Raw genomic sequence first — 72,089 nt, forward strand, 5'->3', positions numbered from 1 at the left:
GTATCCCGTCGCTACCTTATATGATGTTTGATATGCCCATAGAGCTGCTGTCAGCTTATGTTCCCAGTCTATTCGACTTGCTTCTAAGGTTTTTGATAGTACACAAAATTTTGTTTGTACTCTTTGCTTGACCATTAGCCTGTGGATAATAAGGTGATGATTTTTGATGGACCACTAAGAATCCCGCAAGTAAATGATCAATCACCTCATTAATTAAATGTGAGCCCTGATCACTAACTAAATCTAATGGGTAGCCGAACCTCGAGATAATTTGCTCGGATAAGAATTTTGCTATTGCATCAACTCTCTTTGAGGCTTTGGCTTCTGCCCATTTTGTGAAATAGTATATGACCACAATCACATATCAAGCTTGGGATGGATGTGCCGCTGGACTAATAGGTCCGACAAAATCTACTCCCCATTTTTTGAATGGTTGTCTTACAATAATAGGGGTGAGCGACATCTTGTCCTTTTATTGTGGGATAGTGAAACACTGACATTCTTCGCACCTTTTAACAAATTCTATGGCATCTCCGAATTTAACATAGGCCACCATAATCTTGCTTAAAGCACTTTGCGAGCCGTGATCTCTCCAGCAAAATGCATGCCTGATATCCCTAAATGAGCTTCATCCAATATCGTGAGATGAACTCATCTTCTTAGCACATTATCTTTTTCCTAGCTTATATAGTTCTCTCATAATCAATCTTCTTAGCACATTATCTTTTTCCTAGCTTATATAGTTCTCTCATAATCAATCGATAAGGTGCAGCAAGCTTGATAAGCTGCCACATTTTATCTTTGTTCAAAGGTATTTTTTGCGAAAAACCATGAGCTAGATAATCTGATATTTCCTCACTCGATTCGGGTACCATGTCCAATTTGAACAAACAAGCATTAGGGAGATCATCTTCAACACCAGTTGTGCTGGTTCCCCATTTGGAATTCTTGACATATGATCGGCTAACACATGCTATGTTCCTTTTCTTACCTTCGTGACTGTAAAGTCGAATTCCAACAATAATAGCAACCATCATGTGATTCTCTCCATTGTGTAAGGCTTATTCACTAAAAGTATAATAAGGCTTGATGGTCCACGAAGAATATGAATTTGTTGGCCAATAGGTAATGTCGATACTTCTTGACGACGTAAACCATGGCCAATCCTTCCCTCTATGTTGTGGTGTAGTTCACCTCTACATCATTTAACTGCACGACTAGCGAAGCAGACGGGATAGTCCAATTTGAACTCACTAGGCTGGGCTAGTACGCATTCAATAGCAAAGTTTGATGCTTCAATATGCACATGAAATATGAGATCCCAATTGGGAGGTCGTAGAATTGGCATGCTAGCCAATGCTTGCTTAAGTCGATCATATGCTTCCTAGCATTCCTCAGTCCATTCAAAGAGAATGAGTAGCTTGTAAAATGGTATGGCAATTTCAGCATAGAAAATTATGAAGCGGCGGTAATACCCCACATGGCCCATAAATCTTTGCACACCTTTGTAATTAGTAGGCAGTTGGCAGCTCTAATATCAACTTGACCTTGCTATCATTCGTGGTGGATATACCGTTCTTTGAGACAATGTGTCCCAATATCACACCATGTTTGACCCAAAACTAACACTTTAAAGGGTTCAGGGATATACGATATAATCGACATCGCTTGAACACTTTTCGTAAGCAAGCCAGATGGTCTGCCCACATCGAGAGTGTGCACACAGATCATCAATGAATACCTCCAACCACTTCTGTAAGTAGTCTTTGAAGGCTATGCACATCAATCTCGTTGAAATGTTGCTGGGACATTGGTGAGACCAAAGGGTATAACCTTGTATGCAAATGTCACCCACATTGTATTGAAAGCTATCTTATGCTGGTCCTCTGGTGTTATGGACACCTGATTGTAGCTGAAGAATCCATCCAAGAAGCTGTAAGCTTCTTCGCTAGCCACTCTTTCCAAAACATGTTCCGTATAGGGTAGTGGATAATGGTCTTTTCTAGTAGCTGTGTTAGCCTTTTTAAGATCAACAGATACCCTAAGTTTTCCATTCTTTTTTGGCACTATTATGATTGGTGACAACCAATCCGTATGTTCAATTTCATAGATGAAATCAACACGCAATGAAAATTGCCGCATACTTAGGATTCATCTGGTATGGTTTCTGCTTGGTTGGCCTTGACCCTTCCATGATTGGAATTGTATATTGTACTACCTCGGGTGGTACCCCCTTCATTTCCTTGTAATTCCACGCAAAACAGTCCTTAAATTCCTTAAGGAGAGCAACGAGCTCATCTTCTTCAACCAAAGTCAAGTCCTTAGCAATGTGTACGGGTCGAGCTTCCTCCTCTGGTCCCGCCCTATGTCTATGGGTTCTTTGGAGATTAAGGCTTCTCCCCAGGTGTGTGACTCACATTCATCCATAGGGAAGGAATGGATAGACTCACCCAGCGCATTTTCCTCAAACATTCTGGACATTGTGTTTGCTTGGGATCCCTCTTCTGTTTCTTCTGGAACTGGAGTGGGTACGTCTAATTCCCTTTCCCTTGTTGGCTCGTTTCGTGGATATATTATATCCCTGACCCAGTTAGCCCTTAGCTTGGCTTCATGAAGCCATTGGCATTCTTCGACTAAGGCCCTGGCGTCTTCAAGCTTTACCCAGTTAGCCCTTAGCTTGGCTTCATGAAGCCGTTGGCATTCTTCGACTAAGGCCCTGGCATCTTCGAGCTTTATTATTTCCTCATCGGCATTCGGATACTCACCGACTCCTTTAGGAGTTGTTGGTTTCTCCCTTTGCTCCCCTAGGTCCAGCCCTTTGTGGTTGATCCTTTAATCCCCCTCTTCTCTTGATTGGGTGGATCCGGTGTTGATTGTATCTTCTTCGGATCCATCTTGGATTGTGACCCTTGTGTCACCCTTACCCACTTTTTTCACTCTTCTCCTGTGGCTTTTTAATGAGAATAACTCTTTTGAAATAAAAATAAAATGCATCGTTCTATGCATAAAATCAAAATTGATGAGAATAACTCTTTTGAAATAAATATAAATTTCTTTATGCATAAAAATCAATTTTGATGAAAGTAACACTTTTATAATCAAAATATTCCTAATATGCATCTTTCTATGCATAGAAATTAATTCTAATGACAATAACCCTTTTATTATAAAAAATTTTCTAATATGCATTTTTCTATGCATAGAATAAAAATAACACTTTTAGAATACACAAGCGGTGGGGGTTACTGGAAATAGTCGCATCTGCTCGGTTCTTTCCCTTGTCTCCTAATTGAGCTTGGGCTCGTTTCAGGACATTGAGTGGTGTGATATTTCCCGGCTGCACACTAACGGTTTGGATGGTGGCTTGATTGGTAGTAGAAGTCAAACCACTTGTGCAGTATGGACAATCCTTGATCAAATGATCAATACCACATTTAGTACATGTGAGTACTGGCATGTCATTGGGTGTAGTGGTAGTCACTTGTTGGGGTTGGTACGTATGAACCATATTCTTATTTGGACACTCAGTGATTCGATGCAGCCCTCCGTAGCCAAAACATTGTAGCGGTCCTCTCCTCATGTTCGAGTTCATGTCCTTGCCCTTCCACTGTACCGTGGTTTGAAACACAGGTATTGGCATATTATTCTGTAGGATGTAGAATTCAGGCGTGACTTTCGCAGTTTCCTCGTAGTACTCTTCGCTAAGTTCTACTTCACGTACCACATCAACATCTTCTGATGGCTCTTCAATCAATACTTGGTTGATTTTAGCCTACGGTGGTTGTGGTGGTAGAACTGATGGTGGCAGAGGTGAAGCATCTTGTACTCAGAACATCCCCCTATGTAAGTAGGAAGAGTTGGGTTGTCCTGCAGTAGAAGTGATATGTCGTCCAGGTGGCGCAAGTAAAGCCAATGGAGTTCTAAGTAATGTGCAACATTTTGGAATCTTGGATATCTGCACATTTGAAGTGTCATGATTCCCTAATTTTACACCAGTGTGCACAATAGAGTAATGGCCTTACTCTTAATTGTGGACATTCGGTGGTAGTGTGATTCAATCTGCACATAGAGTACCACACCAATTCCCTGCAGGGGTAAAGATGGTTATGCCCATGCCCATATGTTTCTCTTCCCTCCTTTACTCTCAATTTCTCTAGTATAGCATTACTAAGCTCGTCCACAGTCATGTTTTCGACTTGCTTGCTCCTCCAAGTTCCAATTTCTTGGTGACTCGAGACACGAGAAGTCGTAGTTTAAGATGTTCTGACATCCTCCGATTGGGCAATTCCAACATATTATCTTCATATTCAATCGCCAGTTTTTGTAACATGCATCAAGAGTAGCTGGTCGGGCTAGTACCAGATAATCATGCATCTTGTGGTCTCTAATCCCTCTTCGGATGCAAGACAATAACTGATCGTCAGTTAACCTCTCCCGTAGTTTGTACCTTGAATTTAAGTGCTTAAGTCGAGACACATAGTCTCTCATCGACTCCACTTCCTTTTGTTTGATATTATGCAACTATGCCACAGGGCTCCATCTATCACCACTTCTGGCAAAGCTGGGCACAAACACATTCTTGAGTCATGTGAAGTTAACCTTATTCTCGGGCTTGAGGGTTCGGAACCACTCATGCGCTTTCCCTTCCAGGGTTAGTGAGAAAGCATGAATCATTGTCACATCATTGACAGGCCCGCAGGCTTCACATGTGGATTCAAAAATCTCTACATGTGTTGGATAGGATCTCCATCCTCCCCAAAGAATTTTTGGATGAGTTTGGAAATGATATGTGGCTTCATCTAGGAGGGTTGGGATTCTAGAGCAGTGCCTAGTTCTCTGACCATTCCTCGGCCCATCTCTGCCGCGATTCATGATTGCCCTTGCATTCTCGTAGTGCATTGTGTAGAAAATGAATGGATAAGATTTGTGTGGAAGTAAGAAATCGTGTGAAATTAGTTGTGGTTGTTGTGTATGTGTGTGGTGGAGTGGTCTTAGAATAGAGCTTCATTGTTTTTCCTAGTTAATTTTGATATTTGCAGAAGCATCAACATCAATGAACAGGTTGGTGTTTTGTTTTCTTCTTTTCTAAAAATTCACAAAAAAAGGAGCCATTGACTGTGCCTTGAACTTGTATTCCACTCCTTAAATGTGGCACAATCATTTTGGGAACAGTTGGATAAGTATTCTGTACCCAAAATTATAAATAGTCGACGTGGGAAGTTTCCACGTGAAACTATAGAAAAATGTTCATGGCATGAGCCGTTTTCTGTAACTTCACGCCGCGAATCGCTCCCGACATCAGCGTCGCAAATCACGAAATTGCCTTGCTAAAAATAGGTAACCTTATCCTGACGCCACAAAGGCTGACAAGTCCCTTGAGGCCTCCAAGCTCACTTGTTAAGCTCCAAACCTCCAAGCTGTCACCGTAGAGTCGCTCGCCCGTCACATAAGGCAATCACTCTCTCTCACTCCCACATAAGCATGAATCATGCAAACATAGAAGAGAAACAATGCTAGAATGCTCTCTCTCTCTCAATCTCTCTCAAGACATAAAGAAGAGCTCTCTATAGCACAAAAGGGGATTGTGTCTTTTCATTATGAGAAAATGCCTTATATACATTTGGCCCTTATTCACACTTGGGCGCCCAAAATTTACTTAATTAGGCCTTGGGTGGCTAATATCTCATAATGTACAACTTTTATAGTACCGTTTCATGACACTTATTAATGTCCTCAATTGGAGAATCATGCTACCTATGTAACAAGGAAGAGAATGAAACAAACACAAACATGAAGTTTCACCTCATGAGAAAGACAGGGACAGATGTCATTCAATAATGTCTTCAAAAGACTGCATGTGAGAACTTGAACACATACGAGAGAGAGAGAGAGAGAGAGAGAGAGAGAGAGAGAGAGAGAGAGAGAGAGAGAGAGAGAGAGAGAGAGAGAGATACGAAGTATTTGGTATTTGGAGAGCGGGTCACCTAGGGCAAAGAGGAGGTGACACATTCTAGCGAGGTCAAAACCATCAGGGGACTCTGTTCCTGCTCCTATGGGCACTCCAAGCTTATCATAGTTCTTAAGAGAATCCAAAAACTCCATAACATCATGAGCTCCTTCCCTTGCATGTCTATCTTTTACAAGAAATCTTGCACTAACCATGCCATTGCAGAAGAGGGGCATTATTCTTCTGAAAGAGGGCAAGCGAGGGCCTATAAAAGAGGTTTCTGGGAAGGAAGATGTGAGGGCTTGTAAAGCTACTCTCATGAGCCTCCTCCAACTAGAACTTGTGGGTTCGAAACAGGTAAGGTGCATGAGAGAGAGAGAGAGAGAGAGAGAGAGAGAGAGAGAGAGAGAGAGAGAGAGAGAGAGAGAGAGAGAGAGAGAGAATTCCAAATAGATGTTTTACTTTTTCTAAGGCACTATTTTTAGAGCTAGAACGATGCTTTGTTTATGCCCCATTCAAATTCAGTCACCAAGTGGGGAAAAATGGAGATGAGGGTGTGGTCGTAGGGTGTGCATTTCACACTACACGGTAGGACACTTTATATTTTATAACTCCACATATACAACAAGCATTGCTTGGTGGTATGAGAGAGTGGTTGTGGGGATGAGGTTTAGAGTTCAAAATGAATTGGAAGCATTTGTGCCTTATTAACATGGCTATCCCTTTGTGTTCGGCCTAGATAGGTTGGAAGGTTCTACACTGCAGGACACTTTATATTTTATAACTCCACATACACAACAAGCATTAGCTTGGTGGTATGAGAGAGTGAGTTGTGGGGACGAGGTTTAGAGTTCAAAATGAATTGGAAGCGTTTGTGCCTTATTTTAACATGGCGGTCCCTCTGTGTCTAGCCTAGATAGGCCGAAAGGTTCTTTTTCCGCCCATCATCTTTTCTCCCCCAGTGTGAATGGGGCCTTCGATTCGAGTTTTTATTACTTTTTTTCTTTGAATGCAATATGTTTTTGATTTTGGTACCAAGCGGATGGGAGTTGGAAACAGGGATCGATCCACGATACCCTGCCCCACACATGCACACACACAAACCAAATTTCGTGAGTATCAGAGCGATAGGTTCTCTCTCTCTCTCTCTCTCTCTCTCTCTCTCTCTCTCTCTCTCTCTCTCTCTCTCTCATTTTTTTGAGGGGACAAGCAAAGAAGTCGGTGTGTGGTGTTGCTGCCGAGGTCTATATATTGTCACTAGCTTCAAAATACAAAAACGCAAGGGGGTGATGTGTGGAGGGGAAGATTAAAGCTTGAAAATGCTCGCCCTCTCTCTCTCCCCCCCCCTCTTTCTTTCTCTCTCTCTCTCTCTCTCTCACACACACACACACACACACACACACACAAGCTTTTTGTTCCATGTCTCTCTCACAGTGTCTCTTTTCTCTACGACACACTCTCTCTCTCTTATGTTCTCTTTACTCAGAATCCATAATCTAATATTATTTTAGTTTGATGATATAAATGGGACAACTTATTTTATTTGTTGTGCCTTAGGGAAATTATTCATTTTTTGTGTTGTACATGCATGCATGTATGTGTGTGTGCGAAGGCTAGGGTGTCATTGTGTTTTCACATAAGCAAAAGAGAGAGTTTATCCTATTTTCATGTATGCAATATATGGTGCACTAAAAGATTTACTGAGCATGCATAATAGTAAGGGAGTATGCTCTTCAAGTAAAGTACTAATTATAGGATATGCTCGACTGGGGCGTAGCCCAAATGCTTTCAACTACTATGAACAAATGTGGTGAGACGGTCTCTTTCCATATAGAGTGACTTTTGCTTGCATTTTGAAAGCGTGTGGCACCTTAGGAGCGCCTGACAAGGCGAAACAAATTCATGGGTGAGATTACAAGAAAAGGATTGCTGCAAAACCATGATGGGCATGGCGCTATGGTCTTGAGGAATGCACTAATTGCATTTGGGACGTGCAAGGAACTTTAGCAAGGTAGAAAGTATTCTAGGTACCATGCCAATGCAAATAGATTTTACCACTTGGTTAGGCTTGCTCGATGCATGTCGTTTACATGTAATGTATAGTTGGGGAAGCATGCGTATGGTTTTGTTCTCTCTCTCTGCAATTGGCAGCATATAAATCGATGCTAAGCATTTTATATAAAGATGTTGATAAACTATTAATTTTTCAATTTTAGCATGTAGACATACGAGAATGACTCTGAAACTTTTGATATTCTTGTAGAATTTGGTCTTTCCATAAAAAGGATCTTCAAGTTGAGCAAAGAACCCCCTTACAACTCAACGATCGCATATGTAAGCTCCAATCTTTTTCTCAAAGCTCGCTTCCAACACGGGAAACTCCAACTCGGCTCCTAACACTAGGAGTCCCCCTCGCTAACGGAAAGGAGGGCGTTTCTTTCCGTGATTATTCATAACTAGGGAGAATAGCGCTCTGCGCACTTGTCTTCCCCTCGAGTGTGCGGCGTTTAGATTTAGACTGCACTTTTGACTCATATTTTTTGGTGTTAATTTGCATGGTGTGTGATGGGGTATTACCAAATTGAGCTTGAAACTAAAGAGGAATATGTTGAAGGCCGAAATGCCGGTTTGGCCGATAACAACCCTTAGATAAGGAAAGGGCCACCCTAAATGTGAAAAAGGTCCTTTGGCCAACCCTAATCCTAGCCAGTTGTTTTCTCTAATCACGTTGATGTTTAATCTTATGTCTTTGTCGTCTTGTTTTATTAAACGCGGGATTAGTCGTTTAGCAAGATGCATTGTATCGCTTCAACACGCTAATAAGGGGTTGGGCAAGACAACTTCACTGAATCCTGAATCGCACTCCAACACAAAACCCCTAACGTGCTTAACCACAAATTAACAAGCTTAAACAACACGACTAAACACGAGAGGGAGGCAAGGGTTCACAGCGACCATTCTTGCAAGAAGACTCAAAATCTCTCTCTCTATTCACTTCATTCACCATGGCAAAATGATACAAGCAGGGCCTTTTTACAGGCTTCTAGGGCAAGCTACCCTTTAGAGGTGTTTCTCGCGGACAGATGCGTTTAATCTTCAGTAGAATCTGCACTCATGTCATCTCAACGGTCTTATTGAAAGGTATTTCTCTTGAAACTGTCTCTCTAAAAAACGTTTTTCTGCAAGCCATGCCATGCCATGCCATGCCATGCCTAAGGATAATACCGACCGATATTGAAATAATTATGAACTTGCATCGCTACTTGCGCTTTTGAAGCGGGATTTTTTTAAAAAGCGCTTAGCAAAAGAAGGTTAGTCTAATCTCTTCTTTAGAATCGCCTGTCTGAAGCAAGGCTTCTTGCAGGTCTACATGTTGAGAGAGAGAGAGAGAGAGAGTATACTGTATGTGTGTGTGAGATTGTATCCGTGTCTGATAGAGAGAGTGATACATCTCAACAGGTAGGAGCAGGCTGATGAGAGCAGCTTTCCAGTCCCTCACATCTTCCTTCCCAGCAACCTCTTTTACGGCCCCCGCTTGCTCTCTTTCAGAAGAACAATGCCCCTCTGCAGCCATGGCATGGTTAGTGCAAGATCGCTTATAAAAGCTGGAAATGCAGGGGAAGGAGCTCTCGATGTTATGGAGTTTTTGGAGTACTATGAGAAGCTTGGAGTGCCCAAAGGAGCCTGATGGTTTTGACCTCGCTAGAATGCGCTGCCTCCTCGTTGCCCTAGGTGACCGGCTCTCCAAATACCCGGTACACCTCTCTCTCTCTCTTTCTCTCTCTCTCTCTCTCGTATGGGTTCAAGTTCTCACATGCAGTCTTTTGAACACATTATTGAAATGACATCTGTCCCTGTCTTTCGTTGCATTCTCTGCCTTGTTGTGGTTATGGGCAGCTCTTATGTTCAAACTCATGCAGTTTTTCGGAAACATTTTGTATCCCTCCCGTTGCAGCTCTTATGTTCAAACTTATGGTTATGGACCGTTACACACTCTGGCTCTCCCCTTCCCCCCCTCCCAACACACACACACACACACACACGGTGCGTGTGCACATGCGTATGATTGCAAACATGAAAAAGTAACATGCAGATGATGGCTAGGTGCTCACACAAGGAAAATAGTACACACCCTAATTGGTGTTCCTCTCTTCCCTTATCGGGTGTGTGTGTGTGCACGTGGCTGCGCACGCATATGCACACATTACCACACACCTGCTCTCTCTCACTCTCTAGTGTAAACACCTTTTTGTTATGATGACAATAGTCCTTTTGTATAGGTTGTTCATGTTGCTGGCTTCAAGGGCAAAGGCTCCACTTTAACATTTATCAGCAATATCTTACGGGCTCAAGGCTACTGTGTGGGCTTCTATACAAGGTATCACATGCTTTGACAAGCCAGCCTTATAGGAAGCACGCCAAGGTAGCTCAACAAGGCTGTGACGGTCCCGAATCTAGCCATATCTTAATCATATAACTTAATCTAAGAAAACATTAAAACTCACTTAATCGTGCTATTTCTACATAGCAATATAATCAAATCAATCTTCTCAAATAGCAAACAAGCATGTATGTCATATCAAAGATTCTTATCACATAAGCGCATTGCATATGAATTCTTTTTTAAATTTGTGCTCGTCATGATGAAGGCAAAACATTCTCAAAGCTTTTCCTAGTTGTGTAACGGTTTTCCGACAGGGCTATGCAAGTCTAGAGTGAGAAGCACATGTAAGATTTTTTAAAATCTGTTGAAGGCTTCTATACACTCAAATTGATGGAAAGTTGATATTTCTCTGCACAACCTTGTGTAAGGTGGAGCGCCTGCACACAATTGGCCCACTCCTATACACTCAAATTTGAAGGAAAGTTGATATTTTCTCTGCTCAACCTTGTGTTCTATATTGAAAATGGGTCGGAGTACTTGAACACAATTGGCCCGCAATTGTTACATATAGCCAAAAGATGAAGATGAAATCAGCTATGCCTGAGAAAGCTTTCTTTATGGATCCGTACCTCTAAATGCAAGAGTCTAATACAAGGGGGACAGGTACAAAGAAAGAATGGGTATAAGAATTGATGTTGAGGACATGGTGTGTAAATCACTTTGAGTCGAATACAATGTCTCATAAGATTATGAATGAGGTTGGGTGTGCTCAATATTGACTTGGGAACACCATGCTTCTGAAATGTGCCAGGCTGTGATGTTGTTAATTATCTCCCGCTGTCTCAAGGCCAAGACAGAGTCATGAAAGGTGTAGAGGAGTAAGGTCTTGCTATGCTTGGGAACACCATGCTTTTGAAACGCGCAAGAGTGATGCCGCCGATGATCTTCTGTTGCTACATTGAGTCATGAGAAGATTAGAGGGAGTAAGGTCTTACAATCCTTGCATTGCAATTTGCAATACTGACTTGCCGTCTAGGTTATGCATAAATAAAGGTGAAGTGGGTAAGGATGGGTTGGTACATGTGCGAGCTTGAGTCCTATCTCATAGTAATGATGCATGATAATTTTGTGGTACGCTTTAGGTTAAGTGTGATTAGATTAGAGACAGAGATGCATGTAAGGAATGCTTAACACACATACACACGTAGGTGCCAAAATGCAATTGTTTTATGAGTATGGGTTGCTGATATCCTAAGCACTATACAATGGACGAACAAAAACGCTTGCTGAAGCTTGCCCTTATGCTCACACTACTCTAGAAACGCCAAGAGAGTAGGGCAAGGTTAGAACACTTTATATGATGAGAATGAGAAAGGGAACGTGTCTATTCACACCCTTTCGAGAGGATGATTGATAGGTCTATTATTGCAAGTTTGTTAATTGGCCCGACACTACCACCTCAGCTACTTATGTTGACTCTGACACCATCGGCAACCACCGTGCTGCCTACAATTGTTGATGTTGCATCGATGCACATGGAGTGTCACATTTTCTCTCATTGGAATTGCAACCGCCCTTGTTAGAATTTGGTGCATCTCATTGTAGTAGGACTAAGGTTTGCATTCAATTGGTTACTTTTCCCATAAAGTCGGTTAAGTGACTTTATTGAGAGGCATACACCTAAGCCTATTTAAAGCCATGTCCCTCACATTTTCTACACACTTTTGTATTCACTTGGATGCTAGAGATGACTTTAATGTCCATACATATTGTGGAATAGTAGGTTGCCTTATGTATTTGGCAACAAACACATGCCCCGACATACAGTGCTCAGTCTTTGTCACTAGTAGCAGGGTCATGAATTGTCCCGGAATGAAGCATTGGGCATTGTTGAAGAGGATTACTTGCTATGGTCAAGGCACCCTCGACTATGGCCTCTTCTTTCCTTGGGGGGTTAGACCTTTTCAACTTCATCCATTTGCAGACTCTGATTGGGCTGGTGGCGGTGACACTCGTCATTCCACTAGTGGGAATGGCTTGTACTTGGGTGATGCATGTATTTCTTGGCGTAGCAAGAAACAACCCACTGTGGCTACATCCACTTGTTGTGAAGCTGAGTACAGGGCAGGTTTCACAACGACAATAGGCTGTGTGGAGACTAAGAGGCTACTTCATGACCTTCTCATCCCATAGGATAGTCCTACGACTATCTATACCAATAGTCAGCTCTTGTATGCACAGATTTAGTTTTGCATGCTTGCTTCGAGCACATTGAGGTGCACTACCACTATGTGTGAGTGGATTTCAACAAGGGAGATCCATTTTTAAAAGTGAATTTACATGTCTTCAAAGTGGATTGTATCTCTATTGAACTTTTGTTTTCTCAAATTTAAAATTCCCATTTTTGTATTGAATTTTTGGATCGAATTTTCGAACTGTATTTTCATACCTAACAACTATGCATGTAGCCACAAGCACATATACATGTGCCAACACTATCTGTACACAAATCTATATACTATGCATGGTAAAAAACAATGTTCGGAATCATGCAATTTTGAACAACCACTTATTGATACTCAATGCGAACACCCTCACACTCTCGGATGGAGGCCAAAACACACTTGCCACAAATTTCTGGTGCAAAATCGGAGTCTAAACATACATAGAAAAATAAGACATCAACCTTGCTTTGTGAATGGGACCTTATGTGAATAGCAGCTGTTCAACATACTTTGAACTAAATCCAAGTTATAGAATATTCTGCCCAGTTTATCAGGGAGGGAGACTTCACAGTCTTTGATCATAGTTTCCAGTACCACTCAAGAATGGAAAAACATATTCTTGCCCCACAGGAATGAGGTGAAGGTTGATGTTTTTATTCAAGTTTCAATATGTTGTTTGTGTATGTGCCTTTGTGATGTTCATTCATTATAACATTTTGTACGGTTTCTCTTCGTTTATGAGGCTTACATCTTATAATATGCTTCGAGTTAGCATTTTATTTTTCTTTGAAGTGTCATGCTGATATTTGAGGTCTTGTCTTGAAGCCCTCACATAATGAGCAGATGTCACCAATTGGCCGACCATTTGGTCCATCTCCAGTTTTTGCGTCTTGTTCACTTGAGGCCAGGCGGTGTCGGGAGCCAGACTGGTGCCACCCGTGTGTTAGCAGGATGGTGTCGTATGGACGGGAGCCAGATTGGTGCCACCCGTGTATGACCTGGACTGTGTTCGACCCATGGGATTGTCACCCCATGGAAGAGCCAGTATTCGTACCGTGTTTTGCCTATGGGACTGTCACACCATAGGGAGACTCGTGCCTGGAACTGTGTCTTACCTATGGGACTGTCACTCCATAGGAAGACCAGGTTTTTATGTTTTACGTCGTGCCAGTTTTGTGCCGACAGATATTTTGTACTTGTTCCATGAACGGGAGATATGTCCATGTTACTATTTGCACATGCACACATGTTTTGCATGTTTGAAACTGTTTTCGCATGACATGTATTTTTGTGTTTGCCTGCTTGACGTGTTACTTACTGAGCAGGGACGCCTGCCAGTGAGTCGTGAAGTCTGCTCTGTATTCTGACGAGTTTTGGTGCATGTGAACAGGTGGTAAGTATATCGCACATGTTGTTTTAATACTTTATTTCTAACCTTTTGATTTATAAGGTTACAAGTTCACACCCACTTAAAAGTGGGCATCTCCTTTGGGCAGCCACTTAGGGGCGAAGGTGGGGTGCTCCACTTAAGTGAGTGTGGGGGTGGGCATGGTCACCTACCCACACTGGTCACCCACAAGCAAGCGTGGAAATCACTATAGTGTAACCCCACTTTAATTTTATAAAAAAAAACCTTCTCCTTCAAGCGTGATCATCACCCGCTTCCACCATCTTCGTGAAGATCAAGAATCGGCGACCATCTCCTACGCTTCTGCTCCTACAGCAACCAGGCGGCTACCTCTGCTTCTTCTCTCTCAGGCGACTGCTTCTCCACATGCTATTGAGTCTCCCCTCCTACAGGTGGGCTGCGCAAGTTGCAGCCAGGCGTAGCTGAACTGCACAGGCTGCGAATACCCACATAGGCTGCAGTCCCAGGCGCCTGTGTACAGCAGCCAGGCGTCCCTTTTCTCACAGGCGGCTGAGCTCTTTATATGGCGGCTGTTTACCCACAGGCTGCGTTGCCTTGTTCTTTTGCAAGCAAACGTGGGCCATATTCAGCAGCATACAATAGCAGCCAGTTTTGTGACCATTACCAGTAGACCGTGGGCGTACTTCTCCAATACGCTGCACTCTGCAGCCGGGCTGTTGTTCCACCACCAGCAAGCCACACTCCAGCTATTCAGGTTGCACTTCCTTTCCAAAGGCGGCGTCTTCCGTCTTCAAGTGGCTCATCTCAGTGTTTCCCTCAAAGTAACTGCACATATGGATATTGGACTTCCTTTGCCATCCACAAGTAAGTGAATTTTCAGATTTAAATAAAGTACTTTGTGTTAAATCTGTTAAGGGATTCTTTTCCCACGGTAACACCCGTTCGGTGCCGGGTAGTCCAAGCTCTATTGGAGAACCTCGGTCTAGAGGTGTTGAGATCGGGAGAGCCAGGCGTTAGTACGAGAGTGCCTGTTTGTGCGTGGTCTCGGAACACCAGTGAGGCGCTCTCCGCGGAGTCCAATGAAAGCACAGGACCGTAGAGATTGGACCACGCTAGTTGTCATTCTGCTTCGAGCGTCTACTTCGAATGTCGACTTCGAATCTATTTGTTTGGTACTGTTTTCATATGTACATGGACATCATCTGGTTCTTGGAACCCATGGAGCATTGTATTTATTAAATACTCCCAATAAATATATGGGGGGTCGGCCCGTTCCGGCCCCAGTGCTTTCCATTTCATTTCATTTCAATTTCAAGTTATATTAAGTTGTCCATTTCAAATTGTGGTTTTAAAGTTGTGCTATTAAGCGTGTGGGTGTCCAACAGAGTCTTTCCACTTGACGGGATCGGTTTCATTGGTATCAGAGCACGGTTGTTTCCCTCTTCCTAGTGGGGAAACGAACCTGTGTACTGGACATCCCGCTTTTAGCACACTTTAAACACAATGGACAGCCAAGGCAACCCTTTGGAAGTGCCTAATTCGAGGGGTCCATCTAGTGCCTCTCGTGGGTCTGATGCCCTGCGAGGAAGACACAAGCCCCTTGAAAGGGTTAATGATAGTGAATCAAAGGGTCAACTCTTTCCAGGAAAGACAGTTATGCTTGAACAAGAGCCTGATGCTATGAGGACTGAAATGGAACATATGAGAAAACTTTTGCAGGCTCAAGAGCAAGAGTTAAAGTTTCTGCATGAAGATCCCCATGTGCAAAGTGCTATTGAAGCCAGGAAGGCTGATGCAATGGTAGATGTAACTTTTGAGTCCATGGCACGGGAAGTGGGCAAGAAACCAAGGGAGTTGGCACTTGCCTACCTCCTCCGCAAAGGTGATATCAAAGAGGGGGATGACGGAGAGCTGAAATTCAGAAATCCACCTCGTCTAAAGCATGGAGATCCCACATCTCAAAGGCTGAAATCTTTTATGCAAAAGGAAGAGGTGACAGTCACCTCTCGACATGCATCTTCTCCACAAGGCACAAAGCCTGACAGATATATGTATGCCAGTGCTCATGGAGGGCATGAAAGTCACGTGCATGCAAGACATGTATCTCATGGTAAGGGTGACAAGTCTGCTTCCAGAAAAATTTTGCCTTCTGAGTTGTCTCATGGAGAGACACTGCCTTATGCAGGTAAGTCACATGCATCTGAGTTTCAAGTTCGTGGAGCACATGCCACCGTGCCTCATGAAACTTCTATGACGGCCCATGGAGCCCATGCAGATAGGGCTGCCCCGTTGGACAAGGGAAAAAGAAAAAGAGAAGACCATGAGCCAGAAAGCTCAAGGAATTCAAAGCAGGTGACAAATCTGTCAAGTTTGATGTATTTCATGGTGAACATGATGCTTCTAAAGTGTTAGCATTTGTGGCACAGTTCGACATTGCTTTTAGCGATGAGGACTTTTTAGAAAAGTCAAAGGTACGTCATGCTAGCATGTTTTTGAAAGGGACTGCTGCTCATTGGTGGATCACTGAAAAGATCACCAAGGATCCCATTTCCACTTGGAAGGAATTTAAAGACAGATTCTATGCTCAGTTTTTGCCACCAAATGCGCAGCAAACTCTCACTCAAAAGTGGGACAGGCTGGAGCAAAGAGATAATGAAAGCGTGCAACAGTATGTTAACAAGTTCTGGAAAGTGTTGTTGGAAGTGACTCCCTTTATGCAAATCACCGAGGATGAAAGAAAAAGGAAGTTTCGCTCTGGACTACAACCAGCATATCGTTCGGGCATTGAATTGCACCCGAAACATACTTTGCAACAGCTCACAGCTTCTGTTCTTGCTACGGAGCAATTGGTGCTCAAGATTAAACAGGAACAAGGAGGTTCAAAGGGGAAGGACAAGGCTGTCCCAAATCTGCAAAAGGGTGGACAGCCACCTAAAAAGAACTTCCGGGATACCTACAAGGGTGGTAAAGCTGAAAATAACACATCTAGAGATCAAGGCCCAAGGAAGAACAAATTCGGCTTAACCCCGGAGCAAAGAGAGCAATATGCCAAGGATGGAAAATGCTTTTCTTGTGGTAGCAAAGACCACATGTTTCGACAATGCCCAGATCGCAAACCAAAGCACGAGGACAAGCAGACCAAGGCTAATGTACATGCAGTTCTTGATGTGCAAGGAAATACAGGTCATGATGCAAAAGAGCGAATGGTTTGCAAGGCTTGGGGGCAAATCAAGGATCAGCCCGCCTTATTCATGTTTGATGACTGTGCCACTAATAACTTCATCTCTATGCAAATGGCAGCTGCATTGGGTATTGAGGTTGAGAACATGGGACCTCAGATTCAAGCCGAAGCTGCATTTATTGGTAAAGAGGTGCAGGTTATCCCATTGATAGGGAAGTTGCGCATCCATATCCAGGGCTACCTTGATAATGAGCATTTCCTAGTTGCTCCACTCAATGGATGTGATGTATTATTGGGCAAGCCATGGCACCATAGGCTTGAGCTCCGCAAAGACTACAAGTCCAATATGATTTCTTTTATTCATAAAGGCCGCATGCATTTTATTGATGCTGGCAAAGAAGGGGATTCCATCCCGCTTGCATCACACATCCAAATTAATAAAGCAATGAAAAAGAGTCTTTCTGCGTACTTGGTTTTTGTTCGTGATAGCCTTGTACCAAATCATCAAAATGTGGATGCTATGTCTAATGATAGGCTGAATTTTCTTCATGCATTCAACGACTGTTTTGCTGATTCATTGCCAGGTGAATTACCTCCCCAAAGGCCCAAAGATCACCGCATAGATCTTGTGCCAGGTAGTTCTCCACCTAACAAACCCGCATACCGAGTGAGTGCTGCACAACAAGAAGAAATCATGAAGCAGGTAAACGAGCTTTTAGAGAAAGGTTTGGTTCAGCCCAGTTCCTCACCTTACTGCTCTCCTGTGCTTCTTGTTCAAAAGAAGGACGGATCATTCCGCATGTGTGTGGACTATAGAGCTTTAAACAAGCTTACCATCAAGAACAGATTCCCAATTGCACGTATTGATGATATTTTGGATAAGCTTGATGGTTCGGCTTGTATTAGCAGACTTGATTTGAAGAGTGGTTATCACCAGATACGCGTGGTGCCACAAGATGTCCATAAGACTGCATTCAGGACAGTCTTCGGATTATATTAATTTTTGGTAATGCCTTTTGGTCTCACCAATGCTCCTGCTCCTTTTAATCGTATGATGGATAGGATATTCCGACCCCATCGCAAGTTCATAGGAGTCTTCTTTGATGATATCTTGGTTTTCTCCAAGAATGAGCAGGAACACAGAACTCATTTGGTCATAGTGTTCGAAGAGTTACGCAAGCATAAACTTTTCATCAATGCCAAGAAAAGTGAGTTTTTCCTTTCAGAGATTCATTATCTGGGACACATTGTATCTAAGAATGGAGTTACAATGGATCCTGCAAAGATAGAGACCATTCGTAATTGGCCCGAATTGCAAAACGTACATCAAGTACGTAGTTTTCTGGGATTATGTTCGTACTATAGGCGTTTCATAAGGCATTTTGCTATGATTGCCACTCCTCTACATGATCTCACGAAGAAGAAAACTGCTTTCAAATGGACTTCAAAGGAATAGGATGCTTTCTTGCAGCTCAAGCATGCTATCATATGTGGACCCGTTTTGATTGTCCTTGACTTGCACAAGTCATTCGTGGTTGAATGTGATGCTTGTGGTGATTGCATAGGAGCTGTCCTAAATCAAGAAGGGCATGCAGTTGCATACGAGAGCCGTCGTTTGCATGATGTTGAGCTTCATATGGATATCTATGAGAAAGAGCTTTTGGCTGTAATTCACGCCTTAAAGATATGGAAACATTATCTTCTTGGGGTTGAATTTGTAGTCAAGACAGATCATCAAAGCTTGAGATACTTTCTATCTCAAACAAAGCTTTCAGAGAAGCAGATGAGAATGGCAAACTTTCTTTCCATGTTTCATTTTCAGATTGTGCATACTCCAGGAAAGAAAAAATGTAGTGGCCGATGCACTATCCAGGAGGCCTTATGTTGCTGCAGTCTCAGTGGCCTCTCATGGAGACTTATCTGCTATGAGAGATCTGTATCACTTGGATGCTGATTTTTGCCATATATGGACTGATTTGTTGGCTGGTCATTCACATGCCTCTTATGTTATCAACGAGGGTTATCTTATGAAGGATAATTGCCTATGTGTGGTGAAGGATTTGCGTCCAAAGGTTATGGACGAATGTCACGCTCCACCATATGCTGGTCATCGAGGTATCATGCCTGCTACTCGCATGATTCAGAGGTATTTCTTTTGGCCGAGCATGCGTATAGACATTGAGGCTTATGTGCGTGCTTGTATTACTTGCCAAAAAGTGAAATTTGATAGGCAAAAACCTCCAGGTTTGCTTCAGCCATTGCCTATTCCCTCGCAACCTTGGGAAAGCATTACTATGGATTTTATTATGGATTTGCCTAGATCCCAGCATGGGAATGATGCTATTTGGACCATTGTGGACAGGTTTAGCAAGCAAGCTCATTTCTTGCCCGTCAAGAAAACCATTAAAGCTGATCATATGGTAAAGCTTTTTCTTGCTAATATTTTCAAGCATCATGGTATGCCTAAATCCATTGTTGGGGATAGAGATCCCAGGACTACAAGCCTCTTTTGAAGGGCTTTATTTGATAATATGGGTACTAAGCTTGAGTTTTCATCAGCTTACTATCCCCAAACGGATGGCCAAAGTGAAGCTGCAAATTCAGCTGTGTTGGATTTATTGCAGTGTTATGTGGCAGATCAAAAGAGTGCATGGGAGAAGTATCTTCCACTTGTTGAGTTTGCCTACAACAATACGATCCATGCTTCCACGGGAAAGGCTCCGTTTGAGATTATCTATGGCATAGTGGTATTGCCACCCATCCTTCGTACCAAGGATGAGATATTTGCAGCTGATGAATATGTTCGTGACTTGGATGTTGCCTTTGGTCAGGTCCGGACAGCCATTGCAAGATCTCAGGATAAGCATAAAATGGCTACTGACAAGCAATAAAGGGACATGGAAGTCAAAGAAGGTGATTGGGTTTTGCTGAAATTTGAGAAGGCTAGGCTTCGGAAGAGGCCAGGACGAGAAGGATCATATCCTAAGCTTTCTCCTCGCTATTATGGACCCTTCAAGGTGATTCACAAGATCAATGAATTGTCATACAGGCTTGCTTTACCTAGTCACTGGAAGATTCACAATACTTTTCATGTGAGTCTATTTCGGAAATATGTGGGGCCAGATCCTGATGAGCCTGTCACAGAAGATCCACCAGAAATTGAAGAGCTTGAGGAGATCCTCCAGCCAGAACAGATTGTTTTTCACAAGGAGAGAAAGCTACGTGCAGGAAAGCTTTCCTGGAGATACCTTGTGAAGTTTAAGAATTATTTGCCTATTGATGCAAAGTGGGTAAATGAGGACTATTTTGTTGATTATCCACAGTTGTTGCAGGCATATCTTGAGGCTTTTCAGTTGAGGACAACTCTTTAGAAGCCCGGGGGGATGTCACCAATTGGCCGACCATTTGGTCCATCTCCAGTTTTTGCGTCTTGTTCACTTGAGGCCAAGCCGGTGTCTCATGTGAAGAGGCGAGTATTTTGCTGACATGGACGGGAGCCAGATTGGTGCCACCCGTGTGTTAGCAGGATGGTGCCGTATGGACGGGAGCCAGATTGGTGCCACCCGTGTATGACCTGGACTGTGTTCGACCCATGGGATTGTCACCCCATGGAAGAGCCAGTATTCGTGCCGTGTTTTGCCTATGGGACTGTCACACCATAGGGAGACTCGTGCCTGGAACTGTGTCTTACCTATGGGACTGTCACTCCATAGGAAGACCAGGTTTTTATGTTTTACGTCGTGCCAGTTTTGTGCCGACAGATATTTTGTACTTGTTCCATGAACGGGAGATATGTCCATGTTACTATTTGCACATGCACACATGTTTTGCATGTTTGAAACTGTTTTCGCATGACATGTACTTTTGTGTTTGCCTGCTTGACGTGTTACTTACTGAGCAGGGACGCCTGCCAATGAGTCGTGAAGTCTGCTCTGTATTCTGACGAGTTTTGGTTTATGTGAACAGGTGGTAAGTTTATCGCACATGTTGTTTTAATACTTTATTTCTAACCTTTTGATTTATAAGGTTACAGGTTCACACCCACTTAAAAGTGGGCACGTCCTTTGGGCACCCACTTAGGAGCCAAGGTGGGAAGCCCCACTTAAGTGAGTGTGGACCTACCCACACTGGTCACCCACATGCAAGCGTTTTATAATTGCATGCATAAACTTGTTTTCGCATGATTTGTTTGCGTGTGTTTGCTTGTTTTGCCGTGCCAGTACACTGGATGGAGCGCTCCCAGTGTACCGTGGGAGTGTTGCTTGCTGACACATTGGTGTGGCGTGTGAACAGGTGGTAAGTATTACCATTTTGGCTCTTTTAAAATGTAAAATCCATAAGCTATGGATTTTAATGTTTATAAGCTAACGTGTTCACACACATTTAAAAAAGGGGTTGGACATTCTCTTTGGATGGTGTCCATAAGTGTTAAATAGGTATTAAGGTTTTATAACCTTTGGAAAAGGTTTTGCATGAAACATTTAGTATGATTCCCCATGTGGGTGGTGGGGGTTGGCTTCTTTCTCTCCATCGTGTGTTGTACCTTCGCTCTGTCGCCTGGCTCTATCGCAGCTGTATCCGCTTGCATTGGATCCGCCGGATTATACCCGACTGCTGTACCCGTCTCTTAGCTGTACCCACTTGTTGTACTTCACCTGTACCTGCTATTGTACTTGCCTTGTACCTGTTGTTGCAGATTACCCATGTGCTGAATCTACTGCTGTACTTGCTGCAAGTACTGCACCTGCCTTGTACTTGGCTGATTGTACTTGTTGTAAGTATTGTACCTACCCTGTACTTGTTGCAGATTACACGTGTGTTGTACTTGCCCAGTACTTGTGTTGTACTTGTCCAATACCGAAATTGTACTTGAATCATACCTGTAGTACTTGAATTGTATCTGTTGTACCATATTGCATATGTTGTACCAAATTGTATTTGCTGTACCAGGACTTATACTTGCTGTACTAGGTGCCTCATGTTTCTTATTTGTGTAAACTTAAAATTTGCTAAATTAAGTTCAAAGATTTCTCTAAGTTTTGTGCATAGCAGGAACAAAGTATGTTTATGTTAGCTATGCTTAGAAAGTTTTCCTAGTGTGGTTAGTTTTTCCGTGAGTAGTGGTGCTAACCGCGCGTCTTCAGAATTTGTGAGAGCTAGTGAAGGTTAGAAACACTAGGGAATCTGGGAGCAAAGCTTATCTGGGAGAACCACGCAATGTTCCCTCCGCGGTGTACCTCTTTGTCTATGCTAGTACGGGCGTGTCTGTTGGTGCACGGTCCCGGAAGACCAGTGAAAGGCAGGTGTGCACCCAGTGTGAAGGGGGGAGTGTGCTTGTGATTTAGGTCTTCTTCAACTGTCCAGATTTCATCGACAAGTACCCAATTGTTTGAGTTGTATTCACTCCATGTGAGGAGAAATCTGTCACTCCATGTGAGGAGAAATCTGGCCTATTGGCCCGTGATACTTGTACATATAAATACTCCAAGAAATACAAATGTATTGAGGGAGGGGGAGGGGGGGGCACTCTTTCCGGCCCCAGTGTTGGTGTCAAGTGTTATTGGTCATTTTCAGTTTTAATGTTGTTAATAATGTCCATTGTTGGTATTAGTTAAGTGTTTTAAAAATGTGTATTTTGTCTTCCGAATTGCAGGCCCTCCTGTAAGGAGCGGTTACAGAAAAGAACACCTAGAAGCTCTGGGTGAGTTGCTTCTTCCAAAGGCTTCACAGTTTTTCGTGCTTTTGGCGAGGGCATGCATTATAAAGTTGGTGTTACATATCCGTAACGCCGCTACGGGCGTTACCACAAGAGGGGACGGCCTCTGGCTCACCACCTAGCCATATGTAATAAAGTAGGAACTTTATTCAATAGGGTTAATAATGGGACAAGTCCATGTATAAAAGAGGGGACTTGGACCATGGTTGTAACTTTTGATGATCATTTTAGAAATGGAAATTTATGTTTCTTGGAGCTCATGGCTTCTCTCTTGGCTTATGGAAGGCTATTTCCATTCTCTTGGTGAGAGACTAAACACACTTAGGCATCATGTTTACATGGTGATTACTCATATTTTTCATGCATTACATCCCTTCATTCCAATTGGTATCAGAGCTCTTGATTTTGATCATGGGCATGCATGGGTTGTTGGGAAAATTTGCTTGAAAATTTGAGTTTCTTTCATTTTTTTTCTCATTTTCTTGTAATCCTTGAGTGATTCTTGACAAAACTTCTCTAATCTTGCTTAATCTCATGGAGATGGTGAGCATTTCATGGAAATTGCTTGAATTTTGAGTGATTTTGGCCAATTTTGCCATTTTTGGACCAAATTTTGGGCCTCTGGACCAAAAATTTGGGGCAATAGGGCCAAAACTTAGGGCAAGTGACTAATTGCAATTAACTTTTCTGCTTATTACGTTTAGTAATCATCTTCTTCTTCCTCAAGCTTTCCATAGCCATGGGATGCTCTTCCTCTACCCGTTTTGATGCCAAACCTTAGGGCTTTTGTAGAGCTTCTTGAGATCTTTCATTTGAGCCTCTTTCTTGCAAATTTTTTCTCAAGATTTGGGAGCTTGTGAACCTTTCTCCATGGCTGAAAGTTGAGCTTTCATTGCCAAGTTCTACTCAACATAGATGGCTGCAAGCATCATATTATGGTGATTTCTTCTCTCAATGAGCATGGAGACTAGCAATGGGGCTGATTTTTCACTTCCACGCTGAATTTCGTGGCTGAATTTCGCTGATTTCGTCGCCTCTTCCATGCCTCCTCCAAGCTATGAAGCTTAGCCATTGTTTGAAGCTTATTTCAAGCCATCTTCTTTGCACATGGGAGGTCTTTAATGGCTGCAAATCAGGGAGCAAAAAGGGGCCACGTTTTTCTTCAACAAGAGGCTTCTTTAACATTTTCTACCATTGAAGCTTTCCGGATGACATTGGTGAGTGGTTTGATCAATCCCTTGCAAGTTTGAAGCATTTGGTGGAGCTTGGGAATGGATTAGGGTTGGACACATTCAAACTCCCCTAATTTTCAGAAATTAACCATTAAAGCTTGACCATTCACATGCCAATATTGCTTCTCCATGCATTATTGATGGCAATGGTGAAAGGAATTGATTCCACATGAGCTTGGCCAATTCATAGATCACATTTTGGGGGATTTTCTTCATTATGTCTCATTTGGCATGCCATTGATGGAATAGCAAGCTTATGCAATGTTTTTGGAGTCCCTCATGCTCATCTTGATGCCATATGGACACTATGGATGCTATACATAGCCATGCCAATGCTATGTTTTACACATGGGCATAAGAGAGCATAAGTTTTGGAAGCATGCATTTGTCAATATGATGTGAAAGGGATTGTTGGAATGCAATTGCAAATGCCTTGATTGTGGTTAACAAATGCTTATGCAAATGCCATGGTGAGGGCATTGTGAATTGTTGGTTTGTGTTGGAGCTTTTGGATGATGGATTGAGGCATGAGTCCATGCTTTATTGATGAGTTCTAAATTGTAAAAGGGCATGAGTCATGCTCAATACTTGTAAGCCAACAAACTTGTTCTATCATTTGATATTATCCACATCATTTTGTACCTACACTCACCATTGCTACCACTTCAAGTTTCTATAGAATCTAGCAATGTGTGAGGGTACCTTGGCATTGGTTGGAGAGGCCAAGGGGAGAATGGCTTGAACTCTTTGTGCCGTGATTGCTTGGTAAAGCGGTACAAAGGGGGATTAGGTACACCGGTGTGAAGAAATGGCCTCAACCTTCACCTTGGAGGAAAACTCGGTGAAGGGGTGAGAAGAGCTTGGCCGGGAGATCGGCAAGCTTCAACGCGCGTCCTCAACAATCCTCACCATCGACCTTGTGGATGCATTTGGGCAATGGGGTCTCTTTTCCGTCATATTGTGTGGATATTGCAAATGCTTTGATGGACAAAGAGTGCATATGATCTTTCATGACATTGTGGGATACAAAGAGTATTGCATTGTGATTTGAGAAGTTGCATTTTCATTTGAGATTTGGTTCCAATTACAAAGGAGACTCTGGCGGAATTTTTCCAACAAGGGAGCCAAACAAGCTTATTGATTGGAGATTTACCCCATGGATACACTTGAAGAGTTATTCACAACTACCAAGGGGAGAAACACCAATCATTTGTAGCCGGATTGAGCTTTGGGACCGAATTTTGGGAATTTTTGGGATTTTACAAAACCCTAATTCAGTCCTAGGGTTTTTGGGATTAGGTTCGAGTGATTACACGACTCTATTCTACTCCTTGAGAGTTTTCAAATGAGCCATAGAACCCCTTAATCGGATATCACAATCTCGGTCAAAGTAGTCATGTTGACTTTCTGGTCAAAGTCAAACAGAATATACTTCCACTTTGACTGAATCAAAATGCGTTTAGGGGTAGGTTCTATCTTCCGTTAGCTTTCTATAGAGCCGTCAAAATCCTAATTCCGACATATATTTTGCGTTCCAAATTACTACTTTCAGCTGTCCCGCACAAACCCTAAAACAGAGAGTACTTGCCCACACCTAATTCTTACTGTGTTCATTTGGGAGGATAGTAGACACCATTACCTATCCATAGAACCTTCTTTTGTCCAATTCCGACATCATTTGGGCATTCTACCAACATCTTGCATTTCTTCACTATGCCGAAGGGAAGACCACGCAAGGGTGGGGATGTTGTGCAAGAAATGATCATTGGTGATGAGGACATGGAAGGTAATATGGATGCAAGGGATGCATTCATCAATGAAGACAATGGGGGCAATGTACATAATCAAATTTCTCAAGGGACACAAGCGGCGGTTAACCATGACACCCTCATGCAAATGCTTGTACAACGGTTGGAGACCTTAGACTCCAAGCTTGATTCTCATTTTGAAACATTATCCTCACGGATTGGTGTGATGGAGGACAAGTTTGGGAAGTCTCAAGCACAAGAAAAGCATGGGAATTATGGTGACTATGAGCAAAGAAAAGGCAAGGGCATCTTGAATGAGGATTCCATGAAGGCCGTACAAGAGGATCCATTGGGAGCATCCACTCGGGGATTCATGGCGGATGCACGGAGACCTCTTGTCAAGGACATGTTTCCTCCTTCTTTTCATTCGGGTTTGTCTCACCTCAATGCATCAAAGGGTCCTACCTTTTCTAGGGCAATGCATTCAAGGGAAGAGGATGAGGTGTTTGTGAATGATGAGGAGATTGCACTCGATTGGAATCAAATGTCCTTTGCCCAAAGACAAAGGGATGCTCACGAGAAGTGGATGGAATTGTCGAATATCATCAAGAGGGATTACAAAGACTTTGCACAATTTATGGAGTCATACTCGAAGATGCAAAGATTCAAGCCCTCTACCCAACATGATAACCCGTCCCACATATCTTCCAAGGATGTCAAAGACAAAATCTCACTATCAAAGTTCAAAGGTGACGGGTCATCTCCGCAAGAGTTGGAGGAGTGGGCTACCAAGCTTGACACCTATTTCCAACTTTACCCAAAAAGTGAGCGTGATATGGTACAATTTTCCTCCTTACATCTTGAAGATTATGCTCATCCATGGTGGAGGCACTTGGTCAAACAAGGGAACACGCCATCAACTTGGGAAGGATTGAAGCGGGAGATGAACTTGGCCTTCATTTCACCCTTAGTGCTCGACCGATACCATGAAGAATGGTATGAGCTTTCTCAAAAGGGGATGATGGTGAGAGGTTACATCAAGAGATTTTTGAAGCTTTCAATGTACGTGGAAGGCTTGAGTGAAGACATGAAGATGAAAAGTTTGTGCATGGGCTTGAACACTTCATCAAGGCGGATGTGTCGGCTCAAAGGCCTAGCTCTCTCAAAGAAGCTATGAGGTTAGCCGAACTCTATGAGCCAAAGTATAAGAGGTCTCAGCCCATGACCTTCACCAAAGACACACTCAAACCAACCACTACTTCTTACAATTTTGGGAAAGGTCCTACCTCTACATTACTATCCTCTAATCCAAGAACTCCTACATCATTTGGGGGTGGACAGCCAAAGAATGGGATACATCAATTTGATGCCAAAAAGAGTAGTGACTTCATGAAGAAGAAGCCCTTTCAACCCTTCAAGAAGACTCAAAGAATGGATGATCCAAAGATTGAGGAGTTGAGAAGCAAAGGGCTATGTTTCAAGTGCAAAGAGAGGTGGTCACCCGGGCATGTGTGCAAATCAAAGAAGATTGTGGCCACTATGATCCTCATGGATGAGGAAGAGAACAAGAATGACTCTCATGACATTGAGGAATGGGAGGATTGCAATGAAGAAGCACATGAGGAGTCACTTGAAGACCATTCTTTCATCACGGAGGATGGTGAGTTTCCGTTTGATCCGGGAGGTGGAGTTAAGGAAAGCCTTGTGGACGGAGACATGCCTACCAATGCAGAAATTTCAGCTTGCATATGCTCTATCTCACAAGAGTTGTTGGCGGGTTGCAAGAACCCAAGCACACTAAGGTTGGTGGGGACCATCAATGGGAGGGTTGCACATATTCTTGTGGATTCCGGGAGCACTCATAGGTTCATCAACTCTAAATCCATCAACTCTCTCAAACTCAATACAAAGAAGACACCTACAACGTTCCAAGTGCAAGTGGCAAATGGGGAAAGTGAGAAGACTAGCTTGGTTTGCCCTTCTACAAAAGTGGTTTTATCCTCTTCATACACTTGGGAAGGTGATTTGGTGGTTTTGGATATGGGTCCCATCGACATTATCATGGGGTGTGATTGGTTGGCTTCACTTGGTGACATTCACATGAACCTTCAACAAGGTTTCATGAGCTTTCTACATCATGGGCAACAAGTGGTACTTGTTGTAAATGCACCTAAGAAGCTCTCTTTGATCACTCCAAGGCGACTCAAGAAAGAGATTAAGGCTTTTGGCACTATCTATGTGTTACATGTTACCCAAGAGGGGATGGAAGGCAGTGGACAGCACATAGATGAGGAAATGGCAACTCTTCTTAAGGAGTATGAAGATATTTTGCAAGTGCCAAAGAGTCTACTATCTAAGAGGGAGATTGACCATGCCATAGTACTTGAACCGAATGCAAAGGTTGTCAACAAGCCTCCTTACCGTTTGTCTAAGGTAGAAAGAGAGGAAGTGGCTAAGCAAGTGCAAGATTTGCTTGCTATGGGTCTTATTCAACCTTCACAATCTCCATTTGCATCTCCCGTTCTCTTGGTGAAGAAGAAGGATGGATCCTTTCGCATGTGCATTGATTATCGTGACTTGAACAAGGTCACAATCAAGAATAGGTATCCCATACCTCGCATTGATGATCTTCTTGATGAGCTCAAAGGGGCAAAGTTCTTCACCAAGATTGATTTGAGATCGGGATATCATCAAATAAGGATGAAGGAAGGTGATGAAGAGAAGACAGCATTTAGGACGGAAAGGGGATTGTTTCACTTCATGGTGATGCCCTTTGGTCTTACAAATGCTCCGGCCACTTTTCAAGCATTGATGAATCGGATATTGGCTTCCCTTCTTTTCAAGTTTGTGCTAGTGTTCTTCGATGACATCTTGATCTATAGCAAGAGCAAAGGGGGACATCTATATCATGTGAAGCAAGTGTTTGAAGTGTTGAGGAAGCACAAGCTTTATGCAAAGGAGAGCAAATGCACATTCATGGTCAATGAAGTGGAATATCTTGGACACTTGGTGGGTGAGAATGGCATAAGGGCTGATCCTAAGAAAGTGGCATGTGTCAAAGAGTGGCCAACACCAAGCAATACAACTCAATTGAGAGGATTTTTGGGATTATCTTCTTTCTATAGAAGATTCATGCAGCATTATGCATCCATTGCGGCACCTCTTACCGACTTGCTCAAGAGGGAGGCTTTCTTTTGGGATTCCATTGCCAACAAGAGCTTCAATGAGCTCAAGGAGTTGCTCACTTCAGCCCCTATACTTGTATGTCCATTGCATTTGAAAGCAGAAAGCTTACCGAAAAGGAGATGGGGCTTCATGTTTATGAGCAAGAGATGCTAGCCATACTTCATGCCATCAAGAAGTGGCATCACTATCTTTATGGTGCTCATTTCAAGGTGAGAAGTGATCATAGGGTGCTGAAATTTTTCCTCTCCCAACCAAATCTTTCTCCAAAGCAAAAGAGATGGCTGGCCACACTTCAAGGATATGATTTTGAGATATCCTACACACCCGGGAAGGACAATGTAGTGGCGGATGCATTGTCTAGAATGTGGGCATGCGCTACAACTTCAATCATGGAGGTATATAGTGAATGGATCAAGGGGATTCAAGAGGAATACCTCATCAATGAAGGTGCTGCCCATATTTATACCAAATTACAGCAAGGTGATGGTGGAGAGTTTCCTCATTACAAGCTTCACAATGGTCTCTTGTGGTACAAGGATAAGGTGTATTTGGTTCCTACCTCATTCTACATACCAAAGGTGCTTCATGAGATGCATTCTTCACCACTTTCGGGCCATCTTGGTGTACTCAAAACCTATGATAAAGTGAGCAAGAGTTTCCCTTCTTTTCAAGTTTGTGATGGAATGTGCTTCTTGTCAAAAGAATAAGGATAGCCATCAACTCCCAAGTGGTTTACTTCATCCATTACCTATTCCGGATGGTAAATGGACTCACATTTCTATGGACTTCATCACGGGTCTACCAAAGACAAAGCATGGATGGGATCAAATATTTGTGGTGATTGATAGGCTTACAAAATCAGCCCATTTCATTGCTTCAAAGACCACTTATGGAGCATCTCATATTGCCAAGCAATTTTTGGAACATGTATTCAAGATACATGGCTTGCCACTCAACATAGTTTGTGATCGAGATACCAAGTTCATGGGGACTTTTTGGAGGTCATTATATGAGAGCTTGGGTACTCAAATCACTCCATCTACGGCCTATCACCCTCAAACGGATGGGCAAACGGAGTGCACAAACAAATGGCTTGAGGTGTACTTGAGGCACTATTGTCATGACATGCAAACATCTTGGGATGAGTGGCTTTATCTTGCTGAATTTTGCCATAATTCAAGCAAGCATTTGAGTATTGGCATGTCACCATTTGAGGCTCTCTATGGATATCAAGTACATGTGCCATCGATAGCCTTCCATGAAGACAAAGTGGTCAATCCATTGGCAAAAGAAGAGTTGGAAAGAATGAGACAACTTCTTCAACTTTGCAAGGACAATATGAAGAAGGCTCAAGATGTCATGAAGGCTAATGCGGATGTTCATAGAAGGAATGTGGAGTTTCAAGAGGATGATTATGTGCTATTGAAGCTTCCCAAGAGTCGGCATAACACTCTCAAAGGTGTAACCAACTCAAAATTGGCTCATAGGTATTATGGACCATACTTGATTATCAAGAGGGTTGGTGATTTGGCCTACAAGTTGGATTTGCCTTCTTCGACAAGGATCCATAATGTGTTTCATGTATCTAACCTTAAGAGGTTTATGGGATCTTTGCCTCAAGAGATGGAAGAGCTTCCACCCATGAATGAAGAAGGTGAGATCATTTATGAGCCGGAGAGGGTTATTGGCAAGAGGACAAGAGAGTTGAGGAATCGGAATATTGATGAATACCTTGTCAAATGGAAGCAATTACCCATGGATGAGGCTACTTGGCAATCATTGGAGTATGTCCAATAACATGGCTTACTTGTGGATGACTTTCCGTGACCAAGTGGTATGGTTTACTTGAGCAAATTGGGTAATACGAGGAGAAGTATACATGCTGTAATTTCTGGACAGCTTTGGGAAGGTCTACTATTGGGCCTATTTTTCTACTCCAACAAGCTTCATGGTGTATCCTAATGAAAGATTATGATGTGGGCTACATATGGCTGAGTGTACATATCATTTTCAGCCCAATATATGGAGTCTAAATGAACGATTTTCAAGGGTCTTCATCGACTAGAAGGGCTGTCATAACAGTCCCACTCATACACTTTGGGCTTGAAGCTTTGTGGACTTGTATACATCCGGGTTTTCATTGTATATGTGCTTTGGATGTACTTGAGAACTCTTAACCACTTCCCATTGATTACATTAGAGTCTCATACTTTGAGATTGTACATGTTATTGATTTTGAGGACAAAATCTTTGGGAAGGGATGGTTTGTAATAAAGTAGGAACTTTATTCAATAGGGTTAATAATGGGACAAGTCCATGTATAAAAGAGGGGACTTGGACCATGGTTGTAACTTTTGATGATCATTTTAGAAATGGAAATTTATGTTTCTTGGAGCTCATGGCTTCTCTCTTGGCTTGTGGAAGGCTATTTCCATTCTCTTGGTGAGAGACTAAACACACTTAGGCATCATGTTTACATGGTGATTACTCATATTTTTCATGCATTACATTCCTTCATTCCACCATAGAGGAAGAATGAGGATTGCCCCTCATCCCCCAGGCTATATAGTGTGTGGCTTGCCGTCCACACTAGCCTGGCCGCCCATGACTCCGCATGGGCGTCCTCTCCCACTGAACCCCGGACATGGCCATCCGGTCTGCCGTCGGTCACAGGCATTACAGCCTACGTGACATTACCCCTCCCTTAAGAAGAGTTTTCGTCCTCGAAAACAATCTGGGGAAACCTTTTGGAAATTGCACTACGGCGTTCCCAGGTAGCTACCTCCTCATCCCTATCTGTCCATTTAACAAGTACTTTCTGGTACACTTTATGTCGGGTTTGTCTGTCTGGATACCCAAGAATCCTTTCCGGTTCATGTGGTATCTTTGGTGGAGTGATCAATTCCACCAAATATCTAGAGAAACTACGTTCTCTATCCCGTGAACTGATTTCTTCAGTTTACTAACATGGAAGACAGGATGAACTTGAGAACTCTCCGGTAACTCAAGTTTGTAGGCTACGTCCCCAATCTTCTTAAGGATTTTAAAAGGACCACAATATCTCGGAGAAAGTTTATCACACTTTCCCGTTTTCATGGTTTGTGACTGCGCAGGAACCTTGAGGAATACAAAGTCACCTTCTGCAAAGGTCACCTTTCTTCGTCCTTTATCCGCATAAGTTTTAGCGCGATCCTGAGCGCTACGAATGCTCTCTCGTGCGGCTCCGAGCATATCATTCATATCTTCAAGGAAATCCTTGACAGATTGAATCTTCTCCTTTTCTAGGCCTACAGCCATCGGAGATCTCGGCTGGAATCCATACATTAACATGAATGGTGTAAATCCAGTCGTCGCTGAATGCTTGGAGTTGTTATAAGCAAACTCCAATATGGGCAAATATTCTTCTCAATTTGATTGCTTCTTACTTACATAAGAACGCAACATATCCTCGAGTATTTGGTTAACTTTTTCAGTTTGACCATCAGACTCCGGATGATCTACCATACTCATACTCAGAGTAGTATCCAACTTTTTGAAGACTTCCCTTCAAAAATGACTGTTGAACTTTCTATCTCTATCCGACACTATATCTGTGGGCAGGCCATATAGCTTGTAGAGATGTTCAATAAAGAGTTTTGCCAACTCTGGCGTTTTAACAATTTTCTTCGTGGCAATAAACTTTGCCATTTTAGTTGTCCACTACTACCCACACCGAGTCATTCCCTCGACTCGTCTTGGGTAAACCGGTAATGAAATCCATGGAAATGCTTTCCCATTTCCCTTGAGGAATCTCCAGCGGATGGAGTAGTCCTCCAACCTTAAGACGTTCATGTTTATTGACCTGGTACTTACTGCATTTCAGCACATAAGTTTGGACGTTCTAAACAAACTAGGCCAATAAAACTGTCTTTTTACTAGTGCATAGGTCTTCTGAATCCCAGGATGACCCGCACTTGGACTATCAAAACTATACCCCGAAGACTCGGCTAGCCTCTCCGGACTAATTCTCGCCTCGCTACCCGCCGCACCTATGGCCAGTCTCTCCGGACTAGCATTACGTGCCGGCGAGGAAGGTGGGTGAGGCTGTGACAAAGTGCATACGCTACAGCGCGCCAGACCTCTGTAAAGACAGGATCATGCTCACACAAGCCATGATTTGGTATTTTAACCAAAACCTTAAGGCAAATTTCATGCCTTGATTTTGCATCATGTCATTAGCACAGAAGCTAATGTACTGGAGAGCATTCTAGTAGCGCAAGTTCTTAGATTATGCTACTAGATATTTGTAGACTACGCTACCATGTTGCATCACCAACTTGTTAAAACTTCTCCTTGGAAAGCTCTACGGCCATAGGAGAAATAAACTAGAGCTAATCTAATCATGCATCACAAGGATTAGTTCCAAAGTTGAGAGATACTTCTCTCAGAGTAACATCTTTGCACAAGCATATGCTCTAGAATTTTGTTGAGTTTCTAACTACCATCAATCTACGGATGGTTAAACTCCACTCTAACTCAGAGTAAATGTAACTTTTTTGAAGATTTCCCTTCAAATATAACAATCAAACTTCCTATCTCTTATGCCATACTATATATGCGGGCAGACCATATAGTATGTGGAGATGTTTGATAAAGATTCTTGCACCACTACGGGTGTTTGGAGTTACATTCAATCACTTACAACTCTTTGTTGCTATTACCAGACCTTCAAGGATTGTCTGGACTCACACAACTATTCGAGTTTATGTGATATTTAAGGATATCCCTCCTTTCCGTCAAGAAAGGTTTTTGTCCTCAAAAACTCTACTCTCAAGCGGACTACGCGCTAGTATTGAAACCGATCCCGTCAAGTGGGAAAGACTCCGTTGGACACCCACACGCTTAATAGCACAACTTTAAAACCACAAATTTGAAATGGACAACTTAAAACAACTTGAAAAATAAATGAACAGAAATGGAAAGATGGACACCAGCACTGGGGCCGGAACGGGCCGACCCCCCCCTCAATATATGATATATTTATTGGGAGTATTTAATGAATACAATGCTCCATGGGTTCTGAGAACCAGATAATGTCCATGTACATATGAAAACAGTACCAAACAAATAGGCTCGAATTTCGATGAAGAAAACTCGAAGCAGAACGACCACTAGTGTGGTCCAATCTCTACGGTCCTGTGCTTTCACTGGACTCCGCGGAGAGCACCTCACTGGTGTTCCGAGACCACGCACAAACAGGCGCTCTCGTACTAACGCCTGGCTCTCCCGATCTCAGCACCTTTGGACCGAGGTTCGCCAATACAGCTTGGACAACCCGGCACCGAACGGGTGTGGCCGTAGAGGAATGAATCCCTTATCAGATTTAAACATAAAATGCTCTACTCAAATCTGAAAATCACTTACTTGTAGATGGTTGATAGAAGACCAAAACTTGTGGTGTTTGTGTAGACTTTGAAACCACCCAAGAGATGTGAAGACTTCTTGTAGCCGCCAATGGAAAAGAAGTACAACCTTTAGCCAAAAAGAAGATGGAGCTGCCACCTTAGGAGAGGTAAAGTCCTCTTGTAGGAACACAGCTACCAACAGAAGCAGCTACGCATGAAGATACAGCCACCTGAGTAGCTGGAGCGTGGCCTGCTGGTGATGGAACAACAGCCCGGCTGCAGAGTGCAGCGTGTTGGAGAAGTATGTTCACGATCGGCTGGTGTTGGTCACACAGCTGGTTGCTGTAATATGCTGCTGAAGATGGCCTACGTCTGCCTGCAGAGGAACTAGGCAGCACAGCCTGTGGGTAAACAGCCGCCAGAAGCAGATGTAGCCGTACAGTAGGAGATGGCAGCCAGTTTACAGTAAGTTTAGTCGCCAGGCGAAGAGGGCAGAGAGAATACACAGCTACCAGCAGAGGTTTAGTGCTTTGGCGTCTGCATGAAGAAGAGTTGTGGAGGGGCAGCCGACTGTAGTAGCACAGAGGCAGGTAGCCTTCAGGTGGTGGCAGCCGGCTGCAACACAGTAGCCGCCTATGCACAGCAGATTCAGCAGCCGCCTGGGGTAAACATGCGCAAGAGAGATAGTCGCCTGTTGTCTCACGTAAGAAGGTGGAAGCGAATTCAGTATGCGCTGAAGGGAAAGGCCTTTTTTTTTAATAAAATTAAAGTGGAGTTGTACTATTGATGATACCCACGTTTGCATGTGGGGAACTAGTGGGAGTAGGTGACCATGCCCACCCCCACACTCACTTAAAAGTGGGGCTCCCCACCTTGGCCCCCAAAGTGGGTGCCCAAAGGGGGTGCCCACTTTTAAATAAATGTGAACACCTAACCTTATAAAATAAAGGGTTAGAAGATAAAACATTAAAACAACAAGTGCGACATACTTACCACCTGTTCACATGCACCAAAACTCGTCAGAATACAGAGCAGACTTCACGACTCACTGGCAGGCGTCCCCGCTCAGTAAGTAACACGTCAGGCAGGCAAACACACAAATACATGTCATGCGAAAACAGTTTCAAGCATGCAAATCATGTGTGCATGTGCAAATAGTAACATGGACATATCTCCCGTTCATGGAACAAGTACAAAATATCTGTCGGCACAAAACTGGCACGACATAAAAACATAAAAACCTGGTCTTCCTATGGAGTGACAGTCCCATAGGTAAGACACAGTTCCAGGCACGAGTTTCCCTATGGTGTGACAGTCCCATAGGCAAAACACGGCACGAATACTGGCTCTTCCATGGCGTGACAGTCCCATGGGTCGAACACAGTCCAGGTCATACACGGGTGGCACTGGTCTGGCTCCCGTCCATACGACACCATCCTGCTAACACACGGGTGGCACCAGTCTGGCTCCCGTCCATGTTAGCAAAATACTGGCCTCTTCACATGAGACACCGGCCTGGCCTCAAGTGAACGAGACGCAAAAACTGGAGATGGACCAAATGGTCGGCCAATTGGTGACATCCCCCCGGGCTTCTAAAGAGTTGACCTCAACTGAAAAGCCTCAAGATATGCCTGCAACAATTGCGGATAATCTGCAAAATAATCCTCATTTACCCACTTGGCATCAATAGGCAAATAATTCTTAAACTTCACAAGGTATCTCCTGGAAAGCTTTCCTGCACGTAGCTTTCTCTCCTTGTGAAAAACAATCTGTTCTGGCTGGAGGATCTCCTCAAGCTCTTCAATTTCTGGTGGATCTTCTGTGACAGGCTCATCAGGATCTGGCCCCACATATTTCCGAAATAGACTCACATGAAAAGCATTGTGAATCTTCCAATGACTAGGTAAAGCAAGCCTGTAGGACACTTCATTGATCTTATGAATCACCTTGAAGGGTCCATAGTAGCGAGGAGAAAGCTTAGGATATGATCCCTCTCGACCTGGCCTCTTCCGAAGCCTAGCCTTCTCAAATTTCAGCAATACCCAATCACCTTCTTTGACTTCCATGTCCCTTCTATGCTTGTCAGCAGCCATTTTATGCTTATCCTGAGATCTTGCAATGGCTGTCCGCACCTGACCAAAGGCAACATCCAAGTCACGAACATATTCATCAGCTGCAAAAATCTCATCCTTTGTACGAAGGATGGGTGGCAAGACCACTCTGCCATAAATAATCTCAAACGGAGCCTTTCCTGTGGAAGCATGGATCGTATTGTTGTAGGCAAACTCAACAAGTGGAAGATACTTCTCCCATGCACTCTTTTGATCTGCCACATAACATTTCAACAAATCCAACACGGCTGAATTTGCAGCTTCACTTTGGCCATCCGTTTGGGGATGATAAGCTGATGAAAACTCAATCTTAGTACCCATATTATCAAACAAAGCCCTCCAAAATAGGCTTGTAGTCCTGGGATCTCTATCCCCAACAATGGATTTAGGCATACCATGATGCTTGAAAATATTAGCAAGAAAAAGCTTTACCATATGATCAGCTTTGATGGTTTTCTTGACAGGCAAGAAGTGAGCTTGCTTGCTAAACCTGTCCACAATAGTCCAAATAGCATCATTCCCATGCTGGGATCTAGGCAAATCCATAATAAAATCCATCGTGATACTTTCCCAAGGTTGCGAGGGAATAGGCAAGGGCTGAAGCAAACCTGGAGGCTTTTGCCTATCAAATTTCACCTTTTGGCAAGTGATACATGCACGCACATAAGCCTCAATGTCTTTACGCATGCTTGGCCAAAAGAAATACCTCTGAATCATGCGAGTAGTAGGCATAATACCTCGATGACCAGCATATGGTGGAGCGTGACATTCGTCCATAACCTTTGGACGCAAATCCTTCACCACACATAGGCAATTATCCTTCATGAGATAACCCTTGTTGATAACATAAGAGGCATGTGAATGACCAGCCATCAAATCAGTCCATATATGGCAAAAATCAGCATCCAAATGATACATATCTCTCATAGCAGATAGATCTCCATGAGAGGCCACTGAGACTGCAGCAACATAAGGCCTCCTAGATAGTGCATCGGCCACTACATTTTTCTTTCCTGGAGTATGCACAATCTGAAAATGAAACATGGAAAGAAAGTTTGCCATTCTCATCTGCTTCTCTGAAAGCTTGGTTTGAGATAGAAAGTATCTCAAGCTTTGATGATCTGTCTTGACTACAAATTCAGCCCCAAGAAGGTAATGTTTCCAAATCTTTAAGGCGTGAATTACAGCCAAGAGCTCTTTCTCATAGATATCCATATGAAGCTCAGCATCATGCAAACGACGGCTCTCGTATGCAATTGCATGCCCTTCTTGATTTAGGACAGCTCCTATGCAATCAGCACAAGCATCACATTCAACCACGAATGACTTGTGCAAGTCAGGAACAATCAATACTGGACCACATATGATCGCATGCTTGAGCTGCAAGAAAGCATCCTGTTCCTTTGAAGTCCATTTGAAAGCAGTTTTCTTCTTCGTGAGATCATGTAGAGGAGTGGCAATCATAGCAAAATGCCTTATGAAACGCCTGTAGTACGAACATAATCCCAGAAAACTACGTACTTGATGTACGTTTTGCAATTCGGGCCAATTCCGAATAGTCTCTATCTTTGCAGGATCCATTGTAACTCCATCTTTGGATACAATATGTCCCAGATAATGAATCTCTGAAAGGAAAAACTCACTTTTCTTGGCATTGACGAAAAGTTTATGCTTCCGCAACTCTTCGAACACTGTGACCAAATGAGTTCTGTGTTCCTGTTCATTCTTGGAGAAAATCAAGATATCATCAAAGAAGACTCCTGTAAACTTGCGATGGGGTCGGAATATCCTATCCATCATTCGATTAAAAGTAGCAGGAGCATTGGTGAGACCAAAAGGCATTACCAAGAATTCATATAATCCGAAGGCTGTCCTGAATGCAGGCTTAGTTCCGTACGTCGTATGACTGAAATCGTACGTACTTGCTGTACGGTACGGTACCGTACGGATTCGTACGATACCGTACGTTTTTTTTTTTTGGTCGTCGTTGTTGTTGTTGTTGTTGTTGTTGTTGCTGCTGTTGCGTGGAGCAATTTCAGTCTTCTAGAGAGCCATTCATCGCCATTTGCAGCCTATAGGGAGCTGTTTGTCAGCGTGTGCACTTGCCATTGCCATATTAGGCAAGCGATCATATTGCCTGATGAGGAGGACGAGGCAATCTTCATGGAGCTCTATAGTGAGCTTGTGGCAGCAGATACTCGCAGCACCAGGAGTCAGCATGGACGGGGGCCCGAGCAGTTGGAGTTCATAGGCCTCCGCCTTCGGCATCGGCAAAGGGTGGCCTTCGCACATATGTGAGGCGGGGATCCTCGAGCTCCAATCCCCGCCTTCATGATGATATTCCATTGCCCCCTCATGATGATACCCCACTGCCTAGAGAGCCCTTGTTTGATGATGATGGCAACCTACTTAGCGAGAATGATCCCCAGAGTGTCTCGTCCACCTTCGAAGAGTCCTCTTCAGAGAACTCTCTTGATGGACACTCTAGTAGTGATCATGTTGATGATCATGCAGATGTTGGTGATGATGTAGACTTTTGATATGTTATAGCTCTCTAGGCATTGGGCATCTATCTCCTTCTAGCCCATCGATGATGTATTGTAGTATGTAGTATCATGTATGTACGCATGTTGGCGGTCGCCCATGCCATGAGTTTTTGGCCTATCCTTTTGTAGCAATTTTGTACTCTAATGGCATGATGACATTATGTTCATGGTTCTACTATTTTGTAACTTCTTGTCTACAATTTTTAAGTTTAGGAAGTATTTTTTAAAAAAAAACGTACTAATATCGTACCGTACCTCAAAAAATTTTAAGGTACCAATTAGTACCGTATTTTATCGTACCGTACCGTACCGTACCTTTCGTACTAACTAACCATGCCTGAATGCAGTCTTATGGACATCTTGTGGCACCACGCGTATCTGGTGATAACCACTCTTCAAATCAAGTCTACTAAAGCAAGCTGAGCCATCAAGCTTATCCAAGATATCATCAATACGTGGAATAGGAAATCTGTTCTTGATGGTGAGCTTGTTCAAAGCTCGATAGTCTACACACATACGGAATGATCCGTCCTTCTTTTGAACAAGAAGCACAGGAGAGCAGTAAGGTGAGGAACTGGGCTGAACCAAACCTTTCTCTAAAAGCTCGTTTACCTGCTTCATAATTTCTTCTTGTTGTGCAGCACTCACTCGGTATGCGGGTTTGTTAGGTGGAGAACTACCTGGCACAAGATCTATACGGTGATCTTCGGGCCTTTGGGGAGGTAATTCACCTGGCAACGAGTCAGCAAAACAGTCTTTGAATGCATTAAGAAAATTCAGCCTATCATTAGACATAGCATCCACATTTTGATGATTTGGCACAAGACTATCACGCACAAAAACCAAGTACGCTGAAAGACTCTTTTTCATTGCTTTATTAATTTGGATGTGTGATACAACTGGGATGGAATCCCCTTCTTTGCCAGCATCAATAAAATGCATGCGGCCTTTATGCATAAAAGAAATCATATTGGACTTGTAGTCTTTGCGGGGCTCAAGCCTATGGTGCCACGGCTTGCCCAACAATACATCACATCCATTCAGAGGAGCAACTAGGAAATGCTCATTATCAAGGTAGCCCTGTATATGGATACGCAACTTCCCAATCAAAGGGGTAACCTGCACCTCTTTACCAATAAATGCAGCTTCGGCTTCAATCTGAGGTCCCATGTTTTTTTGATGTGTTATTTTCAGCTTTACCACCCTTGTAAGGCTCCCGGAAGTTCTTTTTAGGTGGCTGTCCACCCTTTTGCTGATTTGGGACAGCCTTGTCCTTCCCCTTGGGACCTCCTTGATCCTGCTTAATCTTGAGCACCAATTGCTCCGTAGCAAGAGCAGAAGCTGTGAGTTGTTGCAACGTATGTTTTGGGTGCAATTCAATACCCGATCTATATGCAGGTTGCAGTCCAGAACGAAACTTCCTCTTTCTTTCATCCTTAGTGATTTGCATGAAGGGAGTCACTTCCAGCAACACTTTCCAAAATTTGTTAACATACTGTTGCACACTCTCATTATCTTTTTGTTCCAGCCTGTCCCACTTTTGAGTGAGAGTTTGCTCTGCATTGGGTGGCAAGAACTGAGCATAAAATCTATCTTTGAATTCCTTCCAAGTAGAGATGGGATCCTTGGTGATCTTTTCAGTGATCCACCAATGGGCAGTAGTCCCTTTCAAAAACATGCTAGCATGGCGCACCTTTGACTTTTCTGTGAAGTCCTCATCGCTAAAAGCAATGTCGAACTGTGCCACAAATGCTAACACCTTAGAAGCATCATGTTCACCATGAAAGACATCAAATTTGACAGATTTGTCACCTGCTTTGAATTCCTTGAGCTTCCTAGCATGAGGCTCATGATCTTCTCTTTTTCTTTTCCCCTTATCCAACGGGGTAGCCCTATCTGCATGGGCTCCATGGGTCGTCATAGAAGCTTCATGGGGCACGGCGGCATGTGCTCCACGAACTCGAAACTCAGATGCATGTGACTTACCTGCATATGGCATTGTCTCTCCATGAGACAACTCAGAAGGCAAAATTTTTCTGGAAGTAGACCTGTCACCATGAGATACATACATGTCTTGCATGCATGTGACTTTCATGCCCTCCATGAGCACTGGTATACATATATCTGTCAGGCTTAGTGCCTTGGGGAGAGGATGCATGTCGAGAGGTGACAGTCACCTCTTCCTTTTGCATAAAAGATTTCAGCCTTTGGGATGCGGGATCTCCATGCTTCAAACGAGGTGGATTTCTGAATTTCAGCTCTCCGTCATCCCCCTCTTTGATATCACCTTTGCGAAGGAGATAGGCAAGTGCCAACTCCCTTGGTTTCTTGCCCACTTCACGAGCCATTGATTCAAAAGTTACATCAACCATAGCATCAGCCTTCCTGGCTTCAATAGCACTTTGCAGATGGGGATCTTCATGCAAAAACTTTAATTCTTGCTCTTGAGCCTGCAAAAGTTTTCTCATATGTTCCATTTCAGCCCTCATAGCTTCAGGCTCTTGTTCAAGCATAACTGTCTTTCCTGGAGACAGTTGACCCTTGGATTCACTATCCATAACCCTTTCAAGGGGCTTGTGCCTACCACGCTGGGCATCAGACCCACGAGAAGCACTAGATGGACCCCTCGAATTTGGTACTTCCAAAGGGTTGCCTTGGCTGTCCATTGTGTTTTAAGTTTGCTAAAAGTGGGATGTCCAGTACACAGGTTCGTTTCCCCACTAGGAAGAGGGAAACAACCGTGCTCTGATACCAATGAAACCGATCCCGTCAAGTGGGAAAGACTCCGTTGGACACCCACACGCTTAATAGCACAACTTTAAAACCACAAATTTGAAATGGACAACATAAAACAACTTGAAAAACAAATGAACAGAAATGGAAAGATGGACACCAGCATTGGGGCCGGAACGGGCCGACCCCCCCCTCAATATATGATATATTTATTGGGAGTATTTAATGAATACAATGCTCCATGGGTTCTGAGAACCAGATAATGTCCATGTACATATGAAAACAGTACCAAACAAATAGGCTCGAATTTCGATGAAGAAAACTCGAAGCAGAACGACCACTAGTGTGGTCCAATCTCTACGGTCCTGTGCTTTCACTGGACTCCGCGGAGAGCACCTCACTGGTGTTCCGAGACCACGCACAAACAGGCGCTCTCGTACTAACGCCTGGCTCTCCCGATCTCAGCACCTTTGGACCGAGGTTCGCCAATACAGCTTGGACAACCCGGCACCGAACGGGTGTGGCCGTAGAGGAATGAATCCCTTATCAGATTTAAACATAAAATGCTCTACTCAAATCTGAAAATCACTTACTTGTAGATGGTTGATAGAAGACCAAAACTTGTGGTGTTTGTGTAGACTTTGAAACCACCCAAGAGATGTGAAGACTTCTTGTAGCCGCCAACGGAAAAGAAGTACAACCTTTAGCCAAAAAGAAGATGGAGCTGCCGCCTTAGGAGAGGTAAAGTCCTCTTGTAGGAACACAGCTACCAACAGAAGCAGCTATGCATGAAGATACAGCCACCTGAGTAGCTGGAGCGTGGCCTGCTGCTGATGGAACAACAGCCCGGCTGCAGAGTGCAGCGTGTTGGAGAAGTATATTCACGATCGGCTGGTGTTGGTCACACAGCTGGTTGCTGTAATATGCTGCTGAAGATGGCCTACGTCTGCCTGCAGAGGAACTAGGCAGCACAGCCTGTGGGTAAACAGCCGCCAGAAGCAGATGTAGCCGTACAGTAGGAGATGGCAGCCAGTTTACAGTAAGTTTAGTCGCCAGGCGAAGAGGGCAGAGAGAATACACAGCTACCAGCAGAGGTTTAGTGCTTTGGCGTCTGCATGAAGAAGAGTTGTGGAGGGGCAGCCGACTGTAGTAGCACAGAGGCAGGTAGCCTTCAGGTGGTGGCAGCCGGCTGCAACACAGTAGCCGCCTATGCACAGCAGATTCAGCAGCCGCCTGGGGTAAACATGCGCAAGAGAGATAGTCGCCTGTTGTCTCACGTAAGAAGGTGGAAGCGAATTCAGTATGCGCTGAAGGGAAAGGCCTTTTTTTTTAATAAAATTAAAGTGGAGTTGTACTATTGATGATACCCACGTTTGCATGTGGGGAACTAGTGGGAGTAGGTGACCATGCCCACCCCCACACTCACTTAAAAGTGGGGCTCCCCACCTTGGCCCCCAAAGTGGGTGCCCAAAGGGGGTGCCCACTTTTAAATAAATGTGAACACCTAACCTTATAAAATAAAGGGTTAGAAGATAAAACATTAAAATAACAAGTGCGACATACTTACCACCTGTTCACATGCACCAAAACTCGTCAGAATACAGAGCAGACTTCACGACTCACTGGCAGGCGTCCCCGCTCAGTAAGTAACACGTCAGGCAGGCAAACACACAAATACATGTCATGCGAAAACAGTTTCAAGCATGCAAATCATGTGTGCATGTGCAAATAGTAACATGGACATATCTCCCGTTCATGGAACAAGTACAAAATATCTGTCGGCACAAAACTGGCACGACATAAAAACATAAAAACCTGGTCTTCCTATGGAGTGACAGTCCCATAGGTAAGACACAGTTCCAGGCACGAGTTTCCCTATGGTGTGACAGTCCCATAGGCAAAACACGGCACGAATACTGGCTCTTCCATGGCGTGACAGTCCCATGGGTCGAACACAGTCCAGGTCATACACGGGTGGCACTGGTCTGGCTCCCGTCCATACGACACCATCCTGCTAACACACGGGTGGCACCAGTCTGGCTTCCGTCCATGTCAGCAAAATACTGGCCTCTTCACATGAGACACCGGCCTGGCCTCAAGTGAACGAGACGCAAAAACTGGAGATGGACTAAATGGTCGGCCAACTGGAGATGGACCAAATGGTCGGCCAATTGGTGACAAGTATCATAGGTCCAAGAATAAATCTAGACCATGTTTAATATTATATGTTATATTCTTGAGTCCTTCCAAGAAACTTTTAAACATCTTGCAACAACAAAGATGTGGTATAGTGTCTACGCACATATGGTGGTACTATTGATAAATTGCTTTGCAACAGATCAGTGGTTTCGCACTTGTAACAAAGTGCTTCATTGTTGCATATTATTACCCTTCATAAGCGGTTACACACTTATGAATTATTTGGGTGGGTTGTACCATTTATCAAGAAAATTCCAAACTACTAATAACCACATTATCAATCCACAGATAATGGCTGAGCTTGCTGCGAAGCCATAGGTTGCTAGATAATTGATGGTAATTACACAAGCCCAATGTCTCATTACATCGTACATTCAATATAAATGCAAACATCACAGTACTTCGTGATGATGAACTTAGGAATTTCATCCTATCCCTGTTTGGTGTTGGTATGAAGTATAACTATGAGAACATTATTTGCTGCCTCCTCATTATAGCGGCAAAGCTACCTACCCATCACAGGTGGCAATCTCTACCAAGCTATAACCAATGACAAGCAAATAAACGAGTACTCTTATTAGAACTTCATAACCATATCTCACACCAAACTTATAATCACTACGGATTAAATGCCAGGGCTTGCAAAATTGAATGTTATCTGATAGGTAGAGGGGATCATCAAACTACGGATGACCTCGACAACTCACTAGGACTAGTGATGTGTAACTTTTAAGTTACTCCACTCTCTTGCTTATTCCATACCATCGAACAAATCGGTCTCTCGATTTGAGCAACGTCAACATATTTATGAGTACCTCGATACTCATGGATTGTGGTTCGGTAATTTAAAATGTTGATCTAGAGTATCTTTCACTCGAGGATCTTAATTTAATTAGCAGCTATGTATTAGTAGTGAGTAACTACGTACCCACTATCATCACACTAGTAGCTCCATACTAGTCTGTGAGTAACTCCGTACCCAATGGCGTACCTCCCCCGAGTGGGAGTACCATATACAACCATCTATAACAAGATGCTGAAGTCACTTGCTGCTAAGAAGTGACTACACAAATTGACCCCTCCATTGCACATTGCAGTACAATATCTGGTATTACAACACAAATTTTTGGACGTCCTTATCATAGAGGTCAACTTAAAAACTAGTGCATAGGTCTTGTGGAGTCTCGGCCGACCTAACCACACCACTGGTGACTTTCTACAAAAAATGTGGCGCTGAAGTCACCACCTATGTACTTTAACTCCGTAAAGTACATGGTCTTCATCTATCATCTATGGAAATAAAACATTCCTGCGATGGATTTTTATCACCCTAAAATTATTGTGCACTATTTTAGTGTGAAGAGCTTTTTTCCTGGGTACCATGGTTCACCCCAAGCTCATCTGTTGCTAAATTCTCCGATTTAACAAAAGATATGTCTGCCTCCGAACACTCCAGTTCAGCCCCAGACTTTGAGTTTACTTCTTAACACTCCGGTTAAGTCAAAACTCACCAGATACAGTAGGATTTACCACTAAGCTCTCCGGCTTAGCCTTCTATCCTAACTCAGCCCGAGTTTATGTACACTTCATATGTCGGATCCGATACTAACAACAACCAGGCTCGTCTGGAGTGAGATACTACTCACTATTGCCATGTAAAACCTTATTAAATTCTAGAAATGCTCCACTCATTTCCCAGGGGTCATACGACTTATAGGGTTTACACGCACATGAACTTGTAAGCAAAATAGCCGGTCATGCAATATTACAATTGCTTATGTAGGAAAATAATATATTTTCCAAATTCATATGGTAGCAGTTAAAATGTGCTCACACAATCGCACACTTATGTTAAACATAGCAAGACTACGCTTGCAAAATGCTATAGGGCGTCCCCCATGCATGAAACTGTCCAACCAAACTAGTCTTACTGCTAACCTCTAGATTTAGATCACTCCGGAACTAAATCACTCTGTTAGCACTAGTACACCATCATGGTCTTGCTACCTAGAGCTTCTCCGAACTCTGTAATAACTGGGTTTTATCCCAACTTATGGCTATATTTGGTAATTTTCAAAGTTCAAATTTTATCTTGCACACTTTATCACTGCAGACAAGTGTACATACAGACCTGCCAAAGAATCAAGTTACATGCACAAGCCTTGGCGTCCCATTCCACCAAGACTACAATCGATAACATAAGAATTTGATGTCCCATACCATCAAATTACCACCAAACCAATTGATGTGACATATAAAAAGGCTCTTTCCCCCCTCGAAAGGTCACCACAAACTCTCGAGCAGTGGGATGTCGACGCATGGCAAATAAAAAGAAGAGAAAACATGCTGGTAAATTTAAGAACAATTCTCTTCGAATAATTTCTATAAGGGCATTGAGCATTACATCTCAAGACTATACCCCTTCAGATTTACCTTTGATTTCTACAAATCAATCCTAAATCTGCTATTATTATCTAGGCATATGCTAATCCCTCAGATTAGTACTTTTAGATAAACCATTTAATTGAGTACTGCTAGCAGCATTGCTAGCCCCTTTATCTCAAGAATAAACACCTTAGGGATTACTTTTACCAGGCAATCACGTGACTAAATCAAACTAGTCACTAATCTCTAGGCCCAAGTAGTGACACTATTTTGTTACTACCAACAAGGGCCAGCTTGCCTCTACGGGCCAGGGTTCTCTTGTTGCTACAAACAGTAAGCAACTTGTTTGGACACAAGGCGTAACCACATCAAGACTACGCTTGTACATGGTTCTCATTTGCCAAAGTTTTATCACAATCTTCTAGCATCTGTTAAAAGATTGTGAAAGGTTATGAGCACTACGGCTCAATTAGGCTTACCTTGATTTCTCGTGATAAGCACTTCGTCTAATTTGGGCACAACTGACGCCATGCCGGTCTTAGCCCAAGTAAAACACACCGCGGTTTCAGATTTACACTATAGCCAAACTACGTGACTTTGATGGTCAATACTAAGTGTATGCTCAGCTTAAATTTAGTCTCTCCGAACCAAATGTGTGATCACCACATGTGTTATTCTCGCGGCGCTACGGCCATAGACGTGTTCACTAGGTACAACGGCCATAGAACGGCTTTGTCTCGAAGGACTCGGCACTACGGCCGTGGGATTTGTCTCTCTCTTAGCACGCGACGCTACGGCCGTGTGCGGTGGGTCTCTCTCGTGGAAAACAGGCACTACGGCCACACGGCGCGACGGCCGTGTTGGGTTTGTTTCGTGGGGGTGTGCCGTTGTTTTGTGTGTTTTTTAAAAAAAATAAATAATAATAATAATAATAATAATAATAACGGGCCGGGCCGGCCCTCGCCCCTTCGGGCGTGGCCGCCCGTCCGTGGGGAGTGTCCTTAGGGCCGAGTCTGGCCGCCCGCTTCATTTTTAATAAAGTAAAAATGAACAAGTAAAATATTTTATTATTATTATTATTATTATTTTTTGTTTTTCTGGCTGCCTGCAGCGCTGGTGGCTGGGCTGGTGGCTGGCCAGCGCCGGCGCCGGCGCCTGGCTGGCCTGGCCGGCCACCGGGGCTGGCCGCCCAAGGCTGGCCGTGGCCCTGTCCGCCCGCTTGGCCGGCTGGCCGCCTAGCTGGCCGCTGGCTCGGGCTATTCAGCATTGCATCACCTCCACACACCCGCCATCGCCGCCTGGCCTTGCTGGTCGCGGAGGTCATCATTCAAGCAGACGCTTCAACGCAACTTGACGTTTTGTTCACGCCTCCCCCAGTGGTCATTGTGGGGCTGGTCTGCGCCGGCATTCAGCAGCAGTCGAGGATTGCCACACTGGTCAGTATTAGTAACGGCACATTTGTTTTTCTTCGCTTATTGTGCTCTTCGCCCCACCCACTCAGACGTGGGTCGCGAGTTTCCAGCCCAGGCTCGCGCTGATTTGGCGTTTCAGCAGTCTTTCGTGGGGTTGGTCTTCGCCCCCCCCACCTCTACACACAGTCTACGTCGTGTGGCCAGCCACAGCAGCTTCTCAACGCAAGTCGTGGGCTCTTCGCGTTTCCAAGGCAAGCCCCTACACAAGCGTCAACAACTTCTTGCACAGACAGTGGGGCTGCTCTTCGCCCCTTCCACCTCCCCCGCACACAGTTTATGAAACGAATTTCAACGCAGATATTCAATTCAGAAAAATTCAATCGCTTACAAAAATTGCTTACCTCCATTGCTTGCTGTGTGTGACGGGGAGAGAGAGAGAGAGAGAGAGAGAGAGAGAGAGAGAGAGAGAGAGAGAGAGAGTTCTTTCCTTGCATTCTTCCATGGCCGCCTCCCTCCACACCCTCCATTCGAGATAAGGGTGAGAAGATTGTGGATGAAAACCATCGAGTGGGCTCCGGTCCCCCGTTCACGCGCGGACTCTCACGATTCCCTCGAACCACGCTCTGATACCAGTGTTACATATCCGTAACGCCGCTACGGGCGTTACCACAAGAGGGGACGGCCTTTGGCTCACCACCCAGCCATAGAGGAAGAATGAGGATTGCCCCTCATCCCCCAGGCTATATAGTGTGTGGCTTGCCGTCCACACTAGCCTGGCTGCCCATGACTCCGCATGGGCGTCCTCTCCCACTGAACCCCGGACATGGCCATCCGGTCTGCCGTCGGTCACAGGCATTATAGCCTACGTGACAGTTGGGGATGTCAAGTTGAAGGGCAATGGTGTCTTTCAGTGCTGTGACATCAGCGTCAATTCAACTTCACAAGACGTCTCACCTACTTGGGTAAATCTTAGGCCTTTTACTAGGGTATATAGCCCTTATCTATTTCAAATCTTTGGCCTTTTACAGCTTGCACGAACAGGGTTCGTTTGCTTGAAGTATTCACAGCAAGATGGAATGGCAGGTTTTTCACTTGAATGTCAAATTCACCTTCTTGGAGGAGTAAGGTTTTAGTTTTCTTGCTGTGGAACAAGGCTTGCAGGTTTGGATTGCTTGAAAGAGGCTCCATGGACATATTACTAGCAGCACACAGATCAATGTTTGGTTTTATCAGTCTGCTTGTTAGACCCTGGTGTGTAATTTTTTATCTTCATGCAGCAGGGCAAATAGATGGTCGTTGCTTTGCATGGGAGTGATCTAGCAGGTTGTTTGGGGGTCCGGGGAAGATAAGCTAGACGAAAAAGTTTTTTTATACAAGGATTTTATTGTACGCACCTTGGTCTAGTTCATATTCAAGGTCTAGCTGTATTTTGTGAAAATTGTTAGCTATTCATAAATGTTAAGCTTGCTCATTAGTAGTGACGCTTATGGACGGGTTGGGTTAAAGTTTTCTCACGCGTTAACGTGAAAGTCTCATTTGGTAAATGTTCTAAAGATTTAAGGTAATGAGTGTAAGGCATTTTTAGAACAATCTGGGGATTGTTTCACAGAAAGAAGCCATTTCAGGAGAGCTACCATGGAAAGGGCACCATTGATTTCTAGTTTGTTCGATGGAATTTCTTTCCTATCTTTGTTCTCTAGTTGGTTCAAAGATGAATTCGATTTTATGTACATATCTACTTTTGCAGCCACTGTCTCTAACTTTTTTGTTTATAAATTAGATTTAGTAACCATTGTCTCTTGTATTCATTTTTCCTTCTTGTTGCTTTGTTGTTCGTTTTAGTGATAAGTTTGTCTAGCCTAATTTATCTACTTACCTGGCAGCACATACAGCAAGCTCTGCAAAAGCCTTGGGAAGTACTTTAAAGATGGTGTTTTCTTCAGAGTCTCTGGCATTCGTCATTGCCATGGCGTCAGACAAAGACCACTATGAATTTTTCTCACAACTGCTTTCAGGTTTGACAACTTGTCTTTGTTGTAACAACATTTATATGCTGTTCAAACCTTGCCACAGATAAGCTGGTTGCAATACTGAATTTCACATTCAAATAAGTGCCCACAGTGGTGCCCATAATACCCGAAGAGAAAATAATGTAGCGATTCGACTTCATGTGCTTGTCAAAACTCTTTTGCTGATTCTTTTTAAATAAGAAATATTCTTGAAAGGCTTAATAGGAGTTTAGTTTTTTTTACCGTAAAGTAAGTTATATGTAGAGCTTTTGGCAATGTGTGATGGATAGAATGCTTTGGCAATATCAAGCAGGTGCTATACCTAAGGTGATGGTGGCCACACAATCTCTAGTCGCAGGAGGTAGGTTCCGGTCCACTCCAGCTTCTTTGCTAGCACAAACTTGGGACCAAGCAGCTAAGCATCAGAATTTAGATGTTGCGTACCTACATTCCAAGGAGGAGAATGAGACCTCTATGCCAGATTCTGCTATAATTGTTACAGATTCAAAGTCAATTCTCAGCTCCATCAAAAAGGCGAGCCAGCTTCTTCCTCTTGATAGCAGAGGAAGAGTGGTTTGCATCACTGGATCCCTGCATGCAGTATCGGAAGTTCTCTCTTTTCTACGAACAGAACCATCCCTTAATGCATGAACTATAGGGATTGCTAGCTGCAGTTGCAGTGTGGCTCATTTGAAAGAAAGAGTGCAGTTGTTTACCAGTTCATCGAAAACCCTACAATTAACTGCTTACATGCAAAGCTAATGAGGGAGGCAAGGTGGAACTTTTGGTCAATTCATTAGGCTACAAGGAGGGGCAAATAATTTTCAAGCATAACCTTTGAAAGCTGTACTGCAATGTGTTATGTAGAGCTAGAGAGGCAAGATGGAAACTTTGATAATCTCATGCCCAATCGTTTGGGAGTTGTTAAATCTTATGATTTGTTTTTAACAGGGGGGTTGCAAGCCACCATTTAATGCTTTATGTAAAGCCACAAATAAAAATTAAGGTTGATAGTGGGCACCCTAGTTACACATGGAATTTTAGTGTAATTTCTCAAGGTATTGGTTTGTGATTTGCAGTCCCATTTTCAAAAATTGTGGCCTTCAGCTTTTGAATGCTTTGCATGATGAAATCATCAACAAAGAGATTGAGTCTAATTTATGTGCAGTTGCTTACAATTTTTTTGCTAGTTACAGTTTTTGATACAGAGTTCTACACCCACTATTGGGCACTGATGACGTTAGTGGGGATGTCGTAGTATCTAGTCCATACTATGCATAATGGAGTTGATAGTTATATAGTCTTGTGGGTTCTACCATGAGTATATAACATGCACGTTCCTAAAAGGTGAATTTGGGCACGTTCTTGGATCCATCTAGGTATATATATATATATATATATATATATATACAGTTTTTGGTTTATGACTAAGGAGCTATTGGAAGAAGACTCGCTTCTAATTGAAGAAGTAAGAATCCATTTTGCAGTACATTTGTCTTGCACAGCTCCAAGGGATAATAATCTTGGCATGCTTGTGTTACCCACTTGAGAGAGTCAGGGTGGGAACACAATACATCTGGGGACAACCGACGCTTCTGAACATTTACCCACAATTGTTTGCTTCTTACATCTATGCGTCATCTCTGCACTTTGTGAGCACTAGCACCTTATCACTTTGTATAACCCCCTCGAGTTTTTAAAGGCCCTAGTACACAAAGTGGGGAGTGGATGCAATGCAATTGCCACTTTATTCCCATGATGCTCCTTTGAGAATCTTGTTCCCTTCCAACTGTTAATATGTTGTCTATTTAGTATCTATATTTGATTCAATAAAGGAAGTCACTAGGGCACTGTCAGAGAATACAAGGGGAGAAGATAATCAAGTAGGGGGCATGTTATAGAAGTTTGCAGAAATTGCCTGAAATTGAGGCTGTGTTCTGTGCTGATGAAGATTAATGTTTATCTATCCACTTTTTCAGTAATCTACATAAGTTTGCAGGAATTGCCTGAAATTGAGGCCATGTTCTGTGCTGATGAATTGAAGGAAGTTTAATGTTTATCTATCCACTTTTTCAGTAATCTACATTAAACCCTAGATTAAGACTACCTGCACCCCAGTTTAAGAAGTACGTGCATCCCAGCTAAAGGTAGCTCATTTTTTCATCGTTTGTTTGAGCACTGCCAAGTGTTCGCAGCCAACTTGGCTTTGTATTGTTGTGTTGGGCTGTCCCTAATATATAGTAAATCAGGGTAGGAGGCAAACTAGGTTGATGGGAGGGTGGACGACCCACTAAGCTAACAAGAAGAGTAGACTTGCCAGAAGATAGCTGCACACACAGCGCTGAACTAAGTGGTTTCAACCATGTGCAAGCATGGACACGGGTGAGAGCGGTGCCACTAGTGTTACATTGTCTACAAAGTCTAGCTTTCCATTCAGATTTTCACTCAAGGCTAGAGGATGGAAAGCCAAAAGTGGATCAGCTTGCTTTAGTCCTATGAAATTCGTACCACAATATATCGTGCTTTGTGTTACACTGATGTTTTGAAAATGGTGTCTAAGGATCACAAGAGGAAGCAACATGGTGGCAAATGATTGTTCTGTATGAGAGCTAGCCAAATTCTTTAGAGGTATTTTCACATCATAAACAGGATGTTTGCCATTGAGGCACATTAAGGCATCATTAAAGGTCCTAAAAATTACAAGCAGCATTGTGTTGCAGGATGAGCCACCCTTCTTTTGAAGGTTACTATCATTGCAGTACCCTACTTGAAAGTAAAACCGTGACGACAAGCCCAACTATCATGGTAGTAAGGTAATTATACCATTTGATTACCCTTTAAAACAGGAGGTTACCCCATATTACTATCATTTGAGTGCTGGATCACTATCATTTGAGCAACCCATTCCAGTTTTGGGCAGTGCATAGGAAAGGTGTCCCTCACTCAGCCAAACACAAAATTCAACTTTTTCATATAAGCGATGATTAATTTTGAGCCAGTTCCTGCTAAAGAACTCTAAAAATCATCTTTTCCAGCACTAATCTTAAACCGGTTTTCCATATTCCTGTACCATTTTTTGCTGGCAATGGTGTCTCGGAATTATCTGAGCATATGAAAATTGGGGATAGAAGCCATTCCAGAGAATCACTTTTAAGGGGCTGAGGTGGCATTTAAGTTTTCTATGGTACTTCCCACACGCAGCGTATCTTATACATTATCTCACAAAGTGATTCAATCGCAAGGAAACTGAACATATTTACTGGCTTTGGCAATAGCCAGTAAGCTTTACTAGTGTACACTATGCAGATTTATGCTGCTTTTGTAAAAATAAGAATCTATGATCATCCTCCACACTAGGTTGTCCAAGACATAGAACAAGGAAATGAAAAAGAAGGATTAATTATCTTTGACTTCAAGCACGAGCAAAATCCTACCTTAGGAAAGCAAAATGCATAATCCTCTTTTGGCAGAGAGAGAGAGAGAGAGAGATTGATTTTTACTCGCAGCATGCGAGCAGAATATTATTTATTAAACGTACACAAGGTGAATTCCATGGACAAGAAGACAGGAAGTAAAATGAGGGGGGCAGCAAGCAAGCCAATACTACTTAAGGGAGGAGGTAGAGGGAGGCAAGCAAAAAGGGGCCAACGCCTTTGGCATCGTCGGTCACAACTTTCTCACTCAGGTAGTACTCGTAGGTGCCATTGCGGTAAGGCGAACCGCCGAGCCCACCCGCAGAGACGGTGCTATTCAGATCCACACCTCCATCAGCCCGGGCTTGCAGAAATTGTGCTTGAATGCCTTCAAATCCTCTCTCATACACCCCCTTGTATAGCCTCTTTGAAAGATACCCCTTCCTCACCCCCTTGGCGTATCCATACACAAACATGCATGATGCCGAGGACTCCAAATAGTTGCCTTGCCTGCCCCCTTGATCTAGCACCTCCCACCATACACCTGTCTTCGCGTCTTGCACCTTCGCCACCGCCACCGCTAGCCGTTGCAAAATCGCCACAAGCTCCCCCCTCTTTGCATGATCTGCAGGAAAGAAATCCAGTGTATCCACTAGAGCTATGAAATACCATCCCACCGCCCTTCCCCAGAAGCTTGGCGATGTCCCCGTCTTTGGATTCGCCCACGCCTGTTGCCGTGATTCGTCGTAGCCGTGGTAGAGAAGCCCCGTCTCTGGATCCCGTGCATGCTCCTCCATCAAAGTAAACTGTAAAGCAATGTCATCAAAGTCCTCTGGTTCGTCGAACAAGAGTGCATATTGTGCATAGAAGGGCTCGGCCATGAACAGCCCATCTAGCCACATTTGGTAAGGGTATACTTGCTTGTGCCAGAAGCCTCCCTCATTGGTCCGGGGTTGCGTTTTGAGTTGATCTCGGAGCAGATCGGCCGCATCTTTGAACATCGGCAGCCCCGTCTGTTTCCACAAGAAGAGCAAAACTGTGCCAGATCGAAGGTTGTCGAGGGTATAATCAGACTTCTTGTATGTGGGGATGCTACCATTGGATGTCACAAATGCATCCGTGCGCTTCTGTACAAAGGCCAGGTATTTTGGATTGCGAGTTCGTTCCCACACCTCTTGGATGCCGTACAGAAGCACGCCGCGTTCGTAATTCCATACCTCCTTGCCGGGCCCAGAGGAGTTCCAGATCTCAAGAGCGGTATCGGCCATGCGCACATACAATGGCGGCGAACACGACCTCGCGTCTGAAGCAGATGGCATTGTCCATGCCAATATACACAACATCATGGACATGGGAATCAATGATAGCCTGGGCTTCCTCATCATGGCTGGCAATTACTAAAAATTAGCTATGCAGGGCGCTGATTATAATTATAATTGCAATGTAGTGGGAAATGAGAAAGCCTCTAACTATTAGCAATATATATATATATATATAGCTCTGCTTGGATAAGCTTATAACCGACTGAAAGATTCCAAGCAGCCCGGCTGCCAAAAAAAAAAGCAATAAAGAATTCCAAAGGTAATTTAGCCATATTTTTTTTCGAAAATCCCTATGCAAGGCGCTGATTATTTTTATTTGCAATGTAGTGAGAAATGAGATTTGTTTGGGAAAGGCTCTAATTATTAGCAATATGTATAGCTCTGTTTCGATAAGCGTATAACCGACTGAAGAGCCAGATTTAAAATCAACGACGTGAGCAGCCAAAAAAGAAAAAAGAAAAAAGAAAAGCAATAATTCGAATTTTGAATTTGAACGGGTGGAGGGGAGGTGATGAGTGCCTTGGGGAGAGAGAGTATTTAAAGCAATCACAAGACCATCTTTTGTCAATTTGAATTTTGAATTTGAAGAAGTGGAAAAAGAAAATGCATTCAAACCTTTTGTTTTGAGAAGATGATTAGATTAGATGGGCTGAACGCAACTTTTATATTTTTATTTATTTATATATATACACATGCACGCACTACACTAGGGGAAAGGGGTGCAAACACACACACACACAAATACATACACACTCATATACACATAGGCACTACCTTAGGGGCATGAGATGCACACACACACATACGTGCACACACACACACACACACACACAAATACACACACGTGTACACACATGCACACACCTTACCCGAGGGGCGGGGGTGTACACACACACACACACACACTAATATATACACACACACACACACGTGCACGTATATACACACACACACACACAAGCACTACCCTAGGGGCAGGGACACACACACGAATACACACGTGCACACACCGTACTCGAGGGACGGGGGTGTACACACACACGAACTAGTACACACACATGCGCACATGCACACACACGCACACACAAACATAGACACACAAACATAGACACACAAATACACACATGTACACACACACATGCATGTACATGTACACAGACACACACACACACACACACATATATATACACATACACACACACACACATGCACATATATATACACACACATACACACGCACAAATACACACATGCACACACACACACACACACACAAGCAGTACCCTAGGGGGCAGGGTATTAGCAATATATATATATATATATAGCTCTGTTTGGATAAGCTTCTAACCGACTGAAAGATTCAAAGTCAACGTGAGCAGCCCATAAAAAAGGGGAGGGGTGCCATTTAAAAAAAAGCAATAAAGAATTTCAAAGGTAATTTAGTCAATTTTTTTTCTAAAATCCCCCAAAATTAGCTATGCAAGGCGCTGATTATTTTTATTTGCAATGTAGTGAGAAATGAGATTTGTTTGGGAAAGGCTCTAATTATTAGCAATATGTATAGCTCTGTTTGGATAAGCGTATAACCGACTGAAGAGCCAGATTTAAAATCAACGACGTGAGCAGCCCAGGTGCCAAAAATGAGTGCCTTGGGGAGAGAGAGGATTTAAAGCACCTCTTTTCAATCACAAGACCACCTTTTGTCAATTTGAATTTTAAAAAGAAAATGCATTCAAACCTTTTGTTTGGGGAAGATGATTAGATCAGATGGGCTAGAGGCAACTTTTGTATTTTATTTATATATATATATAAATTTATAGAAAAACCACACATAATAGATATGCACACACTATACACACACACATACATATATATAATACACACACACACACATATACATATATATATATACACACACACACAAGTGCACACACAAAGACACACACACTACCCTAGGGCCATGGGGACACACACACACACACATACACATGTGTACACACATGACCCAAGGAGCAAGGGTGCACACACACATGCACATATATATATACACACACATACACATGGCATCACATAGTACCCGAGGGGTGGGGATGCACACACACACACACACACATACATGCGCGCGCGCGCACACACACACACACACAGATGCACTACCCTAGGGGCATGGGACACGCACACGCACACACACATATACACATGCACGCACTACACTAGGAGAAAGGGGCGCAAACACACACACACACACACACACACACACACACACACATACACACACACATATATGCATAATATGTACTATTGTACATTTGTAACAAGTATATATGATGTTGGTGGGATGTAAATTTGCCTGCACACACACACACACAAGCACACCAAGAATTAAGTTTGTTTATATCACATAGCCTCCAGTTGACCATCAAACACAGAAACTTTAACAAAGAAAGGATATTCAATGTAACTTTAAGTTGTAATAAGAAAGACTAGGTGATAGAATTAAAAAGATCACCATCTGTATTGAATCAAAATTCTTGAACAATGGGTGAACCATAAATCTAAAAGCTTAAGAAAGCCTTACAATCTGAATAATGATTGAACTATGAGTTTGGTAGCTTCATACAACATTGCTAAAAGATTACGAAGCTAGTTGCCCATGTGCTAACAAATCATTCTTGCTCAATTGCACTGACGTGTGATGGTGCCTCACTTTCATGTTGATTCAATTGATTCTGTTTGGCCTTGAGTAATATAGCCTTGGGAATCTTGATTTTCTCTGGAAGTCGTCCACCCTTGGGCTTCCATGCCCAAATGATGTAGCTAGTGTCTTCCCAGTGTGCTGAGGATCATTTCTGTTCTCTCGCCAATACTTGTTCCAGCAATCCTTATAAACCTCCACATCACTTGCATTCTTCTTCTTTGAAATTGGTGCCCAATATTGTATTTGAACTTGTAGGTAGTTTATCGAGTTATTGTTTTGATCAACATCACTTGTTGTCACTCCCAACCATCATATTGGGTAATTTGCATCACATGGTTGTACAAGCACAAAATCTTCTTTAGACACATCAAGAGTTGGGTTGAACTCTTTAGCAAGTGCATTGGACCACAATAATGGTCCTCATTTACATCAAACCCTTCATTTACATTATCCTCCACTTGAAGGTTAAGAGGCTCAGCATTTTTGCATACACTCCTTGGCCAAAAGTCATGAAATCCAATGTCTTCCCTTGCACTAGGGGTTTGCATGTTTAGCATAAGATTCTCCCAATAGGCAAGGACCGGATTGATCCACTTAGCATAATCACTTTGGTCTCCTTTCCCGTGCTCTTTCCACCAATTGACATGTTTTTTTAAGCCCTCCACAACCTTCTCAATTTCCTTAACACTCAAAGGGTACCTTCAGAAAGCTTGGGTCCTCCCTGATCATTTCTCTTCCATAACTCTATACCGCTTTCTGGTAACTGATCAACATTTTTAGGGTGTGCTTTGTATTGCATCAAAGGTATTCCATCACTCATACTAAACCTGAATTGCAATGGCTTTGAATGCCCAATCAAGCTATCGGCTCCATCATGTAAGCATCCCTTGACAAAGCCTTTGAAGTCTGCCACCTTTTGTAGGAGAAAGGGTGCTGGATGCATGCTAACACACTCATTAAAGATCTTCATCAAATGTGGAAATGTAAAAATGGTTTGTTTCCTCAACTTCTCAGAGAAGCGACTAAACAATGCATCAATATCTTCATGAGTATGACCAACCATAAGAAAACCAAGCTGCACCATGTCAAACACTCCTTGTGCAACCAATAGGGATAGATAGGCAAATACATAATGATTCTTATTTTGAGAACCACAATTGTCAAGTTAAAACAACAACGTCCTTGGCAATCTCTTGAAAAATGTCCTTGAATTTGATGGCATTAAACTTGAGGCATTGCCATTGCCCCTATCATGCACATGTGTGTTAGTATGAAAGACTGACTGCATATGTGAAGAACAATTTTCCTCTGTATCCACATTTGTTTCTACATGTGTCTTTGCATCTGTATCCTCAATGCTCTGCTTGCAATATGCATTTCTCTCCTTTAGCACTTCCATATGCTGATACAGGGCCATAGTAGACAAAACACTATAGAAAAGATCTGTTCGTGGTTCTGCATCTGAGTTTTGTGAGCTCAAGTCACCGTACATGTGTTGCTCTCCTCTTTCTAAGTTTCTTAAACATTTTGAGAGAGATGAAATTGTGAAGTTGGGATCACTTGGCCATAACCCCAAGGCAAAGTGACCATAAGCTGTTTGTTCATGTCCATGAGTGAGCATTCCTATTAAGGATACTGGAAGCCTCTCAACCCCATTGAGAGATTTAGGAACTAGTTTAATTTGTGGTATGGCAGTCTTGCTTTGGTCCACATCTTATCATGTATAATACACAAATACCTGTTTGGGTTCATTTCGGAAGAGCTCCTCCAAGCATAGTATAGATTTCTACAACTCATTTGCTGCATGTTAACCCAAGGCGGACATTGCGACGTACTATATTTTACGTCATTAATTTAAATATTCTGAGTCATGGGCCGGGCTTGTCGGCACCATATGTTAAGGATGAAGGGATTGGGTGATCGCCGATGAGAGGCGCACCTTGGATATCAGTAGGATAAGGGTTAGGGTCGGCCGGCCATGTATGGGCGCCCAAGTGTGAACGGCCAAGTCACCTATAAGAGTCAAATGTAACCCTAAAATCCTCATTCTCATGTGTTGTGAATACAAGAGTGCTCTTGCCTTATCTCTTTGGTTTCCTTCTCCTGCGTTTGTGAGAGAGAGAGAGAGAGAGAGTGAGAGAGCGATCGAGCACTGTGTAGCGGCACGGCGGCGGCGGAGCGGCGACGGCGGCTCCTCCTTCACGGCTGCGACGCGGGAATCCTTCAAGGCGGCGGTTGAGCGGTGAGTGACACACCCTTTGGCATTCTGTTTGAGCTTCCTTCCCTGGTTGTATGCTTGCAGCCATTCGTGGCTCGCATACGGTGTCCGGCAAGTCTCCAGCTACGACTTGTGCGGCAAAAGCGCACATTTTTGGCGCCGCTGCCGGGGAGTTGCCCTACACCAAGCTCCAGTTTGCAGCTCGGCTGCTGCGTGAAGTTTAATCTACACTGTAGGAAAGCGACTGTGTGTTTGTTGTTAAGGTGTTTCTGTGTTGCATTTCTGTTTCTTGTGTTATATTTTCGCTCCATGGTGGGCGTGCGTTCTGTTATCTGGTTTCTGCGTGTGAGAGGGATTTTTGAATCCCCAGATTTGTGCTGTGTGTGCGAACTGCGCCGCGGCCAAGGCTGAACCCTAAGGAAACCCTAGAAAACTTATCTCACAAAAAAAAACAGAAAATAAAAAATAAAAAAATTATAAAAAAATAAAAAAGAAAAAATTAAATTTTATTTTCAAAGAAAGAACCGAACATGTGGAGAGGAAAGATTTTCTAATTGGAGAAAATTTTTTTGAAAAGAAAGAACCCCAATCGACCCACGACCCCGGCCTCGGTCTCGGTCTCGGTCTCGGTCTCGGTCTTTTGATATATACATATAGGAAAGTGAGCCTCCATAGCTTTCTTTCAAGTGAGAGCTTATGGGAAGTTGTGCCCTATATGTAGCCCACTCCCCAAGGAGTAAAGTGAGTATGTGGGATAAAGCCCTCACCCTTTCCTCCACAAGCAAATAGGCTTTTGCCCCTTCCCCCCAAGGGAAACGGACTGTTTTGAGGACTACAGGAGCTCTAGATAGGCGAACACGGTGTTGTAAAGCACACTAGGACCCTTTGAACGATACGCTCGTTTCGAGCTATCATACGCCCTAGTCCAAGTTCGACCGTAAGTAAGGGGGGTCAAAAACGGGTTAAAAACAACACAAAAGCAAGTAAAAACGGGGTGCGAAACACCTAAGAAACCACTTGTGTGAGTTTCAAGGGTAGTTACCAATGCACGTAGGGTATCCACGTCACATGCATCTACGCTCTGGTCGGGTGCTGGAGTCTGAGCCACTAGAAAGCGTTTCAGTCTACGCAGGCTCACACCATCCCTCCACGTTAGCATCTTGGCCTTCGGCTGGGACCCAAGGGAGTGCGACCCAAGATCCACGAATAGTGGATAGTGACTCATCTTCTGACTCAGAAGCCATGGAAGGACACCCTACCAAGAACCCTGAGGAGACAAGCCAAAACATGCCAGTGTGGGCCCCACAACCTGGATCTAGCATGTTTAGTCGTCTAATAGAGACTTTTAGTAGAGCTACACGCTCTGAACATGCGACAAGCGAAGTAAATGAAGAAGGAGGGGTAGTGGATTCGCCATTCACATCTTATGTAGACCCTACCCTCCCAAAGAGTGTCCATGTGGATATTCTACCCACTTCGTTTAATGAGGGCCCTACTGAGCTACCACCTTCCGATACTCTTCCTAAAGTAGAGGTCCCTAGAAGCCAATCCATAAGAAGTGACATTGCGTCCATTTCAAGAGAACCGTTTGGCACACCAAGTCTAGATGGGATATTTCTCAATGAAAATTGGGAATATGATCTACACACAGAGACTCTAACGGACCTATACACGGGTTACACATACCATGTAGGTTGGTTAGAAGTCCTACGATCTACATCTAGCGCCACTAATCTAGAGGAGCAACAACACATGATATGTGATGTTATTCATAGAATTATCCAAATTGAGAGGCAAAATAGGGGAGTGGACCTAGTTTCCACTGGCCCTATGAGGTTTTTGGATACGGGCAAGGCCAAACAACCAACCCTATCACAATTGGAGACTCCCTCGGTGAGTCCCATAGACCCTTCATATGTTGTTTCGCCTGGAGTCTCAATGCAGGTTGAGCCCACGAGTAGTAACTTTAGCTTTCCAACCTTGGCTCAACTTTCCATTAGGGAATCCGCAATGCCTACCCCAATGATGAGCATAGCTGAAAGTGCACCTGTTACCGCTGTAGTTAGTACGACAGCACTACCTAGTGGAACAGTGCCTACAACAGTGCGTGCCAGTGCCTATCGACCCTATGTACCTATCGCTACTCATGCTCAGGTAGCTCCTACGCCTCTTAGTATGCCAATAGCGTATGCTCCACGACCGCCTTATCACCACCCTTATCCAAGAGGAGCTAGGCCTAGCCACATATCATATCCTACGTCATTTGCCAACCTACTCAGACCAACGCCAACTCCTATCAGCCAGGCTATCCTAGAAGTGCTTCCACCAACTATGCCTGCTCACTTAGGTGATCTCGCAGCATTTGCTCAGACGATCGGACGATCCATTGCAGAAAACATACGGGGCATGCCTGAGAGAGAACCTAGAAGCAAGGCAGTACAAGTGGCTAAGCTCACTCAAAACTTCAGTGGTAACGAGGATGTTAGGAAGCACATTGAAGTCTTTGAACACGTGTGTGATTCCTTGGAAGAGAACAATGAGCTGCATAAGTGTAAAGCCTTAGGCTTAACCTTAAGTGGGAAGGCCGGAGATTGGTATCGAACCTTAAGGGTTGAAGAGCGCACTCACTACCCCACTCTCAAGAGATTGTTCTTGAAAGAATACATACGTGAGGGTGTGCTTTGGGGAGTAGCATCTCAACTCCAAAAAGCTGAACGCGAGGAAGGGGAGTCAGTGAGAGACTTTATAAGTCGATTGAAGCATCTAAATTCTCGCTGCACTCCCGATGAACGCTTCAATAACAACCAACTCCTCGATAGATTCATCCGAGGATTGCGCCACGAGGACATTTACAATGGCCTAGTCATTAGAGGTCTTACAACGTGGGAAGCAGTCACTGCCAATGCAATCCAGTTAGAAGACAACTTGATGATTGCAGGTATAAAGGTGTCTTCAGAAACAAAATCCGTTAGTTCGCAAGTATCTGGGCACGAGCCAATGACGGTAAAACCTATTGCCAAGGAGCCCAAGATATCTGAAATGTCTGTGACCGACCTTACTAAGGCTCTCCAAGAATACTTTAGGGGTAATCGAGCTCCTCAAAATAGCCATATGTACCCAAGGAGAGAGCAACAATGGTGTTCGGTGTGCTTAGGACCACATAGCACGAGTGAATGTCCCACATTTAGAGTCAAATTCAATGGAAATTGCAATGCATGTGGTAAGTATGGCCATCAATCTAAAGATTGCCTAACACTTAAGCGAATGTTGGCAAACCAGGCACCACTAGCTTGGTCAAACACACCTCAAGTACCCACGCTAATGCCTGCACAACCTATCGAGCAACCGTCACAACACATAGTTCCAAGGAATCCGAATGTAGTCCAGTCTGTGCCGTTACCACCGCTAGTGCTAGGACCACAACCTCCACATCCAAGGATTACCCCTGTAAACCAGATGGGTTGTGAGTCACATAGTGCATGTGGGGATTATGAAGAGGAGATAGACCCCACTGCTCCATATGGGATTGATACGTTTGAAATGATTCCCCAGTACTACATGGAGGATCATTTCGGGCAAGTTAAGCCTGTATATCAAGCAGCTGCTCTCGCCACAAGAGGGCAAAACCTTAATACCATGGCGAGGAGACCACCTCTTCAATGCTACAAGTGTGGTGGACCACATCGTGTAGCAGAGTGTCCTAATAGGCTACAGAAGATCTCTACTCAGATGCAACCAATTCAAGCGAGCACATCGGGAATGCCAGTACTTACATGTAATCGTTGTGACATAGATCATTTGATCGCTCAATGTCCACATAATCCTAATGCACCCAAGATTACGCCATTGAATTTGGTTGAGGTCACCAACCAAGCACGAAGAACCACACCCGTACCCGCGAATGTAGTTACACGGTCAATGCTTCAAAATCAAAACTACATTCTTGAAGAGAGGGATACTGCATCAATCGCTCAGGCAAAGAAAAAGAAAACACGGTGAAAGAGATCGCTTAATGCCACGAGCTCCAAGCCCAGTTCAAAGACTAACATAGGGACAGGAGACGACCCCGTGTATATGAATGATCCTGAAGATGATTCTGATTCAATAGAAACCATGGGGACCAAAGCCACTACCTTAAGGGAGGAACCCACTCGGGAGCTCAATGAAGGAGAATCGAGCGAGTACAAAAATAAGGGGAAACAGAAGGAAACTTCCTCGGCCCCACAACCAAGTCAGTTAATGCCCTCTCGACCACCCAAACTGACTGAGACTCCCCAAGACAAGCCACGTGGGCCAAAAACCCTCAAGAAAAAGATTGGAACTTACCCAAACCCAGTTGAGGATATTGAACAAGTGCAACACTTAAGGGGTTTGGTGGAAGAAACACAAAGAGAACTGGAGCCAAACCCGAGAAAAATCAAAATTCCAGACACAGTGTTTCCTACGCAAGTTCAGCCTCACCGGAACCATAAACCGTTAGCTATACCGAGTATCATTCGGGAAGAAAGTGAGGATAGGACATCCGGAAGTGGGCAAACACCCTTCTTGCTGGAAAGAATGTTTAGTGAGGGAATGCCTGACCCCATCGAAGAGGAAGTGATTCCATCTTCACCAGTCCCTAGTCAAGGGGCGATGTCTCGAAAAGTACCGTTGAATGTGTCCAAGCTAATGGATTTCATGTCCTCTGAGATCAGAATCACGATCATATCCAAATTATACGGAGATCCTGAGCTATTCTTAGCTCTTCGGGCATTTCTCAATGGAGAACTAAAGGCGGGGTTACCACAATTTGCAAATATGGATAGACCCGACACGCTTCAAGATGAAGGGGAGCATTGGGATCTACAACCCAACTTTGATGAAGATTCGGTCGTGGAAATACCTGTGAACAAGTTGGGACAATACTTTGAAGGTGACGAATCTAATGCCACCCTCCCCATTACTACCAAGGGATTAACTCTAAAGGGAATCCTTGATGGTGGTGCTGGAGTGAGCATTGTGACTAAAAACTGTTGGGAATCTATGGGAAGGCCTCACCTCGAAGTCACAAACATAGTGGTTAAGATGGCAAACGGAACCATAGCTAAACCTATTGGAATGTTAAGGGACCTTAAGATCAAGGTCCTGGGATACAAGGTAAAACATACCTTCATTGTAATGGATTTCTCCAAGCATCCTATGTCATATCAAATGATCTTAGGACGTCCTTTCATGAGGGAAGCACAAATGGTGCATGACTGGTCGAAAAACCATGTCTATCTACAATTCCAGGACTCTGTCATTCGAGTTGATCTTGAGAATGGTCGTGCACATCCTTTAGGAAGCAAGGTTATCATCGATAATCGATCGGATACCACTGTTCATTCCGCCCCATTAAGGTATTGCTATACATGCAAAAAAGAGACTGATGATGGGAAAGATTCTCCTTACATGGATGTCCTACCGCGTATGACTGAGTCGGATAACGTGGATTGGGTACACCTAGCGGCAACCATAGACACATGGGGAAATAGAGGCACAAGTTGGGTAACACCTGAGGGGCAAGATATGCCACCGTTAGTGCCAATAAACATGATAGGTGTTATGCACTTGACCCCTGATGGCAAGAAAGTGGCAAACTCCACCGACACTGAAAGTAGCAAAGACTCTGACCAATGTAACTCTGAGTATGAATCTCAAGAAGAAACTGACCCTGAGCCTGATGGGGAAAATGAATCAAATATTCACCCAAATGTGGAAGCAAGGTGCTCAAGGCCTGGGACAGTGGCCTCCTGCAGTTCATCCGAAAGTGAAGATCGACCAAGTGAGTCCGAATCTGATAGAAACAAAAATCAAAAACTTGGTAAGAAGAAAACGAGACATAAGCGCCAACGCTATCGAGCTAATGTACGCACTGCAATAAACAAGGAAAGATCCACTGCAGAATGGCTTAGTTATGTAGGAGCCATTGATGCTCATCGGAAGATAGCGGATAATTGGGGACAATACCTCCAAAGTGTCATGTGGTGTATTCCGCAACCTCATGATGTCGCCCAATTAGAATCGAAGAGAAGCCAAAACTAAGTTGTACTGCAAGAAGGCGGCAAAACCAAGAGTTGGCTCAACAACAAAAGGAGGCGGAATTAAAAGAAAAAAACCGGGCACAACAAGAACCAGTAGACTTACACCCCGCACCCGAGCATTTCAAATCATTCACCACAGGGGAACGTAAAGTAGTCTACACAAAAGCCCAACGAATGCCCACTAATGGGAGTAGCGGTGTCTACGATGGCCCTGCGGTAGTTAAGGAGATAGACTTAGCAGATCCGGGTGAGGAGTCTAAACCAGTTTTTATTGCTCAAGACCTCACCAAGGCGGAAGAAGCTGCACTTACAAAGCTTCTTAAAGAATTCAAGGATATATTTGCTTGGACATATCATGATATGAAGGGTGTTCCACCCTCGGTGGTGCAACACACGATTCCAATGATTAGCACTGCTAAACCAGTCCAGCAACGTCCCTACCCAATGAATCCTAAGTACGCAAAGATTGTACAAGAGGAAATTGAAAAGCTTGTAAAATGTGGATTCATATACCCTATTGAGCACTCAGAATGGGTTTCTCCGATAGTCATCGTGCCAACGAAGAATGGGAAACTCAGAGTGTGGGTTGATCTCAAAAAGGTTAATGCAGCCACCAGAAGGGATCATTACCCCTTGCCATATTCTGAACATGTGCTTGAAAGAGTGGCAGGCAAGGAGGCATATAGCTTTTTAGATGGGTACTCGGGTTATAATCAGATCACAATTGTAGTCGAGGACCAAGCTAAAACAGCATTTATCACGGAGTTTGGAGTGTTTGCCTTTTGCGTCATGGCTTTTGGCTTGACCAATGCACCTGCAACATTCCAACGATTGATAAACACGGCCTTTAAGGAATATCCAAGGGACTTCTGTGAAGCTTTCTTAGATGATCTTTGTGTTCATTCCTCTTGGGACGAGCACTTGATGTGTTTACGAAAGATATTTGAAAGGTGTAGATTATATCGCATCTCCTTGAATCCTTTCAAATGCCAATTTTGGGTTAAACACGGAGTTATCTTAGGACATATAGTGTCCAAAAATGGGATTTCCACTGACGAGAGTAAAATCAAGGTCATTCTGGAATTACCCCCACCCACCAACTACAAGGGAGTCCAACGCTTTATGGGCCACGTTGGTTATTATCGAAGGTTTATTCTCTTCTTCGCCGAGATAGCTCGACCATTGTATAAGCTTCTCATCGAGTTTATTTGGACCGAAGAATGTGACCGTGCCTATGAGATATTAAAGAAGGCCTTGGCGAGTGCTCCAATCTTGAGAATGCCTAACTGGGATTTACTCTTCCATGTGCATATTGATGGATCAAACTTTGCTATTGGGTGTGTGTTGACTCAACCTGGAGAACACAAGCTAGACTACCCCATTAGTTTTGCCAGTCGTCGCCAGTTGAACGATGCTGAGATGAACTACACCACTACGGAGCGAGAAGGGTTGGCAATGATATATGCAGTAAGGAAATTTCGTTATTACCTCCTTGCTACCAAGTTTGTTTTCTATGTAGATCATCAAGCATTGTTGTATCTGGTAAACAAACCATGCTCCACAGGAAGAATCACACGATGGCTATTGATTCTTCTTGAGTTTGATTTCACTGTTGTTGTGAGACCTGGCAAAAAACATGTTATGGCTGACCATTTGTCTCGCATACCTAATGGTGAGGCTCCTACGGGGGTTGATGATGACTTATCGGACACTTCCCTGTTCATGGTGGAGACAATGCCTGAATGGAGTGAGAAGATTGTTAACTTTTTGGTTAATGGCTTTCCACCCAAGGAGCTTCGTAAAGATCTAGCTCGAAAGCTGATCAAAGAATGCGAACCTTATTGCCTGATAGCCGGGACTCTTTATAAAAGAGGAAAGGATGACGTTCTTAGGCGTTGTGCTCGAGAGGATGAGTATCTATACATTTTGCAAGAGGCACATATGGGTGTAACCGTGGTCACTTCTCAGGAGACTTAACTGCGCGAAAGATCTTACAATCAGGGTATTGGTGGCCCACTATGTTCCAAGATGCATCACTCTTTGTGAAGGGTTGCGATGAATGCCAACGATACAAGAAACCCCAACGGAAAGATCAGATGCCCCTACATCCAATCAAAGTAAACCAACCATTTGAAAAGTGGGGTTTAGACTTTGTAGGTCCGATTAGCCCAGCGGCCCGAAACACACAATCTCGCTATATTATTGTGGCCACTGACTATATGACCAAATGGGCTGAAGCGAAAGCGACACGTAAGGTAGATGCGAGGACAACAGCCAAGTTGCTCTTTGAAAATATAATCACACGCTTTGGTTGTCCTTTTGAACTTGTGAGCGACAATGGTACGCATTTTATAAATGAAGTGATTAATGAGCTCACAACAAATTTCATGATATCCCATCATAAATCTACCCCTTACTATCCGCAAGCGAATGGCCAAGCTGAGAGTACCAACAAGACTTTAATCTCTATTTTGACAAAGACAGTTGAAGCTCATCGAACGGATTGGGATCTAAAGCTTACGACAGCTTTATGGGCCTATCGTACTACGTACAAAGTGGCTATTAATTGCACACCATTCAAAATGGTATATGGCCAAGAAGCAGTCATGCCGTGGGAATTTGTCATTCCTAGTCTTCGTGTTGCTACTCAAGAGGGTTGGGATGGTAATCCCTTAGCAGAGCGTCTGTATATCCTTGAGCGGCTAAACGAAGAAAGACAATTGGCTGTGTACAATGCCCTTGTGGAGAAGGATAGAAGGAAAAAATGGTTTGATTGCCACCTAAAGGACAAGGACATCAAGGTTGGGGATAAAGTCCTGATGTATGGAGTGCGTGACGAAAAGAAGAAGCTCAAATATGCTGGTAAGGGACCGTATAGAGTATGTGAAATTACCCCGCAGGGTACCATCAGAGTGGAGACTCTCGACGGAGTTGAAACCATTGGATTCCTTAATGGGAGTAAATTCAAAAGATACTATGACCCCCTGAGCCAAGAGGAGTTACATGCAATCCATCAAAAGAAGGCAGCCAAAGAACAAGTTGAGCTTAAAAAGATACAAGCGAGAGTCGAAGCCAAAGAACGTCAACAGCGTGCTAGGAGACAACGAGAAGCCAACTTGGGAATTACGCAAGTATTTTTCGAGGAAGCAGAGGAGGATGCACTGGAATCTCTAAGATACCCAATTTGAGTTACAGAGTCCTTACGGGGAGGTGCTGTATAATGCATTATTGGATACAGGAGCTCAACATAATTTGCAAATAAAGGCAAAAGGCTCCTGTAACTCTGATGTTTCTTGTGTCCCTAGACGCGTGGTATTAACTTGTTCTTAGAGTAGACACAGTGTGGTCATCTGTTTATTTATTAAGCTTGGTTATTTTCCTTGACTTAGGCCAGTTATAAACCTTGATTAACCTTTGACACCTTGCTAACTCTTGAATTCCTTTCAATAATTTTAAACTCCTCTTAATTTGCTACACTAGCTCACTCATGTGACCCTTAAACTAAGTTCTCATAGCAACATCCATTGTGGTCTCACATGCTTGAATTTATCACTTTATATCTTTTGAATTCCAGCATACATTCACTCTACTTCCCTGTTTTGCAGACGGTCTACCACAACAACCCTCTCGAGCTTACCATACCATAGCTTCCGAGGACGGAATCTACATCAGGAAGGGGGCATGTTAACCCAAGGCGGACATTGCGACGTACTATATTTTACGTCATTAATTTAAATATTCTGAGTCATGGGCCGGGCTTGTCGGCACCATATGTTAAGGATGAAGGGATTGGGTGATCGCCGATGAGAGGCGCACCTTGGATATCAGTAGGATAAGGGTAGGGTCGGCCGGCCATGTATGGGCACCCAAGTGTGAACGGCCAAGTCACCTATAAGAGTCAAATGTAACCCTAAAATCCTCATTCTCATGTGTTGTGAATACAAGAGTGCTCTTGCCTTATCTCTTTGGTTTCCTTCTCCTGCGTTTGTGAAAGAGAGAGAGAGAGAGAGTGAGAGAGCGATCGAGCACTGTGTAGCGGCACGGCGGCGGCGGAGAGGCGGTAGAGCGACGACGGCGGCTCCTCCTTCACGGCTGCGACGCGGGAATCCTTCAAGGCGGCGGTTGAGCGGTGAGTGACACACCCTTTGGCATTCTGTTTGAGCTTCCTTCCCTGGTTGTATGCTTGCAGCCATTCGTGGCTCGCATACGGTGTCCGGCAAGTCCCCAGCTACGACTTGTGCGGCAAAAGCGCACACTGCAACATGTGTGCCCTTCTTTGTGCCATGTATCTGGTATGCTCCTCTTGATTTTTTGTTGATTCCAACTTGACCTTGATTGCCGTACAAATGTCGCATTTTGAGAAGGTGCTGGTTTTTGATAAACTAACTGTCTTGAACTTTGTGTTCCACAATCTTGAGAATGATGGTTGTGACAGTGGCCGGTATTCGAATGAGACAAGTGTGTCATTCACTTCACGCAATATGTCCACCTGTTTGTACATTGCTGGTAGAACATGTTGGGTCTCGCGGGCTCCATGCATATTTGTCCTTGACCTATGTGGCATTTGATCGGCATTATTATCTATGAAGCCCTGTATGATTGATTTTGCCATCTCAACATGTGTCATGCCCTTCCGTATTATCCCACTGTTGCCACGACTGACATTACATGCACCATTCAAGAACTTCTTTTTGAGCCTATAGAACGTTGACTTACCAATGCCATGCATTACATACCATGCTTTACTACAAACCTTCTTCCCATCAAATGTGAACTCAAAGCACTCATCATCTTGACCTTATCTATAGGCCATGCCCATGCAATCCAGTACAAATGTGTATCGTGTACTATAGCTCTGTCCCCAAAAGTGTACCCTAGCTTGCATGATTTTGGATCTATCTCCAAATTGACATCGCTTCTCACAACAGTCAATTTACAACATCACATTTTTTGCTAGCTCCATGGGTTTTATCGTAATTTTCATTACCCTTACCCTATGGACGTAGCTCCTTTTCTTATTTGTCCCTTCAATGATATCATAGTCAGTGATCATGGCATTATGGTGTCTGTCATCAGAACTATCGCCATCATTGCCCTCTACATCATCATCCTCTTTTTCATCACTTGAATTGTTTAGGCTGTCAATATTTTTTTGCATGAAGTGATCTTGAATACCCTCATCAATAGAAGAAGATTCTGTGTCCTTCACTAATGGTTCACCATTCTCAAATGTGAGTTGCCTGATCAGCCAACTAACCAAATTCAGACCTGAAACACAAGTTGAACTTGGATGCAAAGATCCTTCTCTATAATGACACCTAAGCTACTCTCCCCTAGTTCTCTACAATTTATAGCCAAGTATGGGTGGACCAGCAATACTACTCCATTGCCAAGTTTTGTAGATCTGTTGTCATCCCAGAGGATGACACTTTTCTCTTTCCAACTCTCCCTATCTATAAAGTGATCTTCTTGATCAACAAGAAGTTCCACAAAATTATCCTCTTTGGTATTAGTAATGTCTTTGTCCATAACAAGGTTGACCAATGGCCATTTGATGATGCTTCCAACTACTTGAGACATTGTTCTTGCATCCATTGTGGCAAATGGAATGAGAAATGTGTCATCAAAGCTTTGTTGAACATGTATTGCTGCACATGTCTCACCAATGAATTGAAAACCACATGTTTGAGATGCATCAATGGAATGAATAACCCCGCATGCCTTCCTTGCAGAACCATCAATGAGAAACACTGAAGCACCTTGTTTTAGACCTTGCAATCCCTAAGAAAATCAAGATCTCAATAAGAAAGATTGAAGCGATGTTTTTACGGTAGCACACTTAACTATAAATATAATTCAATCTCAATATGAGTTCAGGCTCCAACCAAAGTTTGAATCTCACCTATCAATGCTAGTTTGCTAGGAGGCTAGGCTCCATCTAAAGCTTGAGCCTCGCCTACATATGCTAGCTTGTTAGTAGGAGGCTCCATGAGCCTCACCATCATATGTTAGTTTGCTAGGAGGCTCCAGTTAAAGTTATCATCCTCACTTGCATAATATATTAGTTTGCATATGTTAGCTAGAAGGGTAGGCTCCTCCAACAAAAGTTTGAGCCTCACCCGTGGATGCTAGTTCGCTTCTAGGAAGCTGAAAGTAAAGTTTGAGCCTCACCTTCATATGCTAGTTTGCTATTAAGAGGTCCCAATTGAAGTGATAATCCTCACCTCATGTATATGCTAGTTTCCCAAGAGGTAGGCTTCATCACCCTCTGCATCTGGCCACACCGTTTCATTGGGATATTGAGTCAAGGTATGGTGTCAATTAGCCATCAATGTTTCATAGCTACAAAAGGCAAAGGTGAGTGGTTATAATAGCAGCAAAGGCAAAGAGAAAGTAATAGAGAGAAACAATATGCTAGTGAAGAGAATGTGACATGGAAATGAGCAAATGGACATTGGATTTGAGACGCTCAAACCCAAGTTTAAGCCATTGTGTAGGATAATCCCAGAGAACAAGTGGGGTGTGGGTGAAGAAGGGTATATAAACAAAAGTGAAACTAGCTATAATCAAAAGACCTGGGACCTAGGACACCTGGGCTTGGGATTGGGA

The 72,089-nt window shown here is 43.5% G+C and overlaps 1 protein-coding gene across 5 annotated transcripts; it reads left to right on the top strand.

Moving 5' to 3' along the window:
* Positions 1–8,732: 8,732 nt before the first annotated feature.
* LOC147628669 (dihydrofolate synthetase-like) lies at positions 8,733–50,828 on the top strand. 5 transcript variants are annotated; one of them, XM_086813889.1, is made up of 6 exons: positions 9,329–9,702; positions 10,228–10,325; positions 22,760–22,870; positions 48,630–48,720; positions 49,651–49,773; positions 50,081–50,828. In XM_086813889.1, exons 1-3 carry the CDS (start codon positions 9,559–9,561, stop codon positions 22,809–22,811), a joined length of 294 nt encoding a protein of 97 aa, XP_086670015.1. In that variant the 5' UTR covers positions 9,329–9,558; the 3' UTR covers positions 22,812–22,870; positions 48,630–48,720; positions 49,651–49,773; positions 50,081–50,828. The 5 variants fall into 5 exon arrangements, with proteins under 5 accessions (XP_086670014.1, XP_086670012.1, XP_086670015.1 ...); XM_086813888.1 differs by lacking the exons at positions 22,760–22,870; positions 48,630–48,720 and adding an exon at positions 8,733–9,088 and having other exon boundaries at positions 9,565–9,702; positions 49,642–49,773; XM_086813886.1 differs by lacking the exon at positions 10,228–10,325 and having other exon boundaries at positions 9,225–9,702.
* The last annotated feature ends 21,261 nt before the right edge of the window (positions 50,829–72,089 follow it).

This window comes from Cibotium barometz, chromosome 19 (genome assembly GCF_041138505.1).
Source record: "Cibotium barometz isolate CiBa-2024 chromosome 19, ASM4113850v1, whole genome shotgun sequence".
Taxonomy (NCBI): Eukaryota; Viridiplantae; Streptophyta; class Polypodiopsida; order Cyatheales; family Cibotiaceae; genus Cibotium; species Cibotium barometz.

Excerpts from the sequence above, each read along its gene's own strand:
- LOC147628669 (XM_086813886.1), top strand. The coding sequence starts at position 49,686 with ATGGTGTTTTCTTCAGAGTCTCTGGCATTCGTCATTGCCATGGCGTCA. Across the intron at positions 49,774-50,080 it reads TTTCTCACAACTGCTTTCAG|GTGCTATACCTAAGGTGATG; the intron begins GTTTGACAACTT and ends AATATCAAGCAG.